Here is a 72,089-nt window from a genome sequence, read left to right as displayed (position 1 = left end):
AAGCCAAAATCCTTCCCGGGGCTGAGATGTCGAGATGGACGAAACTGCTAGCCAGAGTCTGAACCTCCATGGCCAACGGACGCTCAGAAATAATCAATCGAGCTAAACTCCCTATACTCACTTCCTTACGACTCAAGGCATCAGTTGCCACATTGACTATACCAGGGTGATACAGAATAGAGATGTCATAGTCATTTAGGAGCTCCACCCATCGGCGCTGCCTGGAATTAAGATCTCTCTGAGTAAACATATACTGAAGGCTATAGTGATTGGTGAAAACCTAACAATGGACACCGTAGAAGTAGTGCCTCCAAAGCATCAAGGCAAAGACTACGACCAACAACTCCAAATCATGAGTAGGGTAATTCTTCTCATGAACCTTTAACTGACGGAAAGTATAAGCTATCAATCTACCCTCCTACATCAACACCGCACCCAAACCCATAGAGGAAGCATCACAATAAACAACGAAGTCCTTGCCCTCCACAGGTAAGGCTAGGATCAGGGTTGTAGTCAAAAGAAACTTGAGCTTTTGAATGCTCTCCTCACAATCATCCGTCTATTGGAAGGGAACATCCTTTTGAGTCAATTTGGTCAAAGATGAGGCAATGGCAGCAAAACCCTTCACAAAGCGACAGTAATAACTGGACAAACCTACAAAACTACGAATCTCGATAACAGTAGTGGGCCTTGCCCAACCCCTCACAGCCTCAATCTTCTATGGGTCAACCATAATCTCTTCCTTGGACACCATATGACCTAAGAATGCCACAGACTCCAACCAAAACTCACAAATAGAAAATTTATCAAACAAACTATGTGTTTTCAACATCCCAAGCATGGTACGAAGATGGCTCTCATGCGTCTGTCTACTCTTGGAATACACCAAGATGTCATCATAAACACAATCACAAAAGAATCAAGGAACGGCCGAAAGATACCATTCATCAAGGTCATAAATGCAGCTGGGGTATTGGTAAGCCGAAAAGACATCACTAAAAACTCATAATGGTCATATCTCGTCCGAAATGCTGTCTACGGAATATCCTCAGGCCTAATCTTCAACTGGTGATAACCAGAACTTAAATCAATTTCCAAATGGTGATAATCGGAACGTAAATCAATCTTGTAAAATACCAAAGCACCCTGAAGCTGGTCAAACAAATCATCAATAGAAGGGATGAGGTAATTGTTCTGAATAGTGATCTTGTTCAACTGTCGGTTATCAATACACATCCTTATAGTCCCATCTTTCTTCTTCACAAATAACACTAGAGCATCACGAGGGGAGACGTTTGGTCTAATGAACCCCTTGTTTAATAAATCTTGCAATTATTCCTTAGGCTCCCTCAACTCAGCGTGTGCCATCTGATATGGCGGGATGGAAATAGAGTGAGTGCTCGGGTCCACGTCGATACAGAAATCAATGTCGCGATCGGGTGGCATACCCGGCAAATCTGAAGGGAATACCTTCGCGAACTCGCTCACAATAAAGATAGACTCAAGGGGTATAGAAGCAACTGTCGTATCGCGAACATGCGCCAAATACGCTAAACACCCCTTACTTACTAACTTCTTCGCCCAAGGAAGGAAATGATCTTCTTCGGAGCTGGACTAGGAGTACATCTCCACTCAAGCCTAGGAATGCCCGCATGGCTAAAGTGACTATCTTGGCGTGACAGTCCAAGATCGCATGGCAGGGAGAAAGCCAAGACATACCCAATATAATATCAAAGTCCACCATATCAAGAATCATCAAATCTACCCAAGTGTCATACCTCACAAAAGTAACCAAACAAGACCGGTAGACTTGATCAACAACCACAGAATCTTCGACCAGAGTAGACACATGAACCGGTATATCTATGCTATCACAGGGTAAATCCCAACCAACGGGATGAAATGGAGATACATACGAATAAGTGGATCCAGGATCAAATAACATAGTAATAGACTTCCCCCGAACAGAAGTAATACCTACCGTCACTGCATCAGGGATCTCTATTCGGAGGTCTAGCTTCTCTCACCCTCGCGGCCTCAACTCTCGCCGCACAGTCAACAATAACCTAGAATAAAGCGCCCTTGGCCTCAAGCTGAATACAGGGTAGTTAGAGAGGACCATCCAGCCCGCTAATGAACCATCATATCCTGCCGACCTCCATCGGGATCAAGGGATAGTAACGAGCTAGATAGGAGAAGGACAGTGCATAGGTAGCGACTGGCATGCCCTCCTGACGGAGGTCGAGGAACTGCCTCTGACGCTCATCTATCCACGAACGGGGCATGTATCTCTCCAGAAACACCCCGTAGAACTGCTCCTAATTAAGTGGACGCGCACGTCTACTGGCCTGCTGGCAAGGTAGTCTCTCCACCATGCCTTCACTTCACCGCTAAGTCGAAGGATAACATACCTAACTCAGAAGGTATCCGTAATCCCTGCTGCATGGAGTAGATCGTGCATGATCACAATTAACTCATAGAAATACTCATCTGGGGCGCTTATAAAAATCAGTGGGGTCAACCTCATGTACATCCTCCATTCTGGCGTGTCGCGAATCCTCACCATCTGTGAAGGGAGAGATAAGAGTCAAATACCAATTTGGTCTTTCCAGAGACCAATTTGAATAAAGTAGCACAATGGAAAGAAAGAATGTGAGATTTCCTAAATATCCTATAGTCTCCCGTAGATAAGTACGGCGCTCATCGTACCGATCTACGAGACTCTACTAGAAACGCTATTGTATTAAAGACCGGGTAACCTAGGGCTCTAATACTAACTTATGATGACCCATTTTGCTTAGGCTATGAGGGCACTTACCTTTCCACCTCGATAAGCGAACCCTCAACTCAACAATGAACAAATACACGGAAGAATGAATTTAAAATAGCGAAATAGACCAAATATGTAAGTCTCACGATACATCTGTATATAAGTAGTAGAAAGTGCGGAAGACAATAAACACCCCCAGGTCTAGTCTAAATAATACAAGAGCATCTAGGGAGAATAATACAATCTGGAAGTACTAATACCTAATGTCTATGTCTCTGAAATAAAGTAAGACATGAAAATAGAATAGTCTTCAAGGTCAGCGGACGCCATGCTCACCTTGGAAAACTTGAGTGGAAGCTGAAGAGTCGATCATCAATGGGTGGGTCAGAGAAGTAGATTTGACCTGGTACTCTGCATTCAAAAAACAATGCAGCAAGTGCAGGTCAGTACAAACAACAGTACTGGTAGGCATCATCGGCCGACTAAGCATAGTTAACACAATTCAAAAAATAAAGCAGATAAGCAAATAAACCAACCAAGCATTAAAAAACATAATCGCAACCGGGTATCCATCATCGCTTATGTAAGCATCTAAATCCAAATATGCCAAGTCCAAGTATATCCGATCCAATCCAATCACCACAATAGAATCATCACAATCTAATCATCACAATAGAATCATAGTCTCAATCAAATCATAATGCAATGCAGTGCAATAATGGTATGAATGTGATGCCATGCCATTCAAATGAGGTGTACACATGTACTCTGGATGGAAATATCGACGACTCAGTAGCACAACCTAGCGTGGCTCACGAAGTCTAGGCACCACCCATCCCGGATCTTTGTTCAATAGACAGACGGGACCTTGGATAATTGCTCACAGGGGGAGTCTCACCGACACCACCCTGGGGGACCCGCAAAGTCCATGCATTAACAATGATTTTGGAATAACATCGGAATCGGACATGCAACAATGATGTTGGAATAGCTCATCGGACATCAGCCATCTCACAGTCACTCAAATAAAAGAGTCTGTCAAATATCAGTTTTAAACAACTAACGATTCCGGAATTGAACCTCAGACATCGGCCTTCTCATAATCACTCAAGTAAAATAGTTCATCAAAATATCAGTTTCATATGATCAACGATACCGGAATGGATCTTCGGACATTGGCCGTTTTACAATCACTCAGGTAAAAGAGTTTATCAATATCAGTTTCGCTCAATCAACGATACCAGATCATCACCGGGTATCGGCCATGCATGAATATGAGAGAATACGTGCAATGCATATGTAAATCGATCAAGTTCAATATCACAAGTACCACAACGGGGTATGCCAACAAGTATCACATTACAATACCAACAGTGGGTATGCCAACATATATCAATAAGTCAAGTACCAACATTGGGTACGCCAATAATATATCCATGTACAAATACCAACCACGGGTATGTCAATACTATCCAAATCAAGACGACAAGACAGAACTCGATATCTAACAACTACACATTGCATCAACCATCAAAATGGAACAATCAAGCACACATAATGGGGTGGCTAGTCCCAACACACATCGGGGCCCAGCCTAAGGCAATATCTAACCCAACTTCATATCCGAAGGTTCACATGTTGTCTCCAACATTATAATCTAAATATGTGATTCACTATACGAAGTCTCAATAAAGGTAAGCCATAAGCTACCTGGACTGCCGAACCGCAACACCAACAAGTTACTCTTTTGCCTTGCCCTTCCTCTGAAGCTCAGAACCAAAGTAGTCTAAGCATAATCGAATTCTATATTAAAACTCATGACGAATGATACCCATATTTCTACAATTTCAATTAGGTCAATTCTAACCCTAGAATTGAGAAACGGGCCCATAAGGGCAAAATAGAAAATTCACGGGTAAAATACCAAATTAAGTACTAGGTGATCGTAACCCAACCACTAATTGTTGATTTAACTCAAGAATTGGCCTAAATCTTACTTCAAGTAAAAACCTCCAAATTTGGTATAAACCCTAAGTCTCCAAATTCGAAATTCAATATTAAAAGTGGAAGATACGTGATTAATAAGCTTAGCTTCTTCAAGTTTTAGCATAACCATCATCAATTTATCATTAATAATCTAGGGAAATTTTCTTAAAAAACCCTCTCTCAAATTCCATCTCTAAGGCATTGTTAAAAGAAAGGGGGAAATCTAAGATGATTGTGATTAAGGAAGGCTAAAAAATTAGGAAAGTTTTACCTCTTAGAATTTCTTCAAATTATCTCCAAGAAGAGTTTCTCCAAGCTCAAATATCGAGATGAGAAATAATGAGGGTCTAGGACTTATTTAAGACACATTTAATGAAAATTGACTGCCCGTCACCGCCTCGGCGGTAGAGATGCTGCTATGGCGCCGCCGCTACGTCGGCTGGGATACCGCCACAGCGGTTGGGCTGGCATTACACATGTCCACCGCAGCGGTCATGACACCGCCACAGCGGTACCACTAGGGCAGCTCGTGTGCCACCTTTGCGGGCACTAGACACCAGAAATCCCTGAGTTTTCTAAGTCTTTAATCGAAATCCCGAGTTATTCCGAAGGTCATCTGCTCACAAACCAAAAACACAGACCCACACAAAATTACGCTGCGAATGCGCTCGTGGTCTCAAAGTTTCCAACGGAGGCCTCGTTGATCGAGTCAACCCCCGATGCCTTAATTCCAATTTCCCATCCTAAGTCCCAAAAGCATCCGAATGCTTTGGGAACAGAAGCAAATATCCATATAGGTTCTAAAAAACCGTCCGAACCTCTCAAAATCGACAAAATTCCGGAAAAGATCCGTTTGCCCCAAAGTCAACATTGTGTTAGCCATTTTTCAATTTAAGCCTATATTTTCACCAAAGCTGCACGAATTCGGTCTAGGCACCCCAGGAAGCATATCAGTGGTCCCCTCGGGTCAAAAGCGAGCTAATCAATGCTTGAGAATGGGCGAAAACACTGAATGAACTATAACGACCAAACGGATCGTTACAAACACTTCACCCAAGAAATGGTATTTATGAACTAGAATGGTGAGAATTAGAGATTCTATGCCAAATCTTTATAATAATGCTCTAGGTTATCCTTTTCCATCATTAGAAGCTAGATTAATTAAATAAACACTTAAATTTGGAATCTAGGTCAAACCCCCAATTTTGGGTATAAACCCTAACTTAAATCCCATATTTTTATCTCTAAAGATGGAAGAAACACGTTTATATAGCTTATAATCAACAAATTCATGCTTAATGAAGCTAACCCAACCAATAATACAAGGTTTCAAAGCCAAGAATCCATTAGGAAGAAAACCCATAAAACCCTCCTTTTAAGCATAAGCTTTTATGGAAAATTAGGAATCTAACTAATCCATTCACAACTTTTTCAAGCATATTCAACATTAATCTTACTATTTATGAAGAGGAAGCCAAATTTATTTTAGAACTCAACTCAAGAAACCCATTTAAAAACCCATTAGATTCTAGGTGATTCTAAGGATTAAGAGAGGTTAAAGAACCAATAACAAGTTAGAGGAGTTACCTTCATGAAGAATCCTTTTGAAAACTCTAAAATTCGCCTCTACAAAGCCCTCCAACAAAAATAGAATAATGAATAGGGTTTTGGGTTTTGGGTCTCAAAATTATAAAGTAGGGTTAATTTCAGTCAACACCGCTACAACAGTAAAATGGCTGCCCCAGCAGCTGTGCAGACCGCTACAGCAATCCTGGCCAAAATACAAACTACCGCTGCAACTGTGCTGGTGCCACCCCAGCGGACACCAGACACCAGAATCCCAAAAACCAAGTTTCATGATTTCCTTCCAAAATTTGACAATCATCCGAGGCCTGATACAGACAATCAAGAACGCCTACATATGTAAAAACACACTACGAACGCACTCGTTGCCTCAGATTTCCCAATGGAGGTCTCGTTGTCAAAGTCAACTCTATGTAAATCGGTTTTCGCTTAAAGCCAAATTTTCTAAAAGATGCTACAGAACTCAAAATGACGCCTAGGGAACCATGAAAACTATCTCCTCAGGTTAAAGAAACTCTAACAAGACTCAAGAACGGGTCAGCGAGGGTCAAAATAAAAGAATCACGGTAACGACAAAACGGGTCGTTACATAGGCTCTTTCGCCTTTATGGCGAATGTCATGAGAAAGATTTTGTGTATAATCACACTAATGAGGATATTAAAGAGTGTAACATGTGATATTTTCACTGTGATATGTATTATTATTTTATTCTTTTGCAATTTATTGAAAGAAAAAAACTGATACTTCATATTTGTATGTAAATAATATCCAGCAACGAATAGAGTTTTGTCATTATCATCTTTGAGTCATTTCCTAGAAGGAATTTGTACTACCTGCAATTTTACATATCAAAACAAAGTTAATCAAAAATTAAAGTTGCAGCTTCTATATCATTGGGCTAGTGCAGGCACGAGCCATCACCATCTAGTTTGATAGACTCAGGAAGGAATTTATTGGCAATTAAATTAAAGCAAAACTCTAATTTAATCAATGCCTAGGAATATTGCGGATCACCATTAAATATTGAAAAACTTGTTCAACACACTGATATAAAGGGAACGCAGAGGAAGGCCCGCATTGCACACGGACAAAGCATGCTCCCTTCACAGCCAGGTTTATTCCCGAAAAACCATTTTGCATTTTGAGAAATTATTAGGTTCTTGATTTCCAAAAAGAAATTAATGGTTCATGCATTGAATAGTGTTTTTTATTTTCAACTACACGACTATTTAAGTCGGCAGTAATCTTTGGAAGATGCTTAAAAATTGGTCATTTATACCAATTTTCCTTTCATTCTTTCTTATCTCGGCGTTTTAATTTGTTGGCAGTTGAACATTTATAGCTTTATCATCAATACAGATTTCTGCAATCCAAAAATGGTGGATGTATCTTCAAGGCAAGGCCTATATACTAAGTTGCTTGGATTCGGGTGCGGGTATCCAATACAGGTACTTATCCTTATGTCGTTTCGGCAAAATTTCAATTTTAAGATTCAGAGGTGCGGATCTAGGTATGGATACGGGTGTGGGGATTCGGTTTTGAAAATTAAAAACAATAAAAATAGAGCTATAAGGAATTTCTAACTGAGAGATATTCTGTGAAAAACTTATATTACATGTTAGAATTCTGTGAAAAACTTACATATATATTGATACAAAAGGACTATAATATTGAAGGTATGAATTTCCCATATCTTAAATATGTTTTATCTTTCATTTAAAAAAATCAAAATCTCAATTTTATCCCCAAATTTATCCATGACTCTGATCAAAGCATTCGAAGTTGGTTGATCGAATCCGAGATGTAACCCTCACCTGCACCTGCACCCGTTCCAGTCTCGTGTCTAGATGGGTTCGTAAGAAAAATGAAGTGTCCGCCCAACTTAGCGTGTATATATATATATATATATATATATATTGAAGCGATAGCTCACCGATTCAATATGCATCAATCATTTTTAAGATCTCTAACAAGGTGAAGGTTGTATACTATCCTTCAAGCATAAAGATAAGGGTATTTGTGATCCAGGGCATTATCCGAAAAAAGAACCATCATGGTTTGAAGCTTGGCTGTTGATTTATAATTTGTTTGTCTATTTTGATTGATTTTGAAGTGTTAAGTTATTTCCCTTATCTATCTTGTTGTCGGATATGTTATGTGGTCATTACCTTATATGCTCAGATCGGGTGATTTGTAAAGAAACAGAAAGGAAAAAAAATGGATATCTAGATAGTCCTCTACAGGTGCCGTTATTTTTTGTTGAAGACTACAAGGAAGACTAATCACAACATTGTGAATGGATCATCTTGTTTCTCTATGTAAATAATACATTCGTGGCTATAAAAATATGTCACCTGCTCACCACGCAACATTCAAGCTCTAACTGATATTTGGGGTTAAAACTTAAAAAACCCTGGTAGCTCCAAAAACGCCATAAACCCCAATTTCAAGCAGAATCAAGAATCACAATTGACACATAGAAGAACCTACAAGAACTAATCATTCTTGATTTCTATTTTTGTAACAATGGATGGTGGTGGAGAAAGAGGATCAAGCGTTTACTTTTATGGTGGTCTAGATACAGTACCAAAACACCCAGCTGCATCTTTACAGGTAATACAACCCTAATACCACAATTACAACCCGACCCCAAATAATGCCCGTGTCCCTAATCAAGGAGGTGATGGTTCATTTATTGGCAAACGTAGAATTTTTAGGCAGATTGTTTGTAGGCATTGGTTGCGCTCACTGTATATGAAGGGTGATGCTGTGGGTTCTACATCAATAAGATAAGTCTAGGGATGCCTGTTTGTAGGATCTTTCACCTTTATGGCGAGAGTCATGAGAAAGATTGTGCGTATAAGCACACTAATGAGGATATTAAAGATTGTAACAAGTGAGTTTTTCACCGTGATCTGTATTATTATTTTTTTCGTTTGTAATTTATTGAAAAAACAATTGGTACTTCGTTTTGGTATGTAAATAATATCCAGCAGCGAATAGAATTTAGTCATTATTAGATTTGAGTAATTTCCTAGCAGGAATTTATACCACATGCAATTTTAAATATCAAAACAAAGTTAATCAAAAATTAAAGTTGCAGCTTCTATATCGTTGGGCTCGTGTAGGCACGGGCCATCACGATCTAGTTTGATAGACTTAGGAAGGAATTTATTGGCTATTATGTTAGTGAAAAACTCTTATTTAATCGGTGCCTAGGAATATTGCTGATCACCATTAAATATTGAAAAACTTTCTCAACACACTGATATAAAGGGAAAGCACATGAAGGCTCGCGTTGCACATGGCCAAAGCATGCTCCCTTCATAGCCAGGCTTATTCCTGAAAAACCATTTTGCATTTTGAGAAATTATTAGGTTCTTGAATTACTAAGAGAAATTAATGGCTCATTTATTGAGTATTTTTGTTTTCTTTTCCACTACACGACTATTTAAGTCAGCAGTAATCTTTGGATGATACTTAACAAAGGGTCATTTATACCAATTTTCCTTTCATTCTTTCTTACCTTGTCGTTTTAATTTGTAGGCAGTTGAACATTTATACCTTTATCATCAATACAGATTTTCGCAATCCAGAAATGGCGGATGTATCTTCAAGGAAAGTCCTATATACTAAGTTGCTTGGAGTTGGGTGCGGGCATCCAATACAGGTACTTATCCATATGTCGGATTCAGCAAAATTTCAATTTTAAGATTCAGAGGTGCGGATCCAGGTATGGATACGGGTGTGGGGATTCAGTTTTGAAAATTAACAATTATAAAAATAGAGCTATAAAGATATTCTAACAGAGTGATATTCTGTGAAAACTTATATTACATATATATAGTAGAATTCTGTGAAACATTTACATATATATTGATACAAAAGGACTATAATATTGAAGGTATTTATTTCCCATTTCTTAAATGTATTTTGTCTTTCATTTAAAAAAATTAAAATCTCAATGTTCTCCCCAAATTTATCCATGACTCTAGTCAAATCATCCGAAGTTGGTTGACCAAATCCGAGATGTATCCGCACCTGCACCCGTTTCAGTCTCGTGTCCAGATGGGTTCGGCATGAAAAATGAATTCCTCGGCCAAACGTAGCCTATATATATATATTGAAGAGATAACTCACCAATTCAATAAGCATCAATCATTGTTAAGATCTCTAACAAGATGAAGGTTATGTACTGTCCTTCAGACATAAAGATAAGGGTATTTGTGCTCCAGGGCGTTATCCGAAAAAAGAACCATGATGGTTTGAAGCTTGGATTTTGATTTATATTTGGTTTGTGTATTTTGGTTGATTTTGAAGTGTTAATTTCTTTCCCCTATCTATGTTGTTCTCGGATATGTTATGTGGCATTTACCTTAGATGGACCTCTATTGGTGCCGTTATTTTTTATTGAAGACTGCAAGGCAGACTAATCACAGTATTGTGAATGGATCATCTTCTTTCTCTATGTAAATAGTACATTCATGGATATAAAAATGTGTTACTGCTAACCACACAACATTCAAGATCTAACTGATATCTGGGGTTAAAAATTTAAAAACCCTGGTGGCTCCCAAAACACCATAAACCCTAATTTCAAGCAAAATCAAGAATTACAATTGACACATAAAAGAAGCTACAAGAACTAATCATTCTTGATTCTGTTTTTGTAACAATGGATGATGATGGGGAAGGTGGATTAAGCTTTTACTTTAATGGTGGTCTAGACACAGTACCAACACAACTAACTGCATTTGTACCGGTAATCCAACCCAATACCACAACAACAACCCCACCCCAAATAATGCCCCTATCCGTAATCAAAAATTAAAGTTGCAGCTTCTATATCATTGGGCTCGTGCAGGCATGGGCCATCACCATCTAGTTTGATAGACTTAGGAAGGAATTTATTGGCTATTAAATTAGTGCAGAACTCTAATTTAATCGGTGCCTAGGAATATTGAGGAATATCACCATTAAATATTTAAAAACTTGATCAACACACTGATATAAAGGGAACGAATAGGAAGGCTCGCGTTGCACACGGCAAGCACGCTGGTTGCTTGGCCAGGCTTATTCCTGGAAATCCATTTTGCATTTTGAGAAATTTCTATGTTCTTAAATTACCAAGGGAAATTAATGGTTCATGCATTGAATAGAGTTGTTTCCCTTTTCCACTACACGTCTATTTAAGTCAGCAGTAATCATTGGAAGATACTTTGCAAATGGTCATTTATACCAATTTTCTTTTCATTCTTTCATACCTCGTCATTCCAATTTGTTGGCAGTTGAACATTTATATCTTTTACAGATTTTTGCAATCTAGAAACGATAGAAGTATCTTCAAGGCAAGGCCTATATATTGAGTTTCTCGGACTCGGGTGCGGGTATCCGATACGGGGACTTATCCATGTGTCGAATTCGGTAAAATCTAAATTTTAGGATTCATAGGTGCAGATCCAGGTATGGATACTGATGTGGGGATTCGATTTTGAAAATAAAAAAATAAAAATACAGCTATAAAGATATTCTAAACTGAGCGATATTCTGTGAAAAACTTATATTACATGTATCTTGTAGAATTCCGTGAAAAACTTACATATATATATTGATACAAAAGGACTATAATATTGAAGGTATGAATTTCCCATTTCTTAAATCTGCATTATCTTTCATTTAGAAAAATCAAAATCTCAATTATCCCTCCAAATTTATCCATGACTCCGGTCAAAGTACCATAAGTTGGTTGACCGAATCTGAGATGTATCCTTCACCCGTTCCAGTCTGGTGTCCATATGGGTTCGGCATGAAAAATGAAGAGTCCGCCCAGATTATCCTATATATATACTAAAGAGATAGTTCACTAATTCAACAAGCATCAATCATTTCTAAGATCTCTAACAAGGTGAAGGATATATACTATCCTTCAGGCATAAAGATAAGGGTATTTGTGCTCCAGGGCGTTATCCAAAAAAAGAACCATGATGGTTTGAAGCTTGGCTTTTGATTTATAATTTTTTTGTGTATTCTGATTGATTTTGAAGTGTTAATTTCTTTCCCCTATCAATCTTGTTCTCGGATATGTTATGTGGCCTTTACCTTATATGCTCAGTTTAAATCTGCACTTTTGTGATCGAGTGATTTGTAAAGAAACAGAAAGGAAAAAAAAGGATACCTTGATGAGCCTCTACAGGTGCCGTTAAGACTGCGAGGAAGACTAATCACAACATTGTGAATGGATCATCTTCTTTCTCAATGTAAATAGTACATTTGTGGATATAAAAATGTGTCACCTGCTAACCACGCAACATTCAAGATCTAACTGATATTTGGGGTTAAAAATTAAAAAGCCCTGGTGGCTCCAAAAATGCCATAAACCCTAATTTCAAGCAGAATCACAATTGACACATAGAAGAAGCTACAAGAACTAATCATTCTTGATTTCTGTTATTGTAACAATGGATGATGGTGGAGAGGAGGATTAAGCTTTTACTTTTATGGTGGTCTAGACACATTACCAACACGCCCAACTACATCTATACCAGTGATCCAACCCTAATACCACAACAACAACGCCACCATCCCCACCCCAAATAATGCCTATACTGCCCTTGTCTCTAATCAAGGAGGTGATGGTTCATTTGTTCGCAAACATAGAAGTTTTAGGTAGACTGTTTATTGGCATTGGTTGCGCTCACTGTGTATGAAGGGTGATGCTGTGGCCTTCTACCTCAATAAGATAAGTCTAGGGATGCCTGTTTGTAGGTTCTTTCACCTTTATAGCGAGTGTCGTGAGCAAGATTGTGCGCATAAGCACACTAATGAGGATGTTAAAGAGTGTAACATGTGAGATTTTCACTGTGATCTTTATTATTATTTTTATTCTTTTACAATTTATTGAAAGAAAAAAAAATTGATACTTCATTTTTGTATGTAAATAATATCTAGCAGTGAACAAAATTTTGTCATTATCAAATTTCAGTCATTTCCGTGCAGGAATTTCTACTATCTACAATTTTACCTATCAAAACAAAGTTAATCAAGTATTAATGTTGCATATTCTATATCATTAGGCTCGTGCCACCATCTAGTTTGATAGACTCAGGAAGGCCTTTATTGGCTATTAAATTTGTCACGACCCAAAACGAGGGTCAATCGGATACCCACACTACCCCCTGGTGGGTGAACCCTTCCCTTACCCAACATATGCTCTATCGATGCGGAAGAATATTATAAATGCTAATAAGTCTCAAATATCATATAAAAGTAATAATTGCGGAAATACATAAACTACCCAAGGAATCTGACCGTAATAGTACAAGAGCTTCTAAGTATACAACTTGAATAAAAGATACAACCACAACCAATAGAACTTCTGTTTAGAATGAGAATATAACCAAAAAATCTAGATGAACTCCGTGAGATCCTTGAAGGCTAACTGAATCTCGCGCAAGTACCTGGAACAACTCTACACCCCGAAAAGGATGTAGCAAGAGTAGTATCAGAGCAAACAACACGTACTGGTAGGCATCATAGGCCGACAACAATTAGCTAACATATATAAAAGAAAGAAACTGAAAGATAGGCAGATAAGCAGTCCAAATGCAGTGACTAAGCACATCCAAGTAAGTCTTACAATAATGTGAACCACAATAGATCTCAGTAGTCTACAGTCATATCCTAGGAGGAACCTTCAGCCCTAAAATCCATCCAATGTCTGCGTAAGTGATTTACAAGCACACAACATCTCAAATAATACAACAACCAAGGAATCAAGGAAAAAATGCACCATGCAATACAACAGATACAACAACCGGAATCAGAGATATGAATGGATGTAATATGAATGCGCATAAGATGCAATGCACTGGCCAACTATCTCATATTGTACACACATGCTACGGACGGAATACCTCCACGTCTCGATAGTCATGACCCACAGGGGACCCATGGCGTCCCTGTACCACTCACTCCGGAACAGACCTCGGATCACAAGCACACATACCTTCCGCTCCGGAACATACCTCGAATCACGGATTCACATACCTTCAGCTCCGGAACAGACCTCGGACCACGGATTCATATCATGCTTTCATCAAAAGTGTCACATTTTCTTTCATAGTTGCCATATATCTTTCATCAATCGTTTCCGAACCATTAGCATCATGTATGAGTGAATGATTGCAATAATGCTAAATCATTACAGGATGAAATGCATGTATGAATGTCAATTACAACAATAATCATGAGGGTGAATAAGCATAACAACATCCGTAAATCAATTACCAATATGAACTTTTTCCCTAATCTGTACAACGCCACGTCTGAAACAATTTCCCTTCGGACCATATAGGTAACACCAAATATATATGCAAGAGAGGCGATACAAAATATGCCCATAGCAAACACCATACTAAGAACCCTCGAATGTTTCACTTTACCTCTTATCATTATTAATATCAAATCACAGCTCACGTCAATGAATCATGTAGAATATGAATGATATGCATGTATCAATTTCAATTGTAAATCATAACCAAATCTCAATTGTGCCACATAGGGACACATATCACAATATCAATATCAAGTCAAATCCTTTCCTCTATCCATGTTAATGTCAAGATAAGTGAAAGACAATCGTATCATAATCACTATATGGCAACTAAGTACAAGTCTAATATCACAGACATGGCCCCAAGCAAATAAACCACAAAGAGGCAACAAGCCCACAAATCAATCAACAATACCAATCCTAAGAATATCCATCCCAACTTTATACCCAAATGCTTAACATGCTTTCTCCGTCAGTAACTAACTTCTACATATGCTTCGCTAACTGCAGTCTAACCAAAAAGGTAAGCCATAACCTACTTGGCTGCCGAGCTGGAGCCACAAATAATCAAACCTTTAACTTGTTTTTTCGGAGAGCCTCCATATACTCAAAGTATATCCATTGTCGAATTCTAAGTTAGAAACAAGAAACAGCGATACCCATATTGCTATACATTTATTCGAATCAAAATCAACTAAGTAAAATAGGGGAAACAGGCTCATAAGGGTAAAACGGGTATTTCAAAGGTGAAATTGGTAACCCAACTTTCTAGAAGTTCAATTCTACTCTTCAATTGCTAAATCAATACTCTTCAATTGCTAAATCAACTCAAAATTAGGTCTATTTCATCATTCAAGTCAAAACCCCCAATTTGGGTATAAACCCTAACTTTCAAACTCTCAATTCATCAACATAAATGGATGATTTAGGCCTATTAGTCACTAATTCATCAAATTTCACGCTTAGATTAGTCAAATCCACCAACAAATCTCATTTTGAAAGAGTAAAAACTCAAATAATGAAGTACATATCAAAAATCTTCCTTCTTAGGTTCTATAGATTTTCTATCATGGATTCATGCTTAAGGAAAGTAAATAAATGAAATCTAGGTTAGAGAACTTGCCCTCAAGAAATTATGGTTGAAACCTCCTCAAGACGCCTCAAAGATACGTAGGAAAATTAAATGAAAGGATAGGAAATGAAGGGTTTTAACTAGGTATTAAATAGAATCTAGTCCACGTTGTCCGCTGCAGCGGTCAAGAGTCGGCAACAGCGGCCCAGCACTAGCGACCACTCATACACTACCATGAGACTGTTACAGCAGATCCCTGTCTGCTGTAGCGCCTCGCTATGAAACAAACATACTCATCATAGCGGATCTGGCTTCGCTGAGGCGGGTCCGCTACCGCAAAAGGGAAGGCGCTACGACTGGTATCAGACACAAAGAAAAATTCTTATTTTTCACTAAATCAATACCAAAGCCTGAAAATCACTCGAGACCTCCCAGATACAAACCATACATGCAAACATACATAAATATATGCTACAGACTCACTCATGGTCTCGGAATTCCCAACGGAGGTCTATTTGATATGTTCAACACCCAATGGCCAAAGACCAACTTTCCAACCAATAACTCAAAATGCTTTCGAGTGCCTCAAGAACCGAACTAAACATCCCACCAATTCATAATCGACCATTTGAACCAGCAGAACCTACAGATTTTAAAAAAAAGCCCGTTTACCCAAAAGTCCACTATTGGTCAATCTTTTTTTACTTTAAGGCTCTATTTCACATAAGTCATCATAAATTCAACCCGATCACCTTAGGGACCGTGCCAACCATCCTCACGGGTCAAAATTGTACTAATATGAATCAGGGAAGGGTCAATGGGGGTAAATAGGTCAAAAGCACTATAACGACCAAATGGGTCATTACATCAGATACCAATTAAACAATCGTTCGTCCTTAAATGAAGGAAGAGGGTACGAAGGCTGAAGGTAACCAAGGAATCTTTAATATAATAGCACGGAAACCTCCATGGCATGAAGTACGCAAATCACTACTCATTCACCTTATCAGTCAAAACATCCTCTAACTTGGCTAAAAGACCCAATTTCCATATTTCCCTACTCGAATTTCTCTCATAACTGGTCCCCCAATTTAACAACTGTGTTTGCTGGAATCCTCTGATTTGATATAACCATACCTCTAAACACGATCGATAGGTCCCACAAACATTCTTCAAAACAACACAAACCTTTAGATACAGACACAATCGTAGTCCACTCTAAAACGGTGAAATATTCTGATTTCGCTAACCTTTCTTTCACCCTTTTGAAGCCGTTCTTCGCCATGATTTCTTAAAAACACATAACTACAAGCCCGAAGCCATGACTTAATCTTTCCAGAAAAGAATTCTTGCTTTATCAGAGGAACTCTAAGTAATTCCATCAAACTATTCTTACTCATAGCCTACTTCGCAAGTTTCAAGTCTTCTTTAACCTTCAAATCATAATACTAGAAGCATACCACTGAGTACCTCGTCGAGCCAAGTCCGTAGGTAACCACCTGATCATTCTAAAGACCTCTCGCAACCATAGTACCTCCTCAAATCATTAGAAAGTATCGACATAAACTATTATATGTATATGAATAGCTACTCTCGATAAAATATCATCAAGTCCACTCGCAAACCTTGATAAAGCTTGGCAAACCTGTCATACCTCAAATATGATCTGAAACGCATCAAATCCGTGAAGGTGATTTACTGGGAACCCATAAGTCCTCCTGGAAATATAAACATGGTCTATCAAGCTCTAATAAAAAATAATTCTGACCTGGAATGAATGCACAACCCCTGAATACCAGCAATAGTCACTCGAACTAACTCCAACTTTCTAAAACCAATCACAGTCCTACCACACATCTATTGTCACGTCCTGAATTAAGAAACGTACAGGCACTTACATTTTCCCCACCTGGCGGGCGAACCCGTCCCTTAACTGACATTCGAATAACAATAAAGTAACCTAATCAATATAATATCTAACAAGTCTGACATAGATAACTAAAAGGAGTGTGGAAGAAATACATAATCCAAACCCAACCAATATAATATCTAACAACTCTGACATAGATAATTAAAAGAAGCGCGTAACAAATACATAATCTCAAAATTTGGTCTAGGAAGTACAAGAACCACTACATAACTAAATGTAATGACCCGTTTCACTTTTGACCCATTTACACCCGTTGACCTTCCCTCGAGCCCTATGAGTATGATTTGGACCCACAGGGATGGGTGGTATGGTTCTTGAGAAGATCGGGTAAGGTTTATGATGACTTGTGTGAATTAAAGCTTTAAAGTGTAAAACGTTTGACCAATAGTTAACTTTTGGGTAAACGGAACTTTTTTTGGAATCCGTCGATTTCGAGAGGTCCGGATGGTTGATTGTGACTTGGTAGGATGTTCAGCTTTGGTTCCCAAGGTACTTGGGAGCGTTTTGGATTATTGGTTGGAAAGGTATTATTTGTCCATTGGGTGTTAACCCGGTCAAATAGACCTTCATTGGGAATTCTGAGACCACGAGTAAGTCTGTAGCATGTTTTTATGTATGAATGAGTCTATAGTGTGTTTTTATGTGTGAATGCATGTCTGATTTGTATCTGGGAGGTCTCGAGTGATTATCAAATTTCAGGATTGGGTTGGTGAAAACCAAAAAATTTTGGTGTTTGGTTTCCACTGTAGCGGCATCAGATCCGCCATAGCGGACCTACTGTAGCGAGGTCTTGGTCTGCTATAGTGGGATGATGACTTTCGAGACAGGCGCCACAGCGTACCGGATTCTGCTATGGCGTATGCTTGATGGCGAGCCTAGAACCGTTGGCATGATCCTACTACAGCGGACTCGTGGCTGCTGCTGCGGACGACGTGGACCAGAACCTAATAAAAGCTAAGTGAAACCCTTTTATTTTCCATTCCTTCACTTCTTGTTCCTAAGCACTTTTAAGGTGAATTAAGGAGATTCTTGGCTGATTCCTCTTGAGGGTAAGTTCCCTAAGCTTAAATTCTTTCATTTACATTCCTTAAGCATGAATCCATGATAGAAAATTTATAGAACTTAAGAAGGAAGATGGGTTTGAGGCTTTCTTTATTATTTGAGTTTGAACCTTTCTAAATGGAAATTGTTGGTTGATTTGACTAATCTAATCACAGAAGTTGATGATTTAATAGCTAAGAGGCTTGAATCTTCCATTTTTGTTGATGAAATTGAATGTTGGAAAGTTAGAATTGATACCCAAATTGGGGGTTTTCACTTGAATAGTTAAATTGACCCATTCTTGAGTTATTTTAGCAATTGATTAGTAGGATTGAACTCCTAGAACATTGAATTGCATGTTTCACTTTGAAAATACCCATTTTACCCTTGTAGGCCCATTTCCCCTTTCTCCATAGTTGAATTTGATTAGAAAGATGGGTATAGCAATATGGGTATTGTTCTTCCTTATTTCTGATTTAGAACTCGATTATGAATAGACTTTGAATATTTGGAGGCACTATGAAAGGGAAAGGCAAAGGTGTGATTATTCGTGGCTCCCGCATGGCTACCAGGTAGGTTATAGCTTATCTTTTGGTTAGACTTCAATTATCGAAGTATATGTAGAAGTTAGTTATTGATGGAGAAAGCATGTTAAGCCTTTGGTTATGAAGTTGGGATGGATATTGGTAGGTTGATATTGTTGATTGACTATGTGGGCTCGACGCCATAATTGTTGAGATTGGACTTGTCCCCCTGCTAAATATTTGTGATATTCTTGTGAGTGACATATTTTCCCCTCTCCCTTTTGTTATTCCATTGTCATATGAAAGAGGATTGTTGTTATTGAGGATTGAAATGTTGATTTGCATATTATAATATAAATTTGAGAGCTTTTGTGGTTGATATGTCTAATTGAGGCTGAGGTAGTGTGCGACATACATTCCATACTTCATATGTGATTGTTTCCTCTTGTTGTGTATTGGCTTGTTGCCATATTGTGATTATGAACCCGTATCTCATTATTTTGGTTATTATATTGTAAAGAGGAAGGATGGATTTATTGGTGATATTGTGATATGTGTCCATGTGTGGCACGGTTGGTATTACTAGGTTCTGCCTTATTCGTGATACGATGATGTGTGGCACGATTGGCATTGATATACTCTCATTGGCATTTGATGTCATTCATTCTTTCATACTCAAACATTTGGATCGGGTTGCACATTACGGAACATATATTTGGACCAAGTTGCACGTTTCGCCACATATATTGGGCTAGGTTGCATGTTCTGCAATATATATTAGATCGGAATGTATGCCACAGTAGGTACATGGACTTCACAAGTCCCCCATGGGTCATGACTGTCGAGGTGTGGAGGTATTCCACCCGGAGCATATGTGTATCATTGAATTGCACTGCATCGTATATGCATTCATATTCACTTATTCGTATTTGTTGGATTTGGGCTTGGTATTTTGGTATTTGTGGTGATATTCAGACTTGGTATATCTATACTTGTGGTGATATTCGGACTTGGTATTTCTGCACATACTTGGGAATTGACTCGAGGATTGGAGACTTTCTCCTAGGCTATGACTTATGGTTACGGATATCCATTATGGTTTTTAATACTATGAGATGAATTGTATTTGCTTAGTAACCATACATGATTGTTTACTTGCCTATTTGTTGATTTCTTTCTTTTACATATGTGAACTACCTATTGTCGGCTTATGAAGCCTACTCAGTACGTGTTGTTTGTGCTGATGCTATCTTGCTACACTCCTTTTTGATATGTAGAGTGTGTGACAGGTCCTATTTCTGATCCTTGAGAGTGTTTCCCGAGGCGGTGTTGTTAGAGACTTAGGGTGAGCTACGACCAGATCAGCAGCTCGAGTTTCTATTCTTCGTATACTTGTCATCTATTTCCAGATAGTATTCCTTGATGTTATGAGCCTTGTATAGCAACTTTCAGATAGTTTTTTGTTATATATTCAAACCTATGTGTTTATTAATAGCTTTTGTGCTGACTTAAGACTAGATGCCTTGGGTAGAAGATGTATTCCGCACTTATTCTCTTAAAATTGTTATTGAGATTTATTATTATTTACATTGTTCTTTCGCGTTGATAGATTGCATGTTGGGTAAGGGAGGGATTCACCTACAAAGTTGGGAAATGGTAGGTGCCCGCACGACTAAGCAATTTTGGGTCATGACAAGTTGGTATCAGAGCCCTAGGTTACCCGATCTATAAGTATAAGAGCATGTCTAGTAGAGTCTTGTGAATCGGTACGATGAGCTCCGTACTTATCTGCGAGAGAGGAAACCTCTAATTCTTTCATTCTGTCATGCCATTTCATCCAAATTGGTATCTAGTTGATTCCAATTTATTTTTGAATATCTTTATCTTAATCACCCACAAAAGGTGGAAACTCGTTCTTAAATTCTTATGCGAGCGGTTTTGTTATGACGTGGCTTGGTATGGTATGAGATATGTCATCCTGGTTCGGACGCCTGACCAAGTTCAGTTTCTAGCTATAGCTTGAGGTTTCAGCTGTGTAGGATCGTGGTTAGACTCATTTAGTGTGGGGGTTTCTTGAGAAATGGGAAAGATGGTCCAAAGGGTCAAATAATCTCCATGTTTTCAGTGTTAGGTTGCTTGGAAGTGGAAAAAGGGCATTTATGGCTTAACAAGACTGATTTATTCAATGATATGATTGGTTTTAGGAATGTTTCAACTTCGTCAAGGCATTATGAGGGTGTACGTGACACGGGTGTACCAATGGCATGTTAACGAATCATCAGTGGTAGGGTATTAGATGTCGATATGCGGGGACGAGTGTAAGTTCGGTAAAGATTATTGGGTTTGCAGAAGTATAGTGACCGCGTGTAATAAAGAAGAGAAGTTGAGAATAAGGACATAAAGGACAACTTTTGTGAGAAACGTGTAGCGAAGTAAGATTTCTTAGGGTATTTTGGTATGACTACTTTTCATGTTAATGGGACGGACTTGGCATCTTACGTGCTTGTTAGGATAAGGTTACAATCAGTGTGAGAGTAGATTTCATATGCGGTCGGGAGAAGTCAATTTGGACTTCAACGTAACTATGTGGTAGTGGTTTGTGGATTCTTTCAGGAAAGTATTTATCGATTCTAGATCGGAAGGTAAGGGTAATTGTGACGAGTGTAGACTTAAGATATTTTGCAGCTATGGACCTTGTACTCAATAAGGGTGTGTTCATCGGGTCTTCGTGTTAAAGGAATGGTAAAGATATCGTGGGATCAAAAGCTAGTTGATTTGAGAGTTATGTTGCGTTCATACATGGCAGAATAGACATAAGGGTTCAGTATTGAGTTGGTATGTTTGGTTATGTCATGGGCTAATGGGGGCCAGTGGTTGACTAGTAAGAATGACTCTAGTGTTAGACAAGTGCGAAGTTCTAGTACTCAAGGGGTTATCAGGTGTTGTATCTAATGTTGGATTAGGGTTGAGGGCTTTGTAACTGTTGTGTTAGTTTCGGCTAGTTCCTGCTATTATAGGTGTTGCTACTCGGTTGAGTTGATTGAATAAAAGGGATCACACGAATGGTTAGAGCTGTTCTGGTTTGACAATAGGGACGTTCGAAGTAGTAAATCGATGATGAGGTTTGGATTAGTTCGAGTTATGGAGAACATTTTGGAATTTGAGTTTAGTGAATTTGACCAAAGGCGCCTTGGTAGAGATACGTGGGGACATTAGTAGGACTATGTATGTGATACACTGTATTTAGAAATTACTCAGTTTCAGAGTTGAGTGAGTTAAGGGAACTCTAGTGTGTATAGTGTGTGGCATACTACTATCTTCAGGATTGACACGGCTAGTTTGCAAGACTTGTGATTACGCGGTATTCTATTGAGTGGTTTCGAGAAATGGTTAGACGGTTTCATAGACTCCCTAAGACACTTGAACCTATGCTCTGATACCAAGCTTTGTCACGTCCCGAAGCATGGTCTGGGCATAACATGGCACTCGATGCCTTGCTGCATGCGACTGAATGAACCAGATGGCTTGCTGAATCAACATGGGACATGTACTAATGCGGAATGTAAGTTAAACATGAATGATTTTTGTCACGACCCAGCCGAGGGCCATGACGAGTACCTAGTACTAGTCTACTGAGCACCTCTAGTCTAACATTCCATAAGGATTTCTAAGTGGGCCAAATAGATAACTCATGAATATCATACTCAGTTCAACCATCAATAACAGTGTTCATAAGCATAAGCCAACAAGATTACCGAAATATTATACAGCAATAAGAACTGAAGAAGCCATTGAACATCTAACAACATACATATTTCTATGAGCCTCAAAGTAAAATACACGAATTAATAAGACGGGGCAGGATTTCGCCATGCCTAAGTATATGTGTACAAAGGAGTAGTACCAAAAGACTGCAGCTCCGGAACAACAGGAGCACTTCTGAGATGCCACTGATGGAGCTCCTAGGGATCAGACCGGTCAATCTGTCTACCTGCGGGCATGAACGCAGTGTCCACAAGAAAGAACATCAGTACGAACAGTGTACCAAGTATGTAAGGCATGAATAACAACATAACAATAAGAGGTATAGAACATAACATGAGATAAGAATAACTTGTATACCTGATTGCCTTTTAGGGTGAATATCATGCATGCTTAGTCTTTTCATAAAAGCATTTCTCATACTTATATAACATAATAGTGCTGCAGAATGTGCAACCCGATCCGTAAATATTTTATATTGTTGCGGAACATGCAGTCCGATCCATGTATGTATATATATATAAGCAGCATGCATGAGAACCCAAATAAACGTTACCACTTTATCGGTGTGATGTAAGGTCGGTAACCTCCGATTTATATTATGGACCAATCATCATCGCTATACCTCACCTTAAAGGAACAATGATTATAAGGTGAGATCAACAACAATGAATAGAATCAAGGAAATCATGAAATAAGCTCAATAATATCGTCATAGCATTAAAATTATAACTTTGAAACTACTAGAAATAGGATCATCATCATCATCCTCATCATCATGAAAACATAACAATCTTTAGCATCATAAGAAAATTTAAGAATCATGAATCTCTAGCTTGTGGGGATAAGGACGTAATGGAAAAATATATATGAGTTCGCAAGAAAAGAGTCATCATGGTCATCATAGCAAACATCTTGTTTTTAATATCATAAGAACCTTGAGAACTAGGAACTTCTAGCTTTTCGGGAACAGGGATGTTATGGAAGACATATACGGAATCGTAACGTAGGAATCATGCCTTTATAAAGAAAGGGACTAGCCTTAACATGCATTTTTGTCTCCTACTACTTACTCTTATCCTCCTGAGCTCACAAATCTACATTTGAGAGAATTCATACTATCGTTATACTTATCGTCGTACACTTATATTAAGCTTTCAAATTAAACTACTTCATATCCTGCCGAAAATCGGGCAGCATCTCCCCTGATTATATGCCTAGCCCGAAATTATAATCCAACAACCAACAATAATAAAAACAATACCAACATCAACAACAACATTATCAATACCTATATTCTCCATAAAACATCCCTCATGATGTTTTTCAAATTTCTCAACTAACGAACTTGTTCTACGATTATTTAATAACTGTACCTCCGTAAATAAACCTAAATAAATATCAATAAAGGAATATTCATAACTTACTTCAACTAGAGCCACAAAATCTTCACTTTCCACCTGGAGTTCAAGCCTAGGCTCGCCGTAATGTGATTTTATAACCGCAACTATAGGTTGTTCGAACCCGAATCCGGAGATTAAACTTGATTTGGGCTAAAATTTGATGTATAGAAGTTGGGAGAAATTTCCAGAATATTTGAGAGAGTCTTGAGGTGCTTGTTATGAAAAATAAGGGGGTAAGCCCCCTTTTATAAGATTCCAGGGTCTGCCTGCACCGACCTAAAATTTGCTCAGCGCATTCGTGCTGAGTTGTCCCCTGGCTCCTCTGCGCATTCGCGCCACCCCCAGGCGCGTTCACGCAGAGTTAATCCCTGCTCTGGCGGCCTGTTTTAAAATTCCCATAGCGCTTGATTCTGATGTCAGATCGAGGCCTGATTTGTTGCGTTGGAAGCTAGACTTCCTGAACTTCATCTTAGGATTTTGCTCTTCCTCAAAACCCTTCATATACTAAGAGATTTTCTTTCTCCATGTTAGACAAAAATTGCCCCTCATGACCATAAGATAAGCACATATAATCTGGTATATCCTTGGAGGTACGTCAAATTCTCGCAATAAAACCACTAACACCTAGCGAGTCTTATTGTGCAAATCTTACGAGGTGTAACATTCCTCCCCCCCCCCCCCCCTTAAAAACATTCGTCCTCGAATGTTAAGCTCCTAGGAATTTCTAAAATTTTTTTGCCATAGTTTCCCCTGTAAGTGTACCACTACCATCCTGTCACAACAACCAAAATATACAATGCCTCACAGGGATACAATATCAATACTCAGGTTGGCCACCCACGATCAAGAAATCATTTAAAGAAGCATCACATACCTGAGAGTGATGATGTCTCTGTCTAGAGCTCTTCTAGAGGTGGAAATAGATGCGGATATCTGAACTTCATATCCTCCTTAGCTTCCTAAGTCATTTCTTCATTATTATTATTTCTCCACAAAACCTTAACTGAAGCTACGTCCTTGGTTCTATGTCTTCGAACTTGCCTATCGAGAATGGCAATGGGTGTTTCTTCATCGGACAATTTTTCAGTGACTTGCATATCATCCACAGGCAGAATTCTGGAAGGATCTCCGACGCACTTATGAAGCATTGATACATGAAACACTGAGTGGAGTAACTCTAACTCTGAAGGCAAATCCAACTCATAGGCTACCCGACCTGCCTTGCGCACGATCCTGTAAGGCCCAATATACCGGGGACTAAGCTTCCTTTTCCTACCAAATCTCATCACACCTTTCATCGGTGCCACTTTCAAGAATACCCAGTCATCAACTTTGAATTCCAAGTCTCATCGATGATTGTGCGCATAGGATTTTTGGCGACTTTGTACTGTTAACAACCAATCTTGGAAAAGCTTGATCTTCTTCACTGCTTGCTGGATCAAGTCTGGGCCTACTAACTTTGTCTCTCCTACTTCGGACCATCAAATAGGCGATCTACATTTCCTTCCATATAAAGCTTCATATGGGGCCATCTGAATACTGGAGTGATAGTTATTGTTGTACGCGAATTCAATAAGCGGCAAATGATCATCCCAATTTCCTCCAAAATCTAGCACACATGCCCTCAGCATATTTTCAAGGGTTTGGATAGTGCGCTCAGCCTATCCGTCAGTTTGTGGATGGAACGCCGTACTAAGTCTTACTTGTGTGCCCAAACCTTCTTGGAAGGATCTCTAGAAATTAGCTGTAAATTGTGTTTCTCTATTAGTTATAATGGATAATGGAACATCGTGAAGTTGCACTATCTCTTTGATATACAACTTTGCATAATCTTCTGCTGAGTACGTAGTTCTAATTGGCAAGAAATGAGCTGATTTTGTAAGTCTATCCACAACCACCCATATAGAATCATACTTACGCCGGGAACGAGGTAAGCCTATAATGAAGTCCAGATTAATCACTTCCCATTTCCACGTCAGAATTTCTATAGCTTGCAACAATCCTCCAGGCTTTTGAAGCTCAGTTTTCATCTGTTGACAAGTAGAACATTAAGCTACAAACTCCGCTATATCTTTCTTCATTCCATCCCACCAATTTACAGATTTAAGATCATGATACATCTTTGTCACTCCTGGGTGGATGGAATAACGAGAATGATGGGCTTCCTCTAGGATCTGTCGATGTAATCCAGCAACATTCGGAACACATAATCTGCCTTGATGCCTGAGAACTCCATCCGCATGAACTTCAAATGGTGACTTCTCCTTCTGAGGAAGCAAATCTCTATAATGGACTAACACGAGGTCCTCATATTGGCGCCTCTTTACCTCCTCTACTAAAGATGACACCGTTGGGTTCTGGACAGTAAATCCCGCACTGCTCGAGTTCATTAAGTGAACTCTTAGGTTGGCTAGATGCGAAGCTCACGGACTAACTCCTTCTTCTCCGGCCGAACATCACACAAACTGCCCATGCATTTGCGGCTAAGAGCATCGGCTACCACATTTACCTTTATAGGATGATATAAGATACTTACATCGTAGTCTTTCAATAGCTCTAACCACCGGCTTTGCCGCAAGTTCAATTCCTTTTGCTTAAAAATATATTGGAGACTCTTATGATCTGTATAAATGTCCACATGAACTCCGTACAAATAGTGTCTCCACATCTTCAGTACATGGATAACCACAGCCAACTCTAGGTCATGAGTTGGGTAGTTTTTCTCGTGTTTTTGCAATTGCCTTGAAGCGTAGGCAATAACTTTGCCATGTTGCATCAACACATCCTAGCCCAACACCTGAAGCATCGCAATAAATAACATAGCCCTCTGACCCTTCTGGAAGTGTTAGGACTGGGGCCAAAGTCAATCTATCCTTCAACTCCTGAAAGCTGCGTTCGCACGCATCCGTCCACTAAAATTTAGCTGATTTCTAAGTTAGCTTAGTCAGTGGTGCCAAAATAGAAGAAAATCCTTCCATAAATCTTCTATAGTAACCGGCCAACCCCAGAAAACTACGAACCTCCGAGGGTGTTGTAGGCCTCGACCAATTCTTCACAGCTTTAATCTTCTGGGTATCAACTCGAATAACGTCAGCTGAAATAATATGCCCCAGAAAAGTTACCGAATTTAGCCAGAATTCAAATTTTGAAAACTTGGCATATAACTTCCAAGCCTGAAGAATTCCAAGAATAGTACGTAGATGATCTGCATGCTCTGCCTCCAATCGAGAATATACCAAAATATAATCGATGAACACAATTACAAATACATCCAAGAAAGGCCTGAATACATTATTCATCAAGTTCATGAATACCGCTGGGGAGTTAGTCAATCCAAATAACATTACCCGAAACTCATAATGGCCATATCTAGTTCTGAAGGCTGTCTTTGGAATGACTTCTTCTTTAACCCTCACTTGCTGATATCCCGATCTTAGGTCTATTTTTGAAAACCACTTGGCACCTTGCAACTGATCGAATAAATCGTCAAAGTGGGTCTTTATTATTTATCGGCACCTTGTTTAATTGCCTGTAATCAATACACATACATAAGGAACCATCTTTCTTCCTTACGAACAACACAGGCGCTCCCCATGACAATGAACTGGGCCTAATAAAGCCTTTTTCAAGCAGATCTTTCAATTGCGCCTTTAACTCCTTTAACTCAGCAGGGGCCATTCGATAGGGAGGAATAGATATAGGCTTAGTATCTGGCAACACATCAATGATAAACTCAATCGCCCATTCTGGTCGAAGACCTGGAAGCTCATCCGAACACACATCTGAAAATTCGTTCACTACGGGGATAGATTGGAGAATTGGCGGTTTTGCTTCTCTGTCTTGGACCCGGACTAAATGATAAATATAGCCCTTAGCAATCATCTTCCTCACTTTGAGATAGGAAATAAACCTACCTCTCGGGCACGATGTATTACCCTTTCATTCTAAGACTGGTTCTCCCGGAAACTGAAATTGAACCATCTTTGTTCTACAATCAATGTTAGCATAACAAGAGGCTAGCCAATCCATACCCATAATAATGTCAAAATCTAACATTTTCAACTCATGTAAATCAGCCATAGTATGGCGGTTGCAGACTACAACCACACAATTCTTATATACCCGCCTAGCTACCACTGGTTCCCCTAAAGGAGTAGACACCTCAAAAGGTTTGATTGGCTCGGGTTTCACCCCAATACGATTAGCAATATAAGGAGTAATATATGACAAATATGAACCCGGATCAATCAATGCATACACATCGTGCGAAGATACTGACAATAAACCTATAACCACGTCAGGGGAGGACTCAAGATCATGTCATCCCACCAGTGCGTATATACGGTTCTGAGGGCCGTTTGAACTAGATGCTCCTCCCCTGCCTCTGCCGCGGACTACTAGAGTCCAGGAAGTCTGCCCAGGAGGGCGCACAGACGATGAAGAGCCAATTGCAGACCCCGTTGGTTGAGCCACACCTCCACCTCCTCTCAAAGGACAATCCCGCATCATATGACCAACCCAACCGTAGGCATAACAAGAATTTGAACCTTGGAGACACTGGCCCGAATGTGGCCTACCACATTGATTGCACCGTGGTAAGGGCGGCCTCATCTGACCAGATTCACCTTTATATCGGGAGCCAGAAATCCTGGAGCTTTGACCTGATCCAAAATAAATAGGACGATCAAATCTTTTGACCGCTAGCCGAGGAGATGCACTGGTCGCTAATTGGCCTGAATAACCAGAATATTGCTGCCTTTGACTCCCTCTGAACTCGCTAGTGGCACCGGAGGACCTGGCCCTCTTACTGTGCCATCTGTCAAAATCATGATCGCCCCTTAGCAGCTGCTGCTGTTCCTTCAAATTTTGAGCATGGGCCTAGGTACGAGCAATATCTAACCCGTCCTGGAGCGAGGCCGTCAAACACTCCTTAATCAAATGTGGATCCAAACCACTCACGAACCGATGTACACTGTCCCCCATGTCGGCTACCATGGTTGGGCCATACCTAGCCAAAGAATTAAAGCAGGGACTGTATTCCCGAGCGCTCATATTCCCCTGCCTGAGTTTTAAGAACTTGTTAGCTTGGGCTCGTTGAACCTCCGTGTCACGACCCAACTACAAGGACATGACGGGTACCCGGAGCTAGCCCACCGAGCACCACCTCTAAGACTTATCAACAAACACAACCTGAAAACACACCATTCTCAACACAAGCTTTTCATGAAATGATCTTTGAATATCTCTCAAAACATATATGTACATCAGCCCACGGGCTACAAAATGACAACTAGAGAATATACACTAAGAGATCACATAACAACTACTACCCACACATATATATCTACGAGTCTCTAACTGGAGTACTGAAGTCATAAGGATGGAACAGTACCCCGCCATGCCCTAAATATGTACACAAAAGAATATACCAATAAGCAGTAACTCCGGAGTAGTGGAGTACTCCTGTATATCTGCTCATAAATCTCCTAAGCGTCTGTGCCGTCTCCTGGTCTACCTGCGGGCATGAACGCAACGTCCATAAAAGAAAGGACATCAGTACGAACAATGTACTGAGTATGTAAGGCATGTATAACAACATAATAAATAAATAAGAGAGCATAATATGAAGGGATAACCTGTAACTGATTGCCTCTTAAGGCGTAGTCATGCATGCTAACTTTTATATTTAAAAAATCATCATATCATATATACATACATAAACTGCCCGACCATGTAGGTACGGTGTGATCATCATTAGCCCGCGTCCGGGGTAACCATCTCATGCCGCCCTCTAGTGGTGTCTACCCGGCCAACTAGGCACGGTATAATTATCATCATAGCCGCCCACTACGCCCAACACAATGGTGTCTTCCCGGCCAATTAGGCACGGTGTAATCACACATATAGATAACATAAAGCATGCATGAGAGACCAAGTGAAAGTTGTAACTCCATCGGAGTGACGTAAAGTCAGTAACCTCCGATTACATTATGGAACAACCATCATCACTATGTCTCACCTTGAAAAAACTAGTATCATGAGGTGAGATGGCCAACAATGAATAACATCAAGGAAATTATGAAATAAGATCATTAAGCTCTTAATAGCATCAATTCATAAGCTTTGGAATCTCTAAAAGTAAATCATCATCATCATCATTATCATAGAACACGTCTTATCTCTTTCTCATAAAAAGCTCTTAAGAATCTTTAACTTTCATCTTTTGGGATGTAAGAAAGTCATGGAAATATAGAGAGGAAATCATAATATAGAAGTCATGCCTTTGAAAGAAAGAGACTAGCCTTAACATACCTTTATGTCTTCTTAATGACTAATTGTTCTCCTTCCAAGCTCACAACTCTACATTCAAGAGAATTCAGGCTAAATTAGATCATTTAAAACATGCTTAAGTCTAAACTAAAGCGACTAAGAGCTAACGAAAATTGGGTAGCATTTCCTTTGTTTTGACAAATTTCTCCATATAATAAACAACTCACAAACATCAATAGCAACACCCATAATACCATAATCAATAGACTTCTTCAAGTTAAACATTGTTCAATCCTCAAAACTCCTTTTCAAAGTCATGCATAACCATGTTTACAACACAACACCATATTCATTTACATGTAATACTTCCTTAACATCCTTAGTATCATTCATAACAAGATTATACTCATATTCTATTTTCTTCTCTCATCCAAGTCATTCAACCACTCAAATACTCTTAATAACATGAAATAGATGTAAAACTCACGTTTGATCATGTAAGAATGAACTTTGGATAAATATACTTCACTTGAGAGAAACCCCAACTTCAATACCAAAGGGAATCTTGACTTCTAGAAACCCTAGGAGCCTTCCTTCACCCGATTCTCTTGATTCTTGGTGCTTAATCTTTGATTCCTCTTGGATTTGTGTTGATATGGTGTGTGGAATATTCTAGAGTTCTCAAGAGGTGTGGAGAAGATGGGAAATGAAAAATAAGAACTTGGGACATATATTTATAATTATGAAAATCTGACCCGACATGATTTATACGGACACTTATACAGTCCGTATAGGTGACTGCATAATTTCACCCATAACCGACCCTTTGTGTAACTGTTATACGGACACTTATATGGTCTGTATAATTTTATACGGTCCGTATAAGTGACCTTATAATGTCACCATTGATGACCCTCCACTATAACCGTTATACATACCCTTATACGGACCGTATAAAGTTATACGGACCGTATAAGTGGTCGTATAACTCCTTTTTTTTCGAATTGTTCTCATCGATTCATTTGATCTCAAATCCTTATAACATCTTCTTGGCATTTGTTTAACACTTCATTAACCATCTAAGAAGTCCTATAGCTTCTCCTTAAGACATTATTCAATAATCGTTAACTCGATAATTGCTATATCTTCCCCCAAACACAACTTATACTTCACTTCTTTCAACGAACTTGATCTCTCCGATTCGTAATACTTCAAAAATCTTATAGTATACACCTTTAAGCTACCAAATACCCTCCTTAAGTTCATATGGACATCATGTTCACCTTAAGCTTGCGTTAGTCTATTCACAGCACAATAACACGAAATGTCCGAGGTGTAACATTCTCCCCCCCCCCCCCCCCCCCCCCCCCCCCCCCGCCCTCACCCTTAAGAACATTCGTCCTCGAATGTTAAGTTCTGGGGGAATTCTAGAGAAATTTCACAAGAGTTTCCCCTGTAATATGACACTACCATCCTATCACAGCAACCCAAAATATATTACCTCACAGGGCCATAGCAACAACAACCGAAAGCATGGCTACATACGACCAAGCAAGTATCAAAAGAAACATTACATACCTGAGGACAATGGCATCTCGTCCTGAGCCTCTTCTGGGGGTGGAAACAAATGCGGATATCTAAACTTCATATCATTTTCTGCTTCCCAAGTCGTCTCCACTATATTATTATTTCTCCACAGGACCTTAACTGAGGCTACATCTTTAGTTCTGAGCTTCCGCACTTGCCTATCTAATATGGCAATGGGTACTTCTTCATAAGTCAATTTCTCAGTAATTTGAACATCATCTACAGGCACAATTTTGGAAGGATCTCCAACACACTTGCGGAGCATCGACACATGAAAACTGATGGACTGATTCAAGCCCTAGAGGTAAATCTAGTTTATAAGCCACTTGGCCTACCTTGCGCACAATCTTGTAAGGTCCAACATACCAGAGACTAAGCTTCCCTTTCTTGCCAAATCTCATTACACCTTTCATTGGCGACACTTTTAGAAATACCCAATCGTTAAATTGGAACTCCAAGTTTTGTCGATGGTTGGCTGCATAAGATTTCTGACGACTCTGGGCTGTCAACAACCGGCCTCGGATTAGCTGGATCTTCTCTACCGCTTGTTGAATCAATTCTGGACCTATTAGTTGTGTCTCTCCTACTTCAAACCATCCAATTGGCGATCTACACTTCCTTCCATATAGAGCTTTGTACGAGGCCATCTGGATACCGGAATGATAGTTGTTGTTGTATGCAAATTCAATAAGTGACAAATGATCATCCCAATTACCTCTGAAATCTAATACACATGCCCGCAATATATCTTCCAAGGTCTGAATAGTGCGTTCAACTTGTCCATCCGTTTGTGGGTGAAATGTTGTGCTGAGTCTCACTTGAGTTCCCAAACCTTCTTAAAAGGACTTCTACAAATTAGCTGAAAATTGTGCCCCTCTATCGGTGATAATGGATACTTGAACACCATGAAGTCGCACTATCTTCTTAAGGTACAGCTTTGCATAATCTTCTGCTAAGTATGTAGTTCTGATTTGTAGGAAATGAGCGGATTTCGTGAGCCTGTCAACAATCACCCATATAGAGTCATACTTACGCCGAGAACGGGGCAAGCCTACAATAAAATCCATGTTTATCACCTCCCATTCCAGGTTGGAATTTCCATAGCCTGCAACAATCCTCCTGGCTTTTGATGCTCGGTTTTCACTTGTTGACCATTTGGATATTGAGCCACAAATTCTGCTATATCTTTCTTCATTCTGTCCCACCAATACATTGACTTGAGTTCATGATACATCTTTGTCGCTCCTCGATAAACGGAATAGCGGGAGTAATGGGCTTCTTCCAGAATCTAGCGGCGTAATCCTGCAATATCTGGAACACATTGTCACGACCCAACCCCGTAGGCCGTGACTAGTGCCCGATCTGGACACTCAAACACATTCTAGTATATAGCAGAAGCCGACAAGGCTTTATTTCCAATTTAGATAATTTCCAGAAAAATTTCGGCAGAGTTTCCTTTGTTTTACGGACTATCCCATATACCCTGCACGCAGAAAATACCAACAAAGGCCACACAGGGCCAACAGAGTAACATTTAAATATATGCGGACCGGCCGCCGCGGCGAATGGGATCGCCCAAACACAACATATACACACAGCTGTACAGAAAGATCCCAACCCACAAACATGTCTACAGACCTCTAAATGGACCAACAGAATCATATGGCGGGACAGGGCCCCGCCGTACCCATGAACGAGAATATACACATATAGAAGTGACAGACTGTACCAAAAGATGGCTCTGAATAAAAGAGCGCTCCAAATGGCGGAAAAGATATCCTAGACAGACGGATCGGCAAACCTATCGTCAGTACCTGCGCGGCATGAAAACGCAGCCCCCGAGGAATGGGGGTCAGTACGAAATATGTACTGAATATGTAAAGCCTGAGTTGCAGAAACAAAATCATAACTGGTATAGAACGTACAGAAAGTAAATAGAAAATACAAAGTATCAGATATATATTTTCAAAACATGCGGAGTGTGTATAGAAACATATGTCATATCAAATTCGGCCCCTGCCAAGGGACTCGGCAGACAGAACGTGGCCACCCTCCCGACGCTGGTGCCACATCACAGAAGAATCAGAATAGGGGCATAACCCCGTAACATAATATGTCATATCAGATGGCCATAGTAAATCATATCAGAACAAGCGTACATGGCACAGCATACTCCACAAACCCATGTACGCGTATACCTACCCCCTCACATCGAGGCACGACGAACAATGCAAAGGATCACGCTTGACAACATATCCTGGCCCGGGCTCAGTGTGGGAAACATTGGGGCATCCACGAATGGAGTAGTGAGAGACTAATGCAATTTAAAATTACCATAGATATTTTCAAAGACTCGACGAAGCGTATCAAAGTCAAACAAATCCAATGGAGTTGGACGGGATCATAATAGATGCATTTCGGATATCATAATAAATTACAGAAATATGACCTTCCCGAAGTCATTCCGGTTGTCAGAATAATTTGTAAGACTTAATAGAGTATTTAAAACAATATTCGTTAAGTAATTAAAAGGATAGTCACAACGTTTCTTTCAAAAATTGCTTAAAAAGAAAACTTTAGTACATTAAGGGCAAAACCGAGAATAGTGGGCCCGCCTCGGGACAAACAAGGCGGCGGGCTCAAATTATGCCCTCCAAGCTTATGGAGTAACCTAAAAAGGTTCTACAAACATTCTGTGACCTTCCAAGTAATTTAGAACAAAATTGCATAATTTCAAGAAAAGCATACCAAAATGGTTCAATTCTAGTGAAGGAAAAATGGAGAATTTCTCTTGCGCATTCCGAGGGCCAAGAAGTCTTTCGAGGCCCGGATCCGACCCTAACACACTAAGGGCATGCCAAGGGAAGAATTGGGGTTGCTTTACATACCTTTCAAGCTCTTTACGCCTTTCCAGACTCACTTCCCGTTTCGTCAAAAATCTGTAATTGGTCAAGTTTACCAATTGTGAGTTATGAATACCAAAGTTTCAACTTAATGCATATAGCATATAGCACCCCGAGAATTCAACTCGGCTAGAAATCATCAACAACAACCCAAACGATAACATCAATATCAACAACGAACATTAAAAACACAAATATCCTTCAACTAGTCATCTTTCTAACAAGTTGGCATAACCTTCATTTCAACCCAACTTTCAACTAATATCAATAATTTCACATTCATCAACAATCAAGATCATCACCATATAGTTCTAGAAACATTTCATATCGTTTTCCTCAAGTTATACACTCGATATACATAATATACAACTTTCTGTCAAAGTCATAACTTATGCAAAACATCAAATCTTTGGCATACAACTTCATAACATGTTTCCAACTTCCAAATTCATCAATGATCATCACAATTAACAACCAAACAACTTCATTTCCTTAATGTCGGAAAGTCATACTAAAACGACATAAGTTTCTACATTCTAATTCAATACAAACTTATATCATTCTAACTTCATTTACATTGCAACCATCATAATAACACACTAACACCCTAAATAACTTAATTCAATTCCATCCCAACTTCAACATAGGTCACGGCCACAAGCCTTCTTTGGCAAGTTCAACTAAATCATTCAACTTTCAATCCCAATATGCATTTCATCACAACCATAACTAGAATATAACATGAATTCAACACATTATGGCTATACAATTTATACATACACACGGCTACACATCATATTCCAAACCCACTTTACAAACTTCCATTTTGCCATACAATCAACACATTTCTATATGCTACAACACAAACAAGACTTTATAACACAAGAATAAGGAATAAATTCTCACCTTTTCCTCAAGTCTTCTTCACTTGAACTTGTGTTCACTTTGATGAAATAAGGTCTCCTTTCTCCAAACCAACTACACCAAGTTAACAAGGGTAATAAACTTAGTAGAAATTCAACAAGACAAGAATTTTTGGAGCAATATTTTAATGGTGAATTTTCCTTAGGGTCACCCGAACCCTTCTCTCTTCTTGCTCTTGCTTTTCTTATTTTCTTGCTTCTTATCTTTAGAATTTACTAGATAAGATCACATATATAATACAATATGGTCCATTAGTCAATTAACCACATGGAAAAAATGTTATAAGGCCATCGGTTTGGGCCTTCCCATGGCCGGCCATGCCCTACTTTTGGGCCTCAATTTTCCATTCAAATTTTTTTGGCCCAATAACTTATAGATCACATTGCATAATTCCCGAAACTAATTTCTAAAATTCCAAAATTACCCATAACCTTGTCCCACACTTCCATGACCCCATTCTTTCATGCACAACTCTTATGTTACTTAAAAACCTAATTTGACTTTATTTCTCAAAAATCTAATATGTTTCAAATTTTTCCAAATGTGTGAAAACACGGGATATAACATCCTCCCCCCTTTAGAACATTCGTCTTCGAATGTTAAATTAATCTTATAGGGTTTGAAAATACTGTGGGGGAGTTCATGTATATAGACAGCACATGTGGTACACATTCATTATTGAAATGGAATTAAGCAAAGATTCGAAATTACCTGAGGGCACTGGGAACAAATGAGGATATTTCTTCTTCATCTCCTCTTCGGCCTCCCAGGTCATTTCCTCCCTATTATTGTTACGCCACAGCACCTTAACAGAGGCTACATCTTTGTTTCGGAGCTTTCTTACCTGGCGGTCCAAAATAGCTACGGGCTGCTCCTCATAAGATAACTGCTCCGTCACCTGAATATCATCCGTAGGAAATATTTGGAAGGGATCACCAATGCATTTGCGGAGCATATATACGTGGAATACCGGATGTACCGCTTCCAAATCAGATGGCAGATCTAACTCATAGGCGACATTCCCAATTTTCCGCACAATCAAATAAGGCCCAATATAACACGGACTAAGTTTGCCCTTTCTGCCTAACCGCATTACGCCTTTCATAGGCGATACCTTCAGAAATACCCAATTACCAACCTGGAATTCCAAAGGACGACGCCGTTTATCAGCGTATGATTTCTGTCGACTCTGGGCTGCCAATAGCCACTCCCGAATAAGTTTCACCTTATCAACGGCCTGCTGGATCATATCAGGGCCAATTAACTCTGTCTCGCCAATATCAAACCAGCCGATAGGTGACCTGCATTTCCTACCATATAAAGCCTCGTACGGAGCCATCTGGATACTGGAATGGTAGCTGTTATTATAAGAAAATTCAATCAATGGCAAGTGATCCTCCCAGCTACCTCTAAAATCAATAACATAGTCCCGCAACATATCTTCAAGCGTCTGGATAGTGCGCTCGGCCTGTCCGTCACTCTGAGGATGAAAAGCTGTGCTCAGGCTCAGCTGAGTCCCTAATCCTTCCTGAAACGATCTCCAGAAATTCGCTGTGAACTGAGCACCTCTGTCAGTGATAATAGATATAGGAACTCCATGAAGTCGCACAATTTCTTTAATATAAAGCCTGGCATAATCCTCAGCGGAGTAAGTAGTTCTGACAGGGAGAAAATGGGTTGATTTTGTCAGCCTATCAACAATAACCCAAATGGAATCATACTTCTGTGGAGTGCGAGGCAAACCTGTAATGAAGTCCTTATTAATGATCTCCCACTTCCACGTCGGAATTTCCATTTCTTGCAACAATCCACCCAGTTTCTGATGTTCAATTTTGACCTGTTGATAATTGGGACACTGGGCGACGAACTCTGCGATATCCCGTTTCATGCCATCCCACCAGTATAGGCATCTAAGATCATGGTACATTTTCGAAGACCCAGGATGGACCGAATAGCGAGCATAATGTGCCTCACTCATAACCTGCTGCCGAAGGCCTGCAATATCAGGTACACACAACCTGCCCCTGAATAATAAAGTCCCGTCCGGAGTGAACTCGAACGGAGTCTTCTCCTTATCATAGGCTGTGTCTCTGTATCGAGCCAAAACAGAATCTTCATATTGATGCCGCTTGATATCTTCCTTAATAGATGATTCAGAAACCCCTCGGACAGAAATCCGTGTACCTCCAGAATCGGCCAGACGAACCCCAAGATTAGCCAACTGATGAATGTCACGCACTATCTCTCTCCTGTCTGGCTGTAAATCTGCCAATCTGCCCATAGATTTCCGGCTAAGCGCATCTGCAACAACATTAGCCTTGCCCGGATGATACAGAATATCCACATCATAGTCTTTCAGGAGCTCCAGCCACCTCCGCAGCCGTAAATTAAGCTCTTTCTGCTTGAAAATATACTGGAGACTCTTATGATCTGTATAGATATCAACATGAACGCCATATAAATAATGTCTCCATATCTTCAGGGCATGGATCACCGCTGCAAGCTCCAGATCGTGAGTAGGATAATTCTTTTCATGCTTTTTCAATTGTCGAGAAGCATAAGCTATAACTCTGCCGTGCTGCATCAATACACAGCCCAATCCCACGCCAGACGCGTCACAATAAATAACATATCCATCGGGTCCCTCTGGAAGAGTCAGAACTGGGGCTGTAGTCAGCTTCTCTTTCAGCAACTGGAAGCTTCGTTCACAAGCATCAGTCCACTAGAACTTGGCTCCCTTCTGAGTTAGCCTTGTCAAAGGCGCTGAAAACGAAGCAAACTTTTCCACAAATCTTCTGTAATAGCCTGCTAACCCCAGGAAACTACGTACCTCTATGGGCGTCGTGGGTCTGGGCCAATTTTTCACGGCCTCAATCTTCTGTGTATCCACCCGAACACCATCAGCTGCAATAATATGCCCCAGGAATGCCACTGAAGCCAGCCAGAATTCACATTTAGAAAATTTTGCATATAGTTTCCGATGCCGAAGTACCCCAAGTACCGCTCTCAGATGATCTGCGTGCTCTGCCTCGGACCAAGAATAAACCAGGATATCATCGATAAATACAATTACGAACATGTCTAAGAACGACCTGAATACTCGGTTCGTTAAATCCATGAATACCGCAGGAGCATTAGTCAGCCCAAAAGACATAACTCTGAATTCATAATGCCCATATCTGGTCCGGAATGTTGTCTTAGGAATATCAGCCTCTCGTACCCGTACCTGATGATAGCCTGACCGAAGATCTATCTTCGAAAAATATCTGGCGCCCTACAACTGATCAAACAAGTCATCAATTCTGGGGAGGGGGTATTTATTCTTTATAGTTACCTTATTCAGCTGCCGATAATCAATACACATACGCAGCGACCCGTCTTTCTTACGCACAAATAATACCGGGGCTCCCCAAGGCGAAGTACTGGGCCTGATAAAGCCTTTTTCTAACAGATCCTTCAACTGCTTTTTCAGTTCTTTCAATTCTGCCGGTGTCATTCTGTACGGGGGAATAGATATCGGCTGAGTATCTGGAAGCAAATCAATAGTAAAATCTATTTCCCGCTTCGGAGGAAGGCCTGGAAGCTCATCTGGGAATACATCCGGAAATTCATTAACCACGGGAACTGACTGAAGAGTCGGCGTTTCTGCTGTCAAGTCTTGTACCCGATCCAGATGATAGAAATAACCCTTTCTGATCATTTTCTTCGCCTTAAGGTATGAAATAAACTTACCTTTCGGCGATGCTGTATTACCGGCCCATTCTATAACTGGCTCCCCAGGAAACTGGAAACGAACTACCTTATTTTGGCAGTCAACATTAGCATAACAGGAGGCTAGCCAGTCCATTCCCATAATAACATCAAACTCGATCATATCTAACTCCACCAGATCTGCCTTAGTGTCACGGCCATATACAGTTACAGAACAGTCTTTATATACCTGTTTCGCTACAATAAAGTCCCCAATCGGTGTGGCTACCTCAAACGGCTCTATAGGTTCAGATGTTATACCAATTTTACTAGCAACCAGAGGCGAAATGTATGACAAAGTCGAACTTGGATCAATCAATGCATACACAGACCGAGAGAAAACCAATAATGTATATGTAACGACATTAGGCGATGCCGCCTGATCCTGGCGGCTGGACAGAGCATAAATGCGGTTCGAAGGACCGCTAGTACCAGAAGCTCCACCACGGCCTCTGCCGCGACCCGCTGGTGCTGAAGTACCTGGCCCCGTAGGGCGCATAGCCACTGATGAAGATGAAGACTCGGCGGCTGATCCGGTAGGCTGCGCTGCACCACCCGCACTACCCTTATACGGGAAATCTCTCACAGAATGGCCCTGACGGCCACAAGAAAAACATGCACCGGTGGCTCTGTAGCACTCTCTCGGATGGTATCTACCACAATAGGAACACTGAGGCCTAAGTGGCCTCGTCTGACCAGAACCCCTATCTATCCGCGAACCTGAAGCCCTGGAGCTCTGACCTGCTCCTGAATACCCTGGGCTATCAAACCTGCGACCTGTCGGCTGTGGAGGTGCGCTCTGTACCGGCTGGGATAGATGTCTGCTAGGCTGCTGCTGCTGCTGAGGCTGTCTGCCCCGAAAATCTCCAGAATACCCAGACGATCTGGCCCTCTTGGGCTGTCTCCGATCCTGACTCCTATCAGGCTGACGCTCCCTATACCGGTCCTCCATGCCCTGGGCGTGCGCCTGAATCCGGGAAATATCCATGCCGGGCTGAGCAGCCAATACCAAACAACTGTCGACAAAATAACGGTCCAGCCCCATAATGTACCTGTGCATCCTGTCAGCCATAGTAGCTACCATAGCAGGTGCGTATCAGGCCAATGAGTCAAACTCCATACTGTACTCTCGAACACTGCGACCTCTCTATCTCAGCAATAAGAATCTGTCAGCCTTGGCCCGCCGTAACTCCGGAGGCAGAAAATGGCTAAGAAAAGCCTGAGAAAAATCATCCCAAACTGCTGGGGGAGCGCCGTCGCCTCTGGATAACTCCCATGACTCGTACCAATTAGCCGCTACATCATACAACCGGTACGAAGCCAATGTGACTGACTCTGTCGCAGAAACATTAATCAAATGTAAGGTGCGCCGCATCTTCCTGATAAACTCCTCAGGATCCTCCTCGGGATTTGTCCCAAAGAACTCTGGAGGGCCACAAGTCAAGAACTCACGAGCTCTCGAACTGTCACGCCTATATGCTCGGTCACCTCCCAATCCGTGCCCCTGAACCTCTCCTGCCACAAGTCTGGTCAATAGCTGGACTGCCTCTCTCATAGTCTGATCCTCAGTCCCTGGCCGTGGAGCTGGAGGCTCAGGTACTAGAACTGCGGGAGCTGGCGGTGGAGCTGCCCCTCGACCTGCAGCTGTTGCTGCTCCAATCTCCTCTACATGTGGCGGTGTGGAAGACCCCTCTGCCGGGGGCAAAACATCAGGAGCAATATGAGCATGGGCCCTGGTAACCCTATGGGCCCCACTACTCTCTCCCACAGCTGCTGCCTTGGCCTTTTGGGCCGCTGTCGCCTTTTTTGGAGGCATAACTACAAATGTAACAATTCGTTAGGGAGGAATCATCCTTATAACACAGCTCTATCACACGATCTAGGACAGAAAGAAGGGTAGTATCCTAAATGCCCTGTAGCCTCCTGTTTATAGGTGTGGTGCACAACACACCGATAAACAAGATTCTACTAGACACGGTCTGTAGACATTCCGAGGACGAACCGCTCTGATACCACTTTTGTCACGACCCAACCCCGTAGGGCGTGACTAGTGCCCGATCTGGACACTCAAACACATTCTAGTATATAGCAGAAGCCGACAAGGCTTTATTTCCTATTTAGATAATTTCCAGAAATAATTTGGCAGAGTTTCCTTTGTTTTACGGACTATCCCATATACCCTGCACGCAGAAAATACCAACAAAGGCCACACAGGGCCAACAGAGTAACATTTAAATATATGCGGACCGGCCGCCGCGGCGAATGGGATCGCCCAAACACAACATATACACACAGCTGTACAGAAAGATCCCAACCCACAAACATGTCTACAGACCTCTAAATGGACCAACAGAATCATATGGCGGGACAGGGCCCCGCCGTACCCATGAACGAGAATATACACATATAGAAGTGACAGACTGTACCAAAAGATGGCTCTGAATAAAAGAGCGCTCCAAATGGCGGAAAAGATATCCTAGACAGACGGATCGGCAAACCTATCGTCAATACCTGCGCGGCATGAAAATGCAGCCCCCGAGGAAAGGGGGTCAGTACGAAATATGTACTGAATATGTAAAGCCTGAGTTGCAGAAACAAAATCATAACTGGTATAGAACGTATAGAAAGTAAACAGAAAATACAAAGTATCAGATATATATATTTTCAAAACATGCGGAGTGTGTATAGAAACATATGTCATATCAAATCCGGCCCCTGCCAAGGGACTCGGCAGACAGAACGTGGCCACCCTCCCGATGCTGGTGCCACATCACAGAAGAATCAGAATAGGGGCATAACCCCGTAACATAATATGTCATATCAGATGGCCATAGTAAATCATATCAGAACAAGCGTACATGGCACAACATACTCCACAAACCCATGTACGCGTATACCTGCCCCCTCACATCGAGGCACGGCGAACAATGCAAAGGATCACGCTTGACAACATATCCTGGCCCGGGCTCAGTGTGGGAAACATTGGGGCATCCACGAATGGAGTAGTGAGAGACTAATGCAATTTAAAATTACCATAGATATTTTCAAAGACTAGATGAAGCGTATCAAAGTAAAACAAAACCAATGGAGTTGGACGGGATCATAATAGATGCATTTCGGATATCATAATAAATTACAGAAATATGACCTTCCCGAAGTCATTCCGGTTGTCAGAATAATTTGTAAGACTTAATAGAGTATTTAAAACAATATTCGTTAAGTAATTAAAAGGATAGTCACAACGTTTCTTTCAAAAATTGCTTAAAAAGAAAACTTTAGTACATTAAGGGCAAAACTGAGAATAGTGGGCCCGCCTCGGGACAAACAAGGCGGCGGGCTCAAATTATGCCCTCCAAGCTTATGGAGTCACCTAAAAAGGTTCTACAAACATTCTGTGACCTTCCAAGTAATTTAGAACAAAATTGCATAATTTCAAGAAAAGCATACCAAAATGGTTCAATTCTACTGAAGGAAAAATGGAGAATTTCTCTTGCGCATTCCGAGGGCCAAGAAGTCTTTCGACGCCCGGATCCGACCCTAACACACTAAGGGCATGCCAAGGGAAGAATTGGGGTTGCTTTACATACCTTTCAAGCTCTTTACGCCTTTCCAAACTCACTTCCCGTTTCGTCAAAAATCTGTAATTGGTCAAGTTTACCAATTGTGAGTTATGAATACCAAAGTTTCAACTTAATGCATATTTGTCTACCGAAATTTCGGCAGCACTTCCCCTACACATATAGCACCCCGAGAATTCAACTCGGCTAGAAATCATCAACAACAACCCAAACGATAACATCAATATCAACAACGAACATTAAAAACACAAATATCCTTTAACTAGTCATCTTTCTAACAAGTTGGCATAACCTTCATTTCAACCCAACTTTCAACTAATATCAATAATTTCACATTCATCAACAATCAAGATCATCACCATATAGTTCTAGAAACATTTCATATCGTTTTCCTCAAGTTATACACTCGATATACATAATATACAACTTTCTGTCAAAGTCATAACTTATGCAAAACATCAAATCTTTGGCATACAACTTCATAACATGTTTCCAACTTCCAAATTCATCAATGATCATCACAATTAACAACCAAACAACTTCATTTCCTTAATGTCGGAAAGTCATACTAAAACGACATAAGTTTCTACATTCTAATTCAATACAAACTTATATCATTCTAACTTCATTTACATTGCAACCATCATAATAACACACTAACACCCTAAATAACTTAATTCATTTCCATCCCAACTTCAACATAGGTCACGGCCACAAGCCTTCTTTGGCAAGTTCAACTAAATCATTCAACTTTCAATCCCAATATGCATTTCATCACAACCATAACTAGAATATAACATGAATTCAACACATTATGGCTATACAATTTATACATACACACGGCTACACATCATATTCCAAACCCACTTTACAAACTTCCATTTTTCCATACAATCAACACATTTCTATATGCTACAACACAAACAAGACTTTATAACACAAGAATAAGGAATAAATTCTCACCTTTTCCTCAAGTCTTCTTCACTTGAACTTGTGTTCACTTTGATGAAATAAGGTCTCCTTTCTCCAAACCAACTACACCAAGTTAACAAGGGTAATAAACTTAGTAGAAATTCAACAAGACAAGAATTTTTGGAGCAATATTTTAATGGTGAATTTTCCTTAGGGTCACCCGAACCCTTCTCTCTTCTTGCTCTTGCTTTTCTTATTTTCTTGCTTCTTATCTTTAGAATTTACTAGATAAGATCACATATATAATACAATATGGTCCATTAGTCAATTAACCACATGGAAAAAATGTAATAAGGCCATGGGTTTGGGCCTTCCCATGGCCGGCCATGCCCTACTTTTGGGCCTCAATTTTCCATTCAAATATTTTTGGCCCAATAACTTATAGATCACATTGCATAATTTCCGAAACTAATTTCTAAAATTCCAAAATTACCCTTAACCTTGTCCCACACTTCCATGACCCCATTCTTTCATGCACAACTCTTATGTTACTTAAAAACCAAGTTTGACTTTATTTCTCAAAAATCTAATATGTTTCAAATTTTTCCAAATGTGTGAAAACACGGGATATAACACACATAGCCTGCTTCGGTACCTGAGAATCCTATCCATAGAAATCTCAAATGGTGACTTTTCCTTCTGGGGAAGTGCATCTCTGTAGTGACTCAACTTGGGATCTTCATATTGGTGATTTTTCACTTCCATGTTTAAGGATGAAACAACTTGATTATGAATAGTAACGTTTGTATTGCCTGAGTCCATTAAGCGGACTCCTAGGCTAGCTAGCTGGTGGAGCTCACGGACTAATTCTTTCTTTTCCAGCTGAACATCACATAGACTGTCCATCGATTTATGGCTAAGAGCATCAGCCATAACATTCGCTTTCCCGGGATGATATAAGATACTCACATCATAGTCTTTCAATAGCTCTAACCGTCGTCTCTGCCGGGTTCAGCTCCTTCTGCTTGAATATATATTGGAGAATCCTATGATCGGTATAAATATCAACATGTACACCATATAAATAATGTCTCCACATCTTTAGTGCATGAATAACTGCAGCTAATTCAAGGTCATGGGTTGGATAATTCTTTTCATGTTTCCGCAACTACCTGGAAGCATAGGCAATAACCTTACCATGTTGCATCAACACACAGTCCAACCCTACACCGGCGGTATCACAATAAAAAACATAGCATTCCGATCCTTCTGAAAGTGTCAGGACTGGGGCTGAAGTAAATCTATCTTTCAATTCCTGGAAACTGCGCTTACAAGCATCAGTCCATTGAAACTTTGTTGATTTCTGAGTTAACTTCGTCAATGGTGCTGAAATAGAAGAAAATCCTTCCACAAATCTTCTGTAATAACCTGCTAATTCCAGAAAGCTACGGACCTCCGTAGGTGTTGTAGGCCTTGGCCAAGTCTTCACAGCCTCAATTTTTTGAGTATCCACTCGGATGCTGTCAGCTGAGATAATATGGCGTAGAAAAGTTACAGAATTCAGCAAAAACTCACATTTTGAGAATTTTGCATATAATTCTCAAGTCCAAAGAATTCCAAGAACAGTACGTAAATGATATGCATACTCTGCTTCTGATCGAGAGTACACCAGGATGTCATCGATGAACACAATCACAAATAGATCCAGGAAAGGCTTGAATACATTATTCATCAAATTCATAAATACTGCTGGGGCATTAGTCAACCCAAATGACATGACCCGAAATTCATAATGACCATATCTGGTTCTGAAAGCCATTTTCGGGATATCTTTTTCTCTAATTCTCAGCTGGTGATATCCTGACCTCATGTCTATCTTGAAAAACCACTTAGCACCTTGTACTTGATCAAACAAATCATCGATTCTCGGAAGTGGATATTTATTCTTTATCGTCAGCTTGTTCAATTTCCTAGAGTCAATGCACATTCGCAAGCAACCATCTTTCTTTCTTAGGAACAAGACAGGTGCTCCCCAGGGCGATGAACTGGGTTTAATAAATCCCTTCTCGAGCAAATCCTTCAGTTGTGCCTTTAGCGTTTTCAATTCTGCAGGAGCCATTCTGTAAGGAGGAATAGATATGGGTTCGGTGTCTGGCAACACATCAATAGTAAAATGAATCTGCCGCTCCGGTGGAAGACCTGGAACTTCTTCTGGAAATACATCTGGAAACTCATTTACTACCGGGATAGATTGAAGAGTCGGCGGCTTTGCTTCGATGTCAAGAACCCGGACTAGATGATAAATATATCCTTTAGCAATCATTTTCTCGCTTTCAGATAGGAAATAAACCTACCTCTTGGGAATGTTGTGTTATCTTTCCATTCAAGGACAGGTTCTCCTGGGAATGGAATCGAACCATTTTTGTTCTGCAATCCACATTATCATAACAAGAGACCAACCAATCCATGCCCATAATAACATCAAAATCTAACATTTCCAGCTCAATCAAATTAGCTATAGTCTGATGATCACATACCACAATCACATAATTTCTATATACATGTCTAGCTATTACAGGGTCACCAACAGGAATAGACACCTCAAAAGGTTTGATTGGCTCGGGTTTCACCCCAATACGACCAGCAACATAATGAGTGATATATAACAAAGTAGAACTCGGATCAATCAAGGCATAAACATCATAGGAGAATACAGATAATATACCTGTTACAACATCAGGGAGGACTCATGATCCTGTCGCCTGGCTAATACATATATATGGGGCTGGTGGACACTCAAACTGGATGCTCCCCCTCCGCCTCTACCACAGCCTGCTAAAGTCTGGGGAGTCTGCCCTACAGGGCGCACAGATGAAGAAGAACCGGCTACTGATCCTGTGGGTTAGGCCCCAACTCTACCACTCATCGACGGACAATCACGCATCATATACCTAGTCTGAGCACAGGCATAACAGGCATCTGAGCCTCGGTGACACTGACCCGCATGTAATCTACCACACTGGCTGCATAGTGGTACCGGTGGTCTCTCGTCTGACTAGGATCACCTCCAAACTGGAAACCTGAAACTCTTGAGCTCTAACCTGATCCAAAATAAATGGGGCGATCAAATCTCCTGCCCTTAAATCGAGGAGGTGCATTAGCCATAGACTGGCCTGAATATCTGGAATACTATTGCCTCTGGTCCCTTCCATACTCACTACTAGCACCGGCAGATCTAGCCCTCTTACTGTGCCCTCTATCCATGCCATGCTTACCCCTGTGCGGCTGTTGTTGCTCTTCTAAATTTTGGGCATGGGCTTGAATATGGGAAATGTCCATCCCTTCCTGGAGTGAAGCTGTCAAGCAATCTTTGATCAAATGTGGCCCTAAGCCACTCACAAATAGATGCATCCGGTCTCCCATATCGGCTACCATGGTCGGAGAATACCTAGCCAATGAATTAAAATGGAGACTATACTCCCGAGCACTCACATTTCCTTGCTTTAAATTCAAAAGATTTTCAACTCGGGCCCGACGGACCTCAGGTGGAAAATAATGGAGGATGAAAGCATCTACGAATTCCTGCCATACCGGGGGAGGTGCATTTTTCTTTCTCGAAGATATCCAATTATTATACCAAAGGACGGCTGCATCCCACAATCTATAGGACGCCAACTCCACTGACTCAGTATCAGACACATGTATTGTTATACCCCTTATTTTATACATCGATTTATTCACAAAGGAATCGACGCGAGTTAAAAACGGAACCCTTCCCGGACACGGAATAGGAACCCTTAATTTTTAATTTCTAAATTAGAATTAATTGTTTATAAATTTTATTTAGTGTAAAAATATTATTATTGGAGATTAGGAGTTAATTAATTTTTATTATATTATTAAGTGGGAATTAGTAATTAATTAAATTAATTAAAATTTATTATGCAAGTGGGCACCACCCGATTTTAATTTATAAAAAAAAAGAAAACAAAAAGAAAAATTTTAGATCACCAACTCATGCCACATAAGGGGCACGTGTGGGGATTAGAAGCCTCACATATATATCCCTAAGTATTCACTAAACATCATTCACAAAAACAAGTTTGAACAAAAACAAATCAAGATCAAAAAAAGAAAGAAAAAGCATCTCGGCCAAATTGCATTTTTGCCGAGCAATGGAGGATTGATGGGGAGAAATTATGCCTCAAAGTGTTGAATTTATTCAATTAATTAGCAAGGTTAAGGAGCCAAGTTGATTGAGCTAAGATTTGATTTCTTTTTATACCCATTTTGGAGACAATTTAAGCTTGTATAAATTGTAGATATGTGATGAATATAAGAAGTTGTAGATGTTGGTGTTGAAATGCAAATTGAGCCGTGAGGGTGCTGCTCTAATTAGGCATGGAAAATTAATTCTAAGTTGTATTATAGTTGTTGTTGTTGTCATGGATTATATGGTGAATGAATGAAAAGAATTAGAAAGTTAAGGTTGAAGTTGTGTTGATATGAACATGTTGTTATTCTTGTTGAATTGAAAGAATTGAAGGTATGATTATGTCCATATGTTGTTGTTGGTATTTCTGTGTCAACAGGAGGACAACTGAAAATTTTGGATAGGCGAACATATAGGGGGAGTGCTGCCCGATTTTCGTTAAGTCTTTAGTTAATAGGAAACTCTAAACGAGAATATATAAGCTGAAATATAGGTTCTATAAGAAATGGGCTATAGATTGTGAACTAAAAAATATAGTACTAACGATAACGTTACTCTTATATAAATAGGCTAAAAGAGCGACGAGGCGAAAGGGATTCACGAATAGTCGCTAACAGGTATGTAAAGCTGTCCCTTCTTTCTTTTGGCATGTCTTAGACTTAAGTGATGACTGATATGAACTTTGGGGTAATTCCATTCCTAACCTTTGAATGATATGTATGATTCTTATTCACTTCTTGATATTGCAATTCTCTAGTGATTGAGTCTCCCTTTTTAGTTTTCTGTATGTTGGATAATAATCGATATATATACCCGTTCTTATTCTTAGGAACTCTGTATAACTAGTGACTGTACGTTATGAGGTGTTTCATACTATAGTGACATATGACTATGATCCTAAAGGCTTTGTGATATACATATGATAACATTCAAGGGATGTTTGACATGTTCCGAGTGACATTCGAAAGGTATTTGATACGACCATTGTCTTGAATTTCAAATGGTAATTCGTGTTGATTATTCTATTGGGTCTTGAAAATGTTTTAAATTTCATATAGTTTCTCACTACTCTGCTCGTGCATGCCTCAATATGTCTTTCACCGAGTCCCGAGCCAGGATCTGTTATCGTGCACACTTCCACTGCATTGTTAACCGAGTCCCTCACTAGAGGGCCGGGTACGGTATATATATATATATATATATTATGGTTTTATGCTGTGTTATGGTGTTATGGCGTTATGCTGTGTTATGGTGTTATGCTGTGTTACGGACTTATGCTGTGTTACGGAGTTATGCTGTGTTCTGGAGTATGCTGTGTTATGGCGCCAAAGACGGGGTGGCGACCATGTTCACCAAGTCCCATAATGGGCCGGATATGATATATGATATTGATATGCATGATTTATGTTTCAAAAGCAAGCATTTTGGCATTCTGGTTATTGTACTCGTTTTCTGTACTTCTTATGTCAGTTATGACCCGTTTACAGTATTTCATGCTTTACATGCTCAGTACATATTCCGTACTGACCCCCTTACTTCGGGGGGGCTGCGTTTCATGCCCGCAGGAGCAGATACTCGCTTTGGTGATCCGCCAGCTTAGGATTTCCCTTCTGCTGTCTTGGAGAGCTCCGTTGTTCTGGAGCCCAGATTTTGGTACAGATCCTTTTTTATATATATATGTATATGTTGTCCAGGGGTACGACGGGGCCCTGTCCCGTCATATTTCACTGTTGAAACTCTTAGAGGTCTGTAGACATGTATGTGGGTTATGGTCAGATGTGATCAGTTGCGTTTATATGATCATTATGGATGTTCTGTCGCTGTAGCAGCCTTGCCGGCTTGCATATATTGTCGTTTTGTTATAGTAGCCTTGTCGGCTTGCTTATATTATCGTTTCGTAGTGGCAGCCTTGTCGGCTTGCGTAACATACTGATATGTAGTGGCAGCCTTGTCGGCCTGCGTAGTATGATGATATATATATATATATAGTGGCAGCCTCGTCAGCCTGCGTATGTTATTACGATGTGATCGATTGAAAACCTATGGTATCAGTTCGATTATGTTTGACAGGTACATATGGGTTTCCAGCATATGCACTAGTCACGGCCCACGGGCTGGGTCGTGACAAAAGTGGTATCAGAGCAGTTCATCCTCGGAGTGTCTACAGACCGTGTCTAGTAGAGTCTTGTTTATCGGTGTGTTGTGCACCACATCTATAAACAGGAAGCTACAGGACATTTAGGGTGTCATCTTTCCTTCTCATTCTAGATCGTGCGATAGAGTCGTGTTATCTGGATAATCCCTTTCTAACAGACTATTATGTTTACAGTTATGCCTCCGAAGAAAGCGACAGCTGCCCAGAAGGGCAAATCGGTAGCAGGGGATACTAGCCAGACTCGGAGAGTTACTAGGGCTCGTGCTTAGATTATGCCAGAGGTTGTGCTCCAGTCCGCAAGTTCTACTACACCGCAACTTCGAGAGGAACCTAGGGTAGCGACAGCTCCGGGTCATGGGGCGGCTCCATCGCCAGTTCCCGAGGTCCCAGTACCTGAGCCTCTAGCTCCTCAGCTAGGGGCGGAGGATAGAGCCATGAGAGATGTAGTTCAGTTAATCACCAGATTAGTGGAAGGACAGGCACGCAGGCATGGACTAGGGGTTGACCAGACGGATAGATATGACAGTTTGAGGGCCCGTGACTTCCTAAGTGGTAATCCTCCAGAGTTTTTTGGGTCGAAGCCCGAGGATGACCCGCAGGAGTTCGTTCGGCAGGTGCAGCGTACGTTGCGGCTAATTAAGGCTTCTGAGACTGAGTCTGTTGAGTTTGCGTCGTATCGGTTGCGGGATGTGGCTGTCAATTGGTATGAGTCGTGGGAGTTGTCTAGGGGCGAGGATGCTCCTCCAGCAGTATGGGATGAGTTTGTAGAAGCCTTCATTGGCAACTTTCTGCCTCCAGAGATGCGGCGAGCTAGAGTTGATAGATTCTTACATCTGAGGCAGAATGGCAGGAGCGTTCGGGACTATAGTCTTGAGTTTGATTCGTTGGCCAGATATGCACCCACTATTGTAGCTGACATGACCGATAGGATGCATCGATTCGTGGTGGGATTGGATCGTTATTTGGTTGATAGCTGTATGGTAATGGCTTCCCAGCCAGGGATGGATATTGCTCGGATACAGGCGTATGCACAGGGGGTAGAGGATCGACACAGAGGGCGTCAGCCCGACAAAGATCATGACAGGGGCCATCCCAAGAGGGCTAGATCGGCTGGTTATTATGGTGAGTTTCGAGGTGGGCAACCTCAGCAGTATACTAGATATATCCTTCTCAGCCAGCCCAAAGTGCACCCCCACAGTTCACGGGTAGGAGATTCGATAGTACAGGGTACTCAGGAGCTGGTCAGAGCTCCAGGGCTTCGGGTTCGCAGGTGAACAGAGGTTCCAGTCAGTCGAGGCCACCCTTTCCTCGGTGTTCTCGATGTGGGAGGCATCATTCTGGGGAGTGTTATCGTGCTACGGGTGCTTGTTTTTCTTGCGGCCGTCAAGGCCATATTATGAAGGAGTGTCGACTCGGGGGTAGTCCAGGTGGTGCGGCTCAGCCTACTGGGTCGGTTGCTGGTTCATCTTCTTCTGTAGCGATGCACCCTATGGGGCAAGGATTTCAGGTACCAGCAGGTCGTGGTAGAGGTCGTGGCGGAACTTCCAGTTCTAGCGGTCCTTCGACCCGCATATATGCTTTGGCTAGCAGATAGGATCAGGAGGCGTCACCAAATGTGGTTACAGGTATACTATCAATTTTCTCCCGAGATGTATATGCATTGATAGACCCAGGCACCACCTTATTGTATATTTCTCCCCTTGTTGCTAGTAGAATTGGGATAAAACCTGAACCGATAGAACTGTTCGAGGTAGCTACACTGATAGGAGATTCTGTTATAGCAAGACAAGTATATAGAGATTGTTCGGTAAATATATGTAGTCGTTGCACCAAAGCAGATCTGATAGAGTTGGATATGACTGAATTTGACATTATTATGGGTATGGATTGGTTAGCTTCTTGTTATGCTAACGTTGATTGTAGAGGCAAGATAGTCCGATTTCAGTTCCCAGGAGAACCAATTATAGAGTGGATCTGAAATACAGCATCGCCGAGGGGTATGTTATGTCCCGTATTTTATACATTGGGACCATCCGGAGTAACTATGATAAGTTAGGGCCAAGACCATTCCGGGACTTGAAGTCGAGACTTTTGACCTTCGATTTTATTTTGAGACATAAGTTGTTCATGAAATTGTTGGCATGGAACACTTAGGAAAAGTTGGGACCAAAAATCATATATTTGGAAGTTGAAAATCATGCAAGAAGTCCCACACTTTGTGGCCAATTTTAAATGGTCCAACACATGTGTGGGCCAAAGACACATGGTGAAATTATGCGGGAGCTTAAAAGGATGACTTCTATATCATCTTTACCACTTCAACACTTAGAATAAAAATCAAGAAGTTGAAGAACTTCAACAACACCATTCGGCCAAGAACAAGAAATCCACTAATTGAAGGTCCCTATGTAACGTGGAAGTGTTGTTGGAGCGATCAAGCCATCCATTTAGTAGATCGCAAACCCTATGCAAAGTGTGGAGTTGAAGAAGAAAGGTAAGATTTGATCTTGTTTTATGTGTTATAAATGTTGTATGCATGTTGTAGTATGCTAAAATGGATGAAAATCATGAGATAGGGTATGTTGAAAGTGGGTCGTGTGCTTGGTGTGTTAGCCGTGTGAGGTGTGTGTATGTTGTGTGGTGTGGAGGTTATGAATTGATCTTATGTAGCATGTTTGATTGTTGTAGTGTGTAGGATGGCTAAGAATCACTAATATATGCATGTGTGGTGATAGCCGAATGTGGGTCATACTATATGCCAAAGAACGCATTAATGTCGCTTAATGTTTTAGTGGTTGTTGTGATGACTTTTATGTTGGAAATAAGAGTTTACTGTCGCAAGTTGATATGGTAAGTGTTGCAGACTGATTTGGAGAATTATGTGCAATTAGTGCAACTTTTATTTTCATGAGAATAGCATTGTTAGAATGGGTTATGGATTGTGTTCTCGGGTTTGGGATTGTTTTCGGGTAAATTGGAGAAATTGTTGGGTTGATGGAAATATTGTGTAAATTGTTTAAAATGTCCTTGAATATTGTTGGTATGGGTTCGGGTTGGAAATTGAATGTATGAGCGGTGATGTGGCTTGAATGTAAGCCGTCGAATATAATATTATAAATGTTGTTGAATGTTGTAAAAGAGAGTTGTTAATGTTATATCATCTTGCGGATTGGTCATTGGGGTTGCTAGGTTGGTTATTGTTGTTGCTGTTGTTGATTCTGGCCGAGTTAAATTCTCGGGGTTGGCCTATTTACTGGGGAAATGCTGCCCAAATTTCTGTAGACTTGAGTATTAGTTTGGAGTAAATCGCCTAAGTGCCTATGTCTAATGTTTGATATTCGTTGACGTATTTGTAGACCTTGGGGAGCCCGAGGCGTAGGTTGGGATTAGCTTGAGTTGGGCTATCTTAGAGTGCGTACGAGGTATGTAAAGCTCAAACCTTCCTTCTTTTGGCATGCCTTAGTTATAAATAGGTTATATCACGAGCCTCGAGGAAATTCTAAATCTGCAATCCGAGCACGTTATGACTCTTATATATTTCTTGGCACTCGTATGTTTGATGTGATGAAATATGAATCCTTATGTCTTCGAAATAACTGATTTCCAAATGTTTCACAAAAAGTTTTGTTTTAAAGAATTCCGTAATTATGGACGCCGTATCTTTCACATAAAGGCTCGGATTGCTTCGATATCTTCGTAGGAGTTTGTATGGCGTATGATGAGTATGTTCTCCATAGGCGGGCCCGGCTCGGGTCGATACCCGACCGTGGGTCCCGCGACTTTCCTTTATGTAATTCGGAAGACTTTTGAAAGAATTTGGTATGACTATTATTTCGATTTTCAAGTATGGTCATTTTACTTATATTTGAGTCCATGATAATGATTTTATGCATATGGTTACTCACGACTCTGCTCGTGCGTTCTGTTATATCTTTCGCCGGATCCCGGGCCGGTTCTGTTGTCGTGCGCACTTTGATATATTCCGGTGTTATGCTGTGTTGATGGTTCACCGAGCCACTCGCTAGAGGGCCGGGTTCCACTTATATTTGGCGTTATGCTGTGTATGGCGTTATGTTGTGTTATGATGTGTGACGGGGATACGGAGATTTGAACCTTCTGGTGTTATGCTGTGTTATGGCGCCATCGACGGGCGGGCGACCATATTCTCTGTGCCCTATGCATGACTTATATTTTGAGAGAAAACATTTTGATATTTTGGGTTTGCACTTATGTTCTGTACTTCTATTTCGTTTATGCCTCAGATTTGTTTTCTGTATCTTCTGCTTTGCATACTCAGTACATATTTCGTACTGACCCCTTTTCTTTGGGGGGCTGCGTTACATGCCCGCAGGTGCAGACGCACAGTTTGGTGATCCAGCCGTTTAGGATACCCTCTTTTGCTGTTTGGAGTGCTCCTCTTATTCCGGAGCCTACATTTCGGTATATATCTTCGTTCGTTGCATATGTATGTATTTGTTTAGGGGTACGGCGGGGCCCTGTCCCGCCATATGATTCTGTCTGTCTGTTTAGAGGTCTGTAGACGTATATGTGGGTTTTGTGCCTACTTCTGTACGGGTGTGTTTGTATGATCCCACTTGCCATGGCAGCCTTGTCGGCGTGCGTTTGTATATGTTTTTGGCCGTTGCGCCATTTGATAGCCTTGTCGGCTTCTGATATATATGTACATATATGGTTGTGTTTGAAATGTGTCTGAGACAGTTTGATATAATTTGAGGCAGCGTGTGATATTTGTGCCCGTATACGCTATCTGTATGTGATTCGGATTTGATGAGTTTGTTCGGGTGCCCAATTCGGGCACTAGTCACGGCCTACGGGGTTGGGTCGTGACAGGGTAAGTTTATTTCATACATCAAGGCAAGGAAGATGGTCAGAAAGGGCTATATATATCATCTGGTTGGAGTGCATGACCTAAAGGCAGAAGCGCCAACTCTTCAGTCAGTGCCTGTAGTTAGCGAGTTTCTAGACGAGCTTCCAGGTCTTCCTCCTGAGCGTGAGATAGAGTTCACTATAGACGTATTACCAGACACTCAGCCCATATCTATTCCTCCTTACAGAATGGCACCTGCAGAACTGAAGGAATTGAAGGAGCAACTGAGAGACTTATTAGAAAAGGGCTTTATCAGGCCCAGTACATCACCTTGGGGAGCACCGGTATTATTTGTGAGAAAGAAAGATGGGTCGCTGCGGATGTGTATTGATTATAGGCAGCTGAATAAAGTAACAATAAAGAACAGGTATCCCCTCCCCAGGATTGATGATTTATTTGACCAGTTGCAGGGTGCTAAGTGCTTCTCAAAGATAGACTTACGGTCAGGCTACCATCAGGTACGAGTAAGAGAGGCAGATATTTCGAAGACTGCATTCAGGACCCGATACGGGCATTATGAGTTTAGAGTAATGTCTTTTGGGCTAACCAATGCTCCAGCAGTGTTTATGGATCTAATGAACCGAGTGTTCAAGCCGTTCCTAGATATGTTCGTAATTGTATTTATTGATGATATTCTGGTCTACTCACGATCCGAAAAGGAGCATGCAGACCATCTGAGGGCGGTACTCAGGGTGCTTCAGCACCAGAAGTTGTATGCTAAGTTCTCTAAATGTGAATTCTTATTGACTTCAGTAGCATTCTTGGGGCATATTGTCGGACCTGATGGCATTCGAGTAGATACACAGATGATTGAGACCGTGAAACTTGGCCGAGGCCTACGACGCCTACCGAGGTACGCAATTTTCTAGATCTGGCAGGGTATTACCGGAGATTTGTGGAGAAGTTTGCCTCAATTTCAGCGCCTTTAACAAGGCTAACACAGAAGGCAGCCAAGTTTCAGTGGATCGACGCTTGTGAGCGAAGCTTTCGGTTGTTGAAGGAGAAGTTGACTACGGCTCCAGTTCTAACACTTCCGGAGGGGCCAGATGGCTATGTTATTTATTGTGATGCCTCGGGTCTTGGACTAGGTTGTGTGTTGATGCAGCATGGCAGAGTTATAGCCTATGCCTCCCGACAGCTCAGAAAGCACGAAAGAAATTATCCCACCCATGATCTGGAGTTAGCAGCGGTGATTCATGCCTTGAAGATATGGATACATTATCTATACGGTGTGCATGTTGATATTTATACAGATCACAAGAGTCTCCAATACATCTTCAAATAGAAGGAGCTAAATTTACGGCTGAGGAGATGGCTAGAGTTGCTGAAAGACTATGATGTTGACATTTTATATCACCCAGGAAAGGCCAATGTTGTAGCAGATACACTCAGCCGTAAATCTATGGGTAGTTTGGCAGATGTACAACTAGAGCAGAGAGAGATAGTCCGTGAGATTTGCCAGTTAGCTAATCTGGGAGTCCATTTGGCTGATTCTGATAATGGCAGGGTTTCTGTTCGGGGAGTTGCTGAGTCCTTTATCATAGAAGAGATAAAGAGACACCAGTACGAGGACCCTATTCTTGTACATCATAGAGATGCAGCTCTTCAAAAGGAAGAGACCTCATTCGACGTTGCACCTGACGGAGTGCTACGATACAAAGGTAGATTATGTGTACCTGAGGTTGTAGGGTTACGACAACAGGTGATGGGAGAGGCACACTATGCCCGTTATTTTGTTCATCCAGGGTCAACGAAGATGTATCATGACCTTAGATGCTTGTATTGGTGGGATGGCATGAAGAAGGATATAGCAGAGTTTGTTGCTCAGTGTCCGAATTGTCAACAGGTTAAGATCGAGCACCAGAAGCCTGGGGGACTATTACAGGAGATGGAGATTCCGACCTAGAAATGGGAGGTAATCAATATTGATTTTGTCATAGGTTTACCTCGTACTCCGCGGAAACATGACTCTATTTGGGTCATCGTTGATAGGTTGACAAAATCAGCCCACTTTCTTCCAGTCAGGACTACATATTCAGCTGAGGACTATGCCGGGTTGTACCTCAAGGAGATAGTGAGACTTCACGGGGTTCCCACAGCTATTATTTCCGATAGAGGATCCCAGTTTACAGCAAACTTCTGGAGATCCTTCCAGGAGGGATTGGGGACACAAGTGAGTCTCAGCACAACATTTCACCCTCGGACTGACGTACAGGCCAAGTGTACCATTCAGACACTACAAGATATGTTACGGGCCTGTGTTATTGATTTCCGGGGTAGCTGGGATGATCATTTGCCACTTATTGAGTTCGCCTATAATAACAGCTACCATTCGAGTATTCAGATGGCGCCGTGTGAAGCCTTGTATGGGAGGAAGTGCAGATCACCTATTGGTTGGTTTGATGTTGGTGAGACTAAGTTGATAGGCCCAAATATGGTTCAGCAGGCTGTTGATAAAGTAAAGCTCATCCAGGAGAGATTACTGGTAGCCCAGAGTCGGCAGAAATCATATGCAGATAGTCGACGTCGACATTTAGAATTTCAGGTTGGTGACTGGGTGTTCTTGAAGGTGTCACCCATAAAGGGTGTTATGAGATTCGGCAGGAAAGGGAAGTTAATGTTATATCCCGTATTTTCACACGTTTGGAAGAAAAAAAAAACTTGAATTATATTGGATTCTGAGACATAAGGTCAAATTTGATATTTTGTTGAACATAGGAGTTATGCATGAAAGAATAGAGTCATGAAAGTGTGGGACAAGGCTAAGGGTAATTTTGGAATTTTGGAAATTAGTTTCGGGAATTACAAAATACGATCCATAAGTCATTGGGCTCAAAAAAATTGAATTGAAAGTGAGGCCCAAAAAGGGGTGCATGGCCGGCCACTTTAGGCCTTGGTCCAAGCCCATTTTAGTTGGTCATGTGCTTGGTCATGTCGCCAAGCACTTCAACTACATATACCATAGAAGACTTAAGAAATTAGAAGATAAGAACAACAAAAAAATAGAAGAAGAGAAAGAAGAGGTTTCGGGTTTGCCTTGGTAATTTGGCTAGCAAAAATATTGCTCCAAAAATTCATTTCTTGTTGATTTCCTACTAAGTCAAGGTTCCTTTGTAACTTGGTATAGTTGGTTTGGAGTGGGAAGCTTTAGATTCTTCAAAGTGATCACATCTCCAAGTGAAGAAGACTTGAAGAAAAGGTAAGAATTTCTACCTTTTTATTGTGTTATGAAGTTTTGATTGTGTTGTAGTATGTACAAATGTGTTGATTATGGAAAAATGGAAGTTTGCAAAGTGGGTTTGGAAATTTGAGGTATGGCCGTGTATATGCATGCATTATATGCTAATGAAGAATTGAAATTATGTTGTATTCTAGTTGTAAGTATGGTGGAATTCATATTGGGATTGAAAGTTGAATGATTTAGTTGAAGTTGCCAAAATAAGCATATGGCCGTATAGTATGTTGGAATTGGGATAGAAATGAATTAAGTTGTTTAGTGTGTTATTGTGATGTTTGCAATGTAAATGAAAGTAAAACAATATGAGTTTGCTTTGAAATGGAATGTAGAAACTTATGTCGTTTTAGTATGATTTTCCGACATTAGGAAACTGAAGTTATTTGGTTGTTAGTTGTGTTGATCATTAATGAATTTGGAAGTTGGAAACATGTTATTAAAATGTATGCCAAAGATTTGATGTTTTGAACAAGTTATGACTTTGGCGGAAAGTTGTATATTGTGTATATCGTGTGTATATCTTAAGGCAAACGATATGAAATGTTTCTAGGACTATATGGTGATGATCTTGATTTTTGTTGAATGTGAAATTATTGATATTAGTGGAAGTTTGGGTTAGAATGAAGGTTATGTCAACTTGTGAGAAAAATGACTAGTTGAAGGATATTTGTGTTTTTAATGATTCATTGTTGATATTGATGTTGCCGTTTGGGTTGTTGTTGATGATTTATAGCCGAGTTGAATTCTCGGGGTGCTATATGTATAGGGGAAGTGCTGCCGAAATTTCGGTAGGCAAATAAGAGTTGAATTGAATTTGTAGCATCTATAACTTACAATTGGTAAACTTGACCATTTACAGATTTTTGACGAAACGGGAAGTGAGTTTGGAAAGGCGTAAGGAGCTTGAAAGGTATGTAAAGCTACCCCGATCCTTCTTTTGGCATGTCTAAGTGTTTTAGGATCGGATTCGGGCCTCAAAAGACCTTCTTGGCCTTCGGAATCCGCAAGAGAAGATCTCAGTTTTTCCTTCAGTAGAATTGAACCATTTTGATATGCTTTTCCTGAAATTATATAAATTTTCTCTAAACTCCTTGAAAAGCTATAGAATGTCCGTAGAACCTTTATAGGTGACCCCATAAGCTTAAAGGGCGTAATTTGAGCCCACCGCCTTGCTTGTTCCGAGGTGGGCCCGCTATTCCCGGTTTTGCCCTTAATGTACTAAAGTCTCCTTTTCGAACGATTTTTGAAAGAAACGTTTCGACTACCCTTTTTAATTACCTAACGAATATGGTTTTAAATATTCCATTAAGTCTGATAAATTGTTTTGATACTCGAAACTCATTTACTATGATTCCTTCCGACTTCATTGGATCGGTTTGTCTTTGATATGCCTCATCGAGTCTATGGAAACATTCATGATATTTTACTTGCATTAGTCTCTCACTACTCCATTCGTGGATGCCCCAATGCTTCCCACACTGAGCCCGGGCCAGGATATGTTGTCAAGCGTGATCCCTTGCATTGTTCGCCGTGCCTCGATGTGAGGGGGCAGGTATACGCGTACATGGGTTTGTGGAGTATGCTGTGCCATGTACGCTTGTTCTGATATGATTTACTATGGCCATCTGATATGACATATTATGTTACGGGGTTATGCCTCTATTCTGATTCTTCAGTGTTGTGGCACCAGCGTCGGGAGGGTGGCCACGTTCTGTCTACCGAGTCCCTTGGCAGGGGCCGGATTTAATATGACATATGTTTCTGTACACACTCTGCATGTTTGAAATTATGTATCTGATACTTTGGATTTTTCTGTTTATTCTGTACGTTCTATACCAGTTATGATTTTGTTTCTGCAACTCAGGCTTTACATATTCAGTACATATTTCGTACTGACCTCCTTTCCTCGGGGGCTGCGTTTTCATGCCGCGCAGGTACCGACGACAAGTTTGCTGATCCGTCCGCTTAGGATCTCATTCTGCTATTTTTGGAGCGCTCTTTTATTCAGACCCATCTTTTGGTATAGTCTGTCACTTCTATATATGTATATGCTCGTTCATGGGTACGGCGGGGCCCTGTCCCGTCATATGATTCTGTCGGTCTGTTTAGAGGTTTGTGGACATGTTTGTGGGTTGGGATCTTTCTGTACAGCTGTGTGTATATGTTGTGTTTGGGCGATCCCATTCGCCGCGGCGGCCGGTCCGCATATATTTAAATGTTACTTTGTTGGCCCTGTGTGGCCTTTGTTGGTATTTTCTGCGTGCAGGGTATATGGGATAGTCCGTAAAACAAAGGAAACTCTGCAGAAATTTTTCTAGAAATTAGCTAAATTTGAAATAAAGCCTCGTCGGCTTCTGCTGTATATTAGAATGTGTTTGAGTGCCCAGATCGGGCACTAGTCACAGCCTACGGGGTTGGGTCGTGACAGTTAAGCCCGAGATATATTGGGCCTTATCAGGTTATCCGTAAGGTAGGCCGAGTTGCCTACGAGTTAGACCTACCAGCTTATTTGGAAGCAGTGCATCCAGTCTTCCACGTGTCGATGCTTCGCAAGTATATAGGCGATCCTTCCAGAGTATTTCCCATAGATGATATCCAGGTGACAGAGGAGTTAGCCTACGAAGAGCAGCCTATAGCCATACTTGATCGGCAGATTAGGAGGTTGCGAACTAAGGACGTGGCTTCCGTCAAAGTGTTATGGCGAAACAACAATAGGGAAGAGATGACCTGGGAACAAATACCCATACTTGTTCCCTACACCTACAGGTAACTTAAACTCCTCACTTGGTTATATTGATTGCCTGATAAAACTATATGTTATGACAATAAGGGAAACCTTTCCAAAAATTCTTATAGAACCTTACGGGGCCAATTCAACATTCGAGGACAAATGTTCTAAAGGGGGGAGGATGTTATACCCCATATTTTATACGTCGAGTTATTCGCAAAGGAATCGACGCAAGTTAAAAACGGAACCCTTCCCGGACACGGAATAGGAACCCTTAATTTTTAATTTCTAAATTAGAATTAATTGTTTATAAATTTTATTTAGTGTAAAAATATTGTTATTGGAGATTAGGAATTAATTAATTGTGATTATATTATTAAGTGGAAATTAGTAATTAATTAAATTAATTAAAATTTATTATGCAAGTGGGCACCACCCGATTTTAATTTATAAAAAAAAAAAAGGAAAATTTTAGATCACCAACTCAAGCCACATAAGGGGCACGTTTGGGGATTAGAAGCCTCACATATATATCCCTAAGTATTCACTAAACATCATTCACAAAAACAAGTTTGAACAAAAACAAAGCAAGATCAAAAAAAGAAAGAAAAAGCCTCTCGGCCAAATTGCATTTTCGCCGAGCAATGGAGGATATATGGGGAGAAATTATGCCTCAAAGTGTTGAATTTATTCAAGTAATTAGCAAGGTTAAGGAGCCAAGTTGATTGAGGTAAGATTTGATTTCTTTTTATACCCATTTTGGAGACAATTTAAGCTTGTATAAATTGTAGATATGTGATGAATATAAGAAGTTGTAGATGTTGGTGTTGAAATGCAAATTGAGCCGTGAGGGTGCTGCTCTAATTAGGCATGGAAAATTAATTCTAAGTTGTATTATAGTTGTTGTTGCTGTCATGGATTATATGGTGAAGGAATGAAAAGAATTAGAAAGTTAAGGTTGAAGTTGTGTTGATATGAACATGTTGTTATTCTTGTTGAATTGAAAGAATTGAAGGTATGATTATGTCCATATGTTGTTGTTTGTATTTCTGTGTCAACAGGAGGACAACTGGAAATTTGGGATAGGCGAACATATAGGGGGAGTGCTGCCCGATTTTCGTTAAGTCTTTAGTTAATAGGAAACTCTAAACGAGAATATATAAGCTGAAATATAGGTTCTATAAGAAATGGGCTATAGATTGTGAACTAAAAAATATAGTACTAACGATAACGTTACTCTTATATAAATAGGCTAAAAGAGCGACGAGGCGAAAGGGATTCACGAATAGTCGCTAACAGGTATGTAAAGCTGTCCCTTCTTTCTTTTGGCATGTCTTAGACTTAAGTGATGACTGATATGAACTTTGGGGTAATTCCATTCCTAACCTTTGAATGATATGTATGATTCTTATTCACTTCTTGATATTGCAATTCTCTAGTGATTGAGTCTCCCTTTTTAGTTTTCTGTACGTTGGATAATAATCGATATATATACCCGTTCTTATTCTTAGGAACTCTGTATAACTAGTGACTGTACGTTATGAGGTGTTTCATACTATAGTGACATATGACTATGATCCTAAAGGCTTTGTGATATACATATGATAACATTCAAGGGATGTTTGACATGTTCCGAGTGACATTCGAAAGGTATTTGATACGACCATTGTCTTGAATTTCAAATGGTAATTCGTGTTGATTATTCTATTGGGTCTTGAAAATGTTTTAAATTGCATATAGTTTCTCACTACTCTGCTCGTGCATGCCTCAATATGTCTTTCACCGAGTCCCGAGCCAGGATCTGTTATCGTGCACACTTCCACTGCATTATTCACCGAGTCCCTCACTAGAGGGCCGGGTACGGTATATATATATATATATATATATATTATGTTGTGTTATGGTGTTATGGTGTTATGGCGTTATGCTGTGTTAGGGTGTTATGCTGTGTTACAAACTTTTGCTGTGTTACGGAGTTATGCTGTGTTACAGACCACGTTCACCGAGTCCCATAATGGGCCGGATATAATATATAATATTGACATGCATGATTTATGTTTCAAAAGCAAGCATTTTGTTATTCTGGTTATTGTACTCGTTTTTTGTACTTCTTATGTCAGTTATGACCCCGTTTACTGTATTTCATGCTTTACATACTCAGTACATATTCCGTACTGACCCCCTTTCTTCGGGGGGAGGGGGGACTGCGTTTCATGCCCGCAGGTGCAGATACTCGCTTTGGTGATCCGCCAGCTTAGGATTTCCCTTCTGCTGTCTTGGAGAGCTCTGTTGTTCCGAAGCCCAGATTTTGGTACAGATCCTTTTTGATATATATATGTATATGTTGTCCAGGGGTACGACGGGGCCCTGTCCCATCAAATTTTACTGTTGAAACTCTTAGAGGTCTGTAGACATGTATGTGGGTTGTGTCCAGATGTGATCAGTTGTGTTTATATGATCATTATGGATGTTCTGTCGCTGTAGCAGCCTTGCCGGCTTGCATATATTGTCGTTTTGTTATTGTAGCCTTGTCGGCTTGCTTATATTATCGTTTCGTAGTGGCAGCCTTGTCGGCTTGCATAATATACTGATATGTAGTGGCAGTCTTGTCGGCCTGCGTAGTATGATGATATATATACAGTGGCAGCCTCGTCGGCGTGCGTATGTTATTACGATGTGATCGATTGAAAACCTATGGTATCAGTTCGATTATGTTTGACAGGTACACATGGGTGTCCAGCTCGGGCACTAGTCACGGCCCGCGGGGCTGGGTCGTGACATGTATTATTCTCAGCATCCTCACCATCTCATCTATAAAACCTTGCGAGTCTTTATCCGGCTTTGACCCAAAAAATTCTGGAGGATTCAAGCTCAGAAAATCACGGTCTCTTGCACTAACTGCTCTATCACCTAGACCCGCATTTTGCCGCTGAGCTTGAGCAGCAACTAGCTGGGTCAATAACTGAATAGCCTCTATCATCTGCTGGCCCGAAGCACCCGGTGGAGGAACTGGAGGCATTGGAGCTGGAGCTGAGGCCCCTTCACGCTCCTCTAAAATAGGCGGAGTGTGAGGAATATGAGATGGAGCCTCATTATGGGACTCACCCTCCTCTATATGTACCGGTGGCTCCTGTTCAGTCCGCCTTCCTGTCACAGTCTTGCCCTTCTGGGCGGCTGTTGCTTTCTTGTTCATTGGCATTGCTGAAATCATAACACACAATTAGGGAAAAGAGAAATCTTATAATATAGCTCTATCGCACGATCTATGAAGGAGAAGGACGATCATTATTCTTAAATTCTCCGTAGCTTCTTATTTATAAGTGTGGCGTGCGTCACACCTATAAACAAGACTCTACTGGACACCGCTCGTAGACAGACCCTAGGACGGAACTGCTCTGATATCACTTTTGTCACGACCCAACTAGAGGGCCATGATGGGTACTCGGAGCTAGCTCACGGAGGACCATCTCTCAGACTTATCAACAAACTCAACCTGAACACACACCATTCTTAACACAAGCTTATCATGAAATGATCTTTGAATATCTCTCAAAACATATATGTACATCAGCCCACGGGCTACAAAATGAAAACCAGAGAATATGCACTAATAGATCACATAACAACTACTACCCACACATATGTATCTACGAGCCTCTAACTAGAGTACTAAAGTCATAAGGATGGGATAAGGATGGGAGAGGACCCGCCATGCCCCAAATATGTACCCAAAAGAATATGCCAATAAGCGGCAACTCCGGAGTAGTGGAGTGCTCCTGTATATCTGCTAATAAAGCTTCTAAGCATTTGTGCTATCTCCCTGTCTACCTGCGGGCATGAACGCAGCGTCCATAAAAGAAAGGACGTCAATACGAACAATGTACTGAGTATGTAGGGCATGTATAACAACATAATAAAGAAATAAGAGAGCATAATATGAAGGGATAACCTCTAACTGATTACCTATTAAGGCGGAGTCATGCATGCTAACTTTTATATTTAAAACATCATCATATCATATATACATACATAAACTTCCCGACCATTTAGATATGGTGTGATCATCATTAGCCCGCGTCCGGGCCTCCCACGTCCGGGGTTACCATCTCATGCCGCCCACTAGTGGTGTCTGCCCGGCCAACTAAGCACGGTGTAATTATCATCATAGCCGCCCACTGCGCCCAGCGCAGTGGTGTCTGCCCGGCCAATTAGGCACGGTGTAATCATACATATACATAACACAAAGCATGCATATGAGCCCAAGTGAAAGTTGTAACTCTATCGGAGTGACGTAAGGTCGGTAACCTCCGATTACATTATGGAACCACCATTATCACTATGTCTCACCTTGAAGGAACTAGTATCATGAGGTGAGATGGCCAACAATGAATAACATCAAGGAAATTACGAAATAAAATCATTAAGCTCATAATAGCATCAATTCATAAGCTTTGGAATCTCTAGAAGTAAAATCATCATCATCATCATTATCATAGAACACATCTTATCTCTTTCTCATAAGGAGCTTTTAAGAATCTTTAACTTTCATATTTTGAGATGTAATAATGTCATGGAAATATAGAGAGGAAATCATTATATAGAAGTCATGCCTTTGAAAGAAAGGGACTAGCCTTAACATACCTTTATGTCTTCTACCTTTATGTCTTCTTAATGACTAATCGTTCTCCTTCCAAGCTCACAACTCAATATTCCAGAGAATTTGTGCTAAATTAGATCATTTAAAACATGCTTAAGTCTAAACTAAAGCGACTAAGAGCTAACGACAATTGGGCAGCATTTTCTTTATTTCGACAACTTTCTCCATATAATAAACAACTCCCAAACATCAAAATGTAACATCCCGTAAATTAGAGTTAGGTATCAATGTGAAATAATTGGGGTTTAGATGTCATTTCAACCTTTTGGATCCCTTTGGGATGGATAATGGTGTTAAATAATCTTTTCGGTGTCAAATGAGATAAAGAAGTTCCTTAGAAATCTTTAAATTCGTCAAGTTTGAGACAGTTTCCAGTTATGTCCAGTTTGCGGATATTTGCGTTTGACAATTGGAAAAACTCAAAACAACTAAATTGTAGGGAATTAAAATAACTTTTGAAAAATATATTATGCAACCCAAACAGACATGTGATTAAAAAGTTATGCCTGTTTTACAGAATACGTGTAAATCCCGATTCTTGTAGGATTAGGTTTTAAAGCCCAAGCCATTATGATACAACCCGAAAACGTCTAAAGAGAGGGTTTTTTGACCAGAGGATTCTACCAACCCCCTAAGGTGAGTTTTTACTCAAATCCCTAAGTTAATTACCTTAACTAATCACTAGATTAACACCGACTCATTATATGAAATCGATAGATTGTGGAAACTTCATTCAAGGTCAAATATGGGATGAAGCTTTGGGATTTCTTCAAAAAGGTAACAACCTCACACATTTATGGATATATGGAATTATTATTATGTTTTAGACATGGAATAGTTGGTAGAATCATGAAATAGGATTGATTTAGATGCACTTTATTAAAAACATAAATCTAGTATTTTTACTGTAGAATTTCCTTCGACTAGCCATATTAAATTGACGTTTCCCGGTTATCTAACCATTGGGTCGAGCCCAAATTTTAACTGAGTGATCCAAACATATAGGTCTTAAATGTGAATGGTGAAGCTCAGATTTCGAAGTCTGTAACTATGCGTTTCAAGCTATGAACAGTAGCTGCGGATTTGGTGAATATCTATAGTTTATTGGTCATACAAACCTCAATTAGATGTAGAATGATTCGTTGAAGCATGGAGCTTACATTTGGAATATTTTAATGGGATTTAAGGTATGTCTCTTTTGAAAATATTATTTTGGAATGCATGACTTCTTTTCAAAAGTTCTTTATTGAATAGAAAGGTAAACTTCTCAACTTTTGAAATCCTAATTCATGTTTTTATCATGGTTGGTATGTGTGAGGGGGCAAGCCCACAATAGACCTTAATTGTGCTATACCCTATACATGTATATGTGATTCCAACTGTTTTTCCTCTATAAGAGATGATCAATAATAAGGGTTAATGGTTGGTAATGAGGTTTTCATGAGAAACTATGACGATGGATTCTTGTTTAAAGAAGTGGAAACGTTTTCTATGAAAGTATGGATTTCATATTGGCATAATGACCTTTAATGTAATTGATGGTGTGACTACTTTGAGACAAATTGTGAATCAGCTTCTATGCCATGGCCTCTGGTTTTGTGTTTGCCTTGCTATTCGGGAGGAAAAGTAGCCACTATGGATCCTAGTGTATTAATTGCCTTGCCATTCTGGGGGACGAGTGGCCACTTCTTGGTTCGTTTCCTGGGGTGTATTAATTGCCTTGCTATTCGGGAGGAAGAGTAACCACCGTGAATCCATATTCCGGTGTATTGCGCAGTGTTGTTGATATTAAGTTGGGCCTATATGGGCGATTGTGATATCCATCTTTATTATGAAACTGGTATTTATGCCTAATTTATTTAAAGCATAATTGAAACTGGGATTTTGAAATGGCTTTGTAAACTGTTTAACAAATGATATTAAGAATCACAAAGTGGAATAACTGTTTTTATACTATCTTTTCAGAACTAATTTCTTTATGTATTATTGTATTTTATTTTATTATTAATTGTTGTCCCCGAGGCACTCACTGAGTACGAAAGTACTCAGGCATACTATTGTTTTTTTATGGTATGTTAGGTAACAGAGAAGAGCACGTTTGTGATACTCTCGGCGCTTAGGAGAACTTGTTGCCGCTGTTGATTTGGTGAGCCCATATCCTTGTTCGTGGGACACTTCCTATTTCATTTATTATTCTAGATTTCCAGGATGCGTCTCCAAGTTAGATGTTTGTTGTGTCTCTTAGAAGCTCCATACATAGTTGTCAAACTTGTGGGTAGATTGTCAAAGTCTCGTATGACTTAATGGGTGTTTGCCACGTTTATGACAATTTACTTATATTAGACTTTCGCTGATTGTATTTCATAATTGTGATCATGATATATGCAATTACTTATAACTTTGTTTAATTTTATAAGGAAAGATTATTAAAAAGGAACTTGATGTTTAATTATTTTATACGGTGCTTCCGGTATTGTTTATAGCATCGGATTCCTGTTACGTCCAGGGTGGGTTTTGGGGTGTGACATGTTTGGTATCAAAGCCTAGGTTTAGAAGTGTCCTAAGATTTGTCTTTGGAGCTGTGTCTAGTGGAGTCCTCTTCATGCAGACTGGCCACCTGTATGGATGTGTGACTACCAGGACATTTTAGGTGTTTCTTGTTCTTCTTGATTCTAAATTGTGTGATAGAGCTTGAACTTCCTTTAGGATCTTTCTGACGCGTTTGTTACTCGTGCTTATGGAGATGGCCTTAATCCGTGTTGCATGTGTTAATCCAGTGGACAATGGTATTATGGAGTGCAAATGTTGTGATGTGTAATTTGAGGGGTGGTACATAGTCACAGAAATTGCATTGTAGGTGTTTGGTATATATATGGTCGTTGTAGGGTTTGGTTGTTGATAAATTGAGACAAATTTAGAAACAGAAGTAGTCCTTGTTACAAAATCTTGTTAAGCTTAAGGGAATAATTAAATTTGTGATATATTTCAAGTACTAGAGGTTAGGATAAATGGAACAACTGAAGGTATCTTGTAATGAATTAAGAATTATTGCACGTTGAGTCTATATTCATATTGGGTTAAAAGATCTATATTGCTTAGATGTTTAGTGGAAGGACTATACTGTAGGCTTGAAATTGGAGAACTACCGCTTGTGGAAGAATGATTTAAGAAGATGAGGGGTTGATTTAGGCGTTAATTTGTTATTCTTGGCTTTGATATAAGGTAAGTTAGGCTTGTATCATGTGTTGTTAAATTAGCCTCCTTTTTAGATTATATTGTCTAGATTGATATATTGTGAGCTTTCTAGTCAAAGCATATATGTGTTGAACCTTCTTGTTATCGAATCCTAGGGAAAGTGTAGACTAAAGGAGAATCTCTTATTTTATGTTTAGGCTTTTACATTGTAGTTGTGGGAGTCCTTGTGAGAACCATATTGTTAATATTATGGTATTAACAGAGTCTTATGATGTGATACCTTTCTATACAAAATAACTCGAGCGAAAATTTCTAAGACTTGATGTTTAGTGAAAAACTTAGGCCATAACTTTCATTCGAGGACGGATGATCCTAAGGGGGGGATAATGTAACATCCCGTAAATTCGAGTTAGGTGTCAATGTAAAATAATTAGGGTTCAGATGTCATTTTAACCTTTTGGATCCCATTGGGATGGATAATGGTGTTAAATAATCTTTTCGGGGTCAAATGAGATAAGGAAGTTCCTTAGAAATCTTTAAATTCGTCAAGTTTGAGACAGTTTCCAGTTATGTCCAGTTTCCGGGTATTTTCGATTGACATTTGGAAACACTCAAAACATATAAGTTGTAGGGAATTAAAATACCTTTTGAAAAATATATTATGCAGCCCAAACAGACATGTGAGTAAAAGGTTATGCCTGTTTTACAGAATACGTGTAAAATAGAAATCCCGATTCTTGTAGGATTAGGTTTTAAAGCCCAAGCCTTTATGATACAACCCAAAAACGTCTAAAGAGAGGGTTTTTTGCCCATAGGCTTCTGCCAACCCCCTAAGGTGAGTTTTTACTCAAATCCCTAAGTTAATTACCTTAACTAATCACTAGATTAAACGCCGACTCATTATATGAAATCGATAGATTGTGGAAACTTCATTCAAGGTTAAATATGGGATGAAGCTTTGGGATTTTGTCAAAAAGGTAACACCCTCACTGTCACGACCCAACCCCATGAGCCATGACTAGTGCCCGAGCTGGACACTCGTATACGAACCTGTTAGATATAGTCAGACTGAAACTAAGGACAATATGGGAACTTGTAAAAGCAACTAAAGATTCATAACGCCATACATCATCATAAACCTGTCTCCTGAGGAGTCCCAGCTAAACAACACATAACATAATATGCAAGCCGACAAGGCTGCCACTATATACGGAAATACCAAAAACGAACCATAACGACATAGCTGACCAAAACCTACATACAACCCACACATGTCTACAGACCTCTAAGAGTATAAAAGTGAAATATGACGGGACAGGGCCCCGCCATACCCCTGGATATGTATAAGTCTATATCAAAAGATATGTACCAAAATAATCTAGGCTCCGGAACAATGGAGCTCTCCAAACAGCTGAGCAGAAGTCCTAGGCTGGAGGATCACCAGACTGAGTGCCTGTACCTGCGGGCATGAAACGCAGCCCCTCGAAGAAAGGGGGTCAGTACGAAATATGTGCTGAGTATATAAAGCATGAAATACAATAAAAAAAATCATGAACGAATAAAAGATTACAGGAGGCAAGTATGATAACCAAGGATACCAAAGCACCTGTGCCTTACGAAATGAGAATCATGCATAGCTATATCATATACCATACCCGGCCCATTATGGGACTCGATGAATAAAGTCATCATATACCATACCCGGCCCATCATGGGACTCGGTGCCATAATCACGTCATCATATATATATATATATATATATATATATATATATATATATATATATATATATATATATATATATATATATATATACCGTACCTGGCCCTCTAGTGAGGGACTCGATGAACAATGCAGTGAAACTGTGCACGAATACATACCCGGCCCGGGACTCGGTGAATGATGCATTAACGGCATGCACGAGTAGAATATCATAAGCAACCATATGCAAACTAAATCATCATCTCGGACTCAATAGAATAATTAGAATGAACCGACACTTGAAAATCAAAGGTATTGTCATGTCAGTACCGCTGAGAACTAGAATTCATTGGAGTCATAATGTAAGTGAGACTCATAAAATTATTTCTGAACTTTTTAAATAACCTGGAAGCACCCTCAAATGTCACTATGGATTATATCAAAATAGGACTTCAGGAATCATAGACACGTATCAGGACATAATGAAATAGCTTCTGTAAATCAAGAACATTATCCATTCTAGTATCTCTAAGAAAAGGAGCTTCTTTGGAGTTTATATGTTCGTCGTCTGTTTGTTTCATATAGACCATGCCAAAAAAAGAAAGAAGGGATATCCTTAACATACCTTTGACGCTTAATCCATGACTTGATATGTATACACTTCCCGAAGTATCTCAACCTATATTAAGACGTTAAGAACTATGGTTAAGCTATGGAAAGGCTTAAACGTATTTCAACGTTAGTAGCTTATTTCTAGAAAATTGGGCGGAATTTCCCCTATATTGTTCACTTCCCTCACCTTCAAGCCAACTATGAAAATGACCAGAATAACATCAACACTGACACGTCCAAGTTACCACATAAAGAATTAGCCAAAACAAAGTCCAAGAACACCTCGAAATAGCCCGCACCGCACGCACAACACATCATTAAAATGACCTTACAATAACATGCTCCAAACATCCCATCACTACAATAACACAATACC

At 40.3% G+C, this 72,089-nt stretch overlaps 1 long non-coding RNA gene across 1 annotated transcript; it reads right to left on the bottom strand.

Moving 5' to 3' along the window:
- Window positions 1–33,759: 33,759 nt before the first annotated feature.
- LOC132642010 (uncharacterized) lies at window positions 33,760–35,180 on the bottom strand. The gene is made up of 2 exons (XR_009583041.1): window positions 35,151–35,180; window positions 33,760–34,076 (listed from the first exon to the last, which is right to left on the bottom strand). It is a non-coding gene; the product is annotated as an uncharacterized LOC132642010 (long non-coding RNA).
- Window positions 35,181–72,089: the final 36,909 nt, after the last annotated feature.

This window comes from Lycium barbarum, chromosome 1 (genome assembly GCF_019175385.1).
Source record: "Lycium barbarum isolate Lr01 chromosome 1, ASM1917538v2, whole genome shotgun sequence".
Classification (NCBI taxonomy): Eukaryota; Viridiplantae; Streptophyta; class Magnoliopsida; order Solanales; family Solanaceae; genus Lycium; species Lycium barbarum.
This window is presented reverse-complemented; position numbering and strand designations above follow the sequence as displayed.